Here is a 72,089-nt window from a genome sequence, read left to right as displayed (position 1 = left end):
TGACTGCAAGGGAATAGATAGCCAGCCAGAACCAAGGAGGTAGTCTAGGGCTAAAAGAGTCTACGAGGTCACAGAAGCCAATGGCTCTGAGTGTAAGGAGAAACAGATGGTGTAGCTGGTGGCTCCACTTCTATCGCAGAGAGCAATTTTACCCTTTGCCTAATCACCTCTAAGCATGTTGCTTTAACCCAACCCAGGAATTCACAGAAAAACAGGGTCCCTGGTAAAATATTATCTTTCCAGTATTCACTGTAAAATATCCATGAGGGAAAAAGTGGGGCGGAAATTACTCTTAAAAGGGGGCACAGACATTAGATGGGCGAAAGCCCATCAACAGGAGAATGGATTAGCAAAAGTGGTCTATTCATACAATGGACAACGACCCAGCAATGGAATACAGATAAGGAGAACCATGTGGGTGAGTATCGAGAGCATCGTGCTGTGAAGCCAGGGACAAAGGAGCACAAGGTGATGACGTGTCTATAAAAGTTTACTCTGAGCTAAACTAATCTGGGATGACAGAAGTATCACTGACTACTGCTTTCCTAAAGCTGAGGGTGTGCTGGAGTGGGAGGGAATGTTCCACTCTCTTGATCGTGAAGATGGCTACTCGGGTGTAAAAACTCACCTGTACCCATTGCAATAGGTGAGTTTTAGACTATGTACATGAATACTTCAATAAACTAAAAAATAGGTTGTTAGAGCCCAAAGCAAAGCAGTCACCATATGTTAAATAGATGTAATTATGAATTCTATCAAAAGCCTTTTTATTGATGAAGATGGTTTTCTACGGTGTGGAGATCTGAGTGGGGCTGCTAAGATGGTTGTTCTGAGTCTTCAAAGCACCTGGTGGACCTTTCAGAGTTCAAATTTAATTGTACTTGGTCTGACCTGGCCATCAGGGTGTCTGTTACCGTTTGCAGACAGGATGGCAGACTGCTGAGTCTGGTTGAATCCCCTTGATCTGCCCAGGGCTTCTCGAATAAAGAATGGGACATTGTACCAGGGCTTCTCCCCCTCCCCCCCGGCCCCTGCTTGACTGTCCCAGGTGCTTCCTCTATGCAGGTCAGCAGAGGCACTAACTCAGACTACCCAGTTCTAGGTCTTGCATGGTTGTAGGAGATGCATAATTTCATGTCCACTTGAAGATACATAAAGGTGTAGGGGTGGTATTCAAATTGCCGATCAGGTCAGAGCCTGAGAATACCTTTTTGTGGGTATAGCCTTCTCAGAAAGTGAATTCTGGGAGTCTTCACCACTACCACCACCACCCCTTCTCCTCCCCCCAAACCCCCTCTCCCCCCAAACACACACATTCTCTGCCTTAACCTTCCTGCTGTCTAATCCTGGTTGCTGTCAGAACCCTGGCATTGAATCCACAAGACTTTGCACCCACCAGTCTGTGAGCTTCCTGCATTTTGCACCATTGCCTGTGCATGGGTGAGTCTGAAGAGGGACTTGTGGACTGGTATTGGACTTAGACAATTTGAGTTGGACAGGGTTGGGATGTTTTCTTGATGCATAATTTCTTCTCAAAATAAAGTTCGTTCTCACACATTTATCGTTGCCACTATATCTATTTCTCTAGTCAATCTGGGCTAACACAATGGTACAAAGGTTTAAATGCTCAACTCGTAGTAAAAAGAGGCTCAAACCCTCCCAAATATGCCTCGGAAGACAGGCATGAAGATCTGTTTCCAAAAGACCACAGACTTGAAAACACATAGGAATCATTCTACTCTGCACACGCGGGGTCATTCTGAGTCAGAACTGATGCAACTAGCCGATCACAATGCCCCATTCCAGTCACAGATTCAGAGAGGAACGGCAGAGTCACTCCGTATTTAACGGGGTACATCATGTTCACGAAAGTAATTAACTGGATTCAACTATTCCTAGGAAACAAAGAGCCATTGCAGCTTGATTATATATGAGTGCTACAGGTACATCAATACTCCAGCCTGAGGATTGGGTGAGGCCAGGTCCAAGGAAATCGTGTGTTTTATCTCCTCAAAATAAGGAGAAAGAGAGTGAAATGTGTCAAGAGACAGAAATAGACGTTTAGGATGGAATAAATCACTGTATTTTACGGACACTATTAGATACTAAGTCGGCAAGGTGTGATGAACTCTATAAACATGATCTTAAGGAGTCCCCACTATCCGTGCTAAGAACCTGTGTCAGAGCTATGATTTTGCCCGTCTTGTCATGAGCTAACTGACATTCAAAGAGGTCATTTATCTTGCCCAATATTACACTTTAAATGGAAGAGCCATAACTCGAGAGCTCCCTCTCAAACCTTTGTGTTTTATTCCTACTGTACCATGTGGCCTGTTACTAACTTAAAAATGGATAGTCATAATAATAGTCGCAGTAGTAGTAATAATATTTATTGAGAATTTTCCACCTACCAAATGTTGATCTATGATTACATTTATATTTTAATCTATAAGTTTATCTCCATATCCCCATTTGTCTGCCAGCTTGTTGCACAGTGGTAGCATGTGTGTTGCTATGGTGCTGGAAGCTACCTCAATGTATTTCAAGAACCAACATAGTTACCCAAAGTGAACGGATTTCAACAGAGTTTCCATACTAGGAAGAGACTACAGAGAAGGAATAAGCTGTCCACTTCAGAGGGATTGGCCATTGAAAAATCCTATGAATAACATTGAAACTTTGTCCATTGCTAAAAACCAAATGAATATAACCAAGCCATTGCCAGAGGTCGTCCCAGAAGATGAGCCCCTCAGGTCAGAAAGCAATCAAAATATAAGTGAGGAAGAGCTGTCTTCTCACAGTAAAGTCGACCAGAACGACACACTGGAGAAAAGCCATTGGGAGCTTCTTTGCTGACGGGCATGTCTCAAACTGAAGAAACAGCTGGAAACATCAATTAATAATTAGACCTTGGAATATAATCTAGGAAGATTGGAAGTTGGTATAAATGAAATGGAACGCGTAAAGAACCGTGTTCTACACATTGGTGAGCTGAAAGAGACCGGTATTGGCCATTTAGATTCAGAAAAGCATATGGTGGATTATGTCAACAATGACATAATCAAGAGAAATGGTATTGCATTCATCTTCAAAAAGGACATTTCTAAAGCTATTGTGGAGTTAAATGCTGTCTGCGGTAGTATAATGTCTACCCCTATTCAAGGAAATCCAATCAATGCAACTATTATTGAAATTCCTGCATCTACTACTAAAGCTAATGAAAGAAGAAATGGAAGAGTTCTACCAATATCTTCAGTCTGAAATTGATCAAATATGCAATCCAGATGCATTGATAATCATTGGTGATTGGAATAGGAAATTTGGAAACAAAGAGGTAGGAATAGTAGTTGGAAAATATGGTCTCGGTGATAGAAATAAAACTGGAGATCACATGACAGAATTGTGCAAGGCCAGTAACTTCTTGCAAATACTTTTTTTCAACAACACAAAGGGTGGCTACACACCTGGACTTCTCCAGGTGGAATACACAGAAATCAAATTGACAATGTATGTGGAAAAAGACAGTGGTGAAGCTTAATATCAATCGCAAAACCCAGGCAAGGGACACATTGTGGAATAGACCATCAATTGCTTAGATTCAGGTTGAAGTTGAAGAAAATGAAAGCAAGCCCATGAGAGTCAACCTACAACCTTGTGCATATTTTATTAGACTTGCTAAAATAAGTCAAGAAGAGATTTGATACATTTAACCCTGGGAGAATAATGAAAATTGAAGAATATTGAAAATACCAGGGACTTCCCCAAGGACAAACAGATCTTTCTTGGAAAAAGTCAAGGCAGATGCTCCGTAGAGCCATGGATGGTGAGACATTGTCTCATGATCTTTGGACATGTTATGAGAAATGACTAGTCCCTGGAAAAAAGATATCATGCTTGTTATGTCCATTTGGGTAGATTAGAGAAACAAATCCATAGAAACTCATATGTGTATAAGAGAGAGTTTTACATAAAGGATAATTATACATTAAGAAAGAAACCCAGCCCAGTCCTGTCCAAGCCCGTAAGTCCGATATTAGCCCTTATGTCCGATACCAATCTATAAAGTCCTCTTCAGACTCATGAAACACATGCAATGACACCAAATCCAAGATGATCACAGAGCAGTGGGTAGAAAGTCTTGTGGATCCAGTGGCAGTGTAAGCATCTCAGCACTGGCAGGGTCTCCACCTAGCTTCTCCATTTCCCAGGGCAAGGTGTCTATCAACTTGACTCCATGTGTCTTGTAAGTAGAGTGTCTTTAAGAAAGCGAGCAGAGATTCTCTCCCACCTCCAAGAAGGAAAAGCCAGATTTCCCAGAATTCTCAGGAGAAAGCCATGCCACACAGAGGCCTCATTGGCTATGATCCAATTGACAGACTAGACTCCACTCCTTCACCCTTAATCCTTTCAAGTCCCAAATGGACACCAGATTGTGTAACTACCATAGATCACCCTTTGTGAACTTGATATTTTCATACAACTCTTAAACCATATATAATTTTCAAAGGAACATTAAAAAATCATATCTGTGCCTAACAGAACAAAACTAAAATTCATACAATTCAATATGTGTCAGCCTCATTCAAACATAATATTATATAAGGGACAAAACAAAAATTTTCTATGTGTAACATTTTCAGTTAAATAACACCTAAACCTTAATCCAATAATCCTATGAATATATCTTCACCCACCTATGAAAGTTTGTAAGTCAACCACTTCATGCCTCTCTAAGCCCAATTTTGGGTATCCAATTTCTCTACTGCCCACTTACCTCAGGCCAGTAATCTGAGAGACAATCATATTCTTTTACGTGAAGAATCTTTATTCCAGTTGGAACCTTGTGAAACACGCATCCGTAAGCAAAGTCAAATCAGGACAGGCCATCCATAAAGTCAGCAGCAATATTCACCAGTTCACAGACTCAAATTTCTTCTCTTCATCTGGTTGGGATCTGGTCAGTTAAATGCAGGCTGCCTCACTTAGCCTCACCAAGGTGCCATTGGTCACCTTGCCTTTAGACCATGGCTCCATCACAGATTCTCAACAATGCCAATTCCATTGTGCTAGGTCATGAACTTCAGACCACTCTGGTCCTCTTCTCTAGTTCCTGTGAACCAGGTCCATGGGTGTCAGTGGCCAGACTCAACCTATCTCTTTATTCCTGCATTTCTCCCACTTCCACTCAACAAATAGGATCCAGGTGGTCACCTAGCAAGCATTTTAGGCTGCCCACAGGTTCTCTTTAATGCTCAGTCATTTTGAGACAGACAATTTACTGTCGTTTTTCGCTATATTGTGTGAAGATCATAAACTAACAAACTTTATCCTTCTGGATGATTTCAACTTGTTCCTAGTGCTTTCATGACATCCAGGAACACCTGTTTAAAGAACTCATTGTAGCATGGCGACTCTGAACTTCCATGTTGATCCACACACTGATGCTGACTGGATCGAGTGCCGGGTCATCACAATTTTATTTTCATTGCGAGGATCTTTGTATCTATTGTATAGTTATTCTACCTTCTTCCTATCCAATGATCCTCTTACACTCTCTCATATATAAAGTTCAGGATTTTGGAAAAATAATTATCTGTTGCAACATCTTGACACACTTGGTAAGTAACCAGACAGCAGAAAAGAGAAATTCCCTAGTCAAGATAGCTACAACAGAAGAACAAGTGTGAGGATGACACAGGACCAGTAGTGCTTCATTCTGTTGTGCAGTGGGTCGCTATGACTTGGAATAGACTCAGTGGCACCTGACAACGAATAAATAATGCCATTTCATCTGTATGATCATTCAGAGAGGTGATGTTGTTAGTTGCTGTCAAACTGATTCCAACTCATTGCACCCCCGCGTACAACAGAACAAAGTACTGCCTAGTCCTGTGCATCATCACAACTCTTCTTACGAGTGAGCCCAGAGAAGCAGCCACTCGGTCCGTCCATTTTATCAAGGGCCCTTCATAGGGACACAGCGTAGTGCTCTGGGAGTCTCATTCTTCTCAAGAATGCATTCTCCACAGTTTGTTATGGTACACACAGTGGAATACCTTGGCATGTTCAACAAAATATAAGTAAACATCTTTCTGTATGCTCTGCTCTCAGCCAAGATTCGTTTAACATCAGCTATGTTATCCTTGTTCCAAATCCTCTTCTGAATTGGGTTGGAACCTCTGGAAGCTCCCTGGTAATGTACTGCCCCAACTGTTAGATAATCTTCAGCAAATTCTTACTTGCATATGATACTAATGATTTTGTTCTATAACTTGTGTATTCTGTTGGGTCACCTTTTTTTGGAATGGGTACAAATATGGATCCCTTCCAGTTAGTTGGCCAAGTAGCTTTCATCACATTTCCTGGTATAGAGTTTTATTGGCACTTCATGCACTTGCCATACAGTTGAATACTTCAATCATATCAAGAAGAGTTATACAATTATCACTACGATCAATTCTAGAACACTTTCTTCTTCCATGTACTCATTGCTATCTGTGCATGATAGTGAGGTTTATTATGCCAACCTGGTCAATGGACACATGTGGGATTAATTAAAGGGCAATTTAATTGAAGGGCAGACAGATAAATGGCTTGGTGAGCCTCACCTTTCAGTCTCTTGCTCTCTGATGGTTGGATCAGTTGTGGCTGCCTTAGCTAGTTCTCTGCCTCAGCTGTCAAGGCTTACTTCCTGCAAGGCATCCCTGGGGAGAAGCCACATGGACCTACCCTGATGCAGCCCTGGATGTTGGAGAAGCTGCGTGGAGACCCCTGAAAGTGCTGATGTGCTTATGTTGCTACTGGATTCAAAGACTTTCTACCCAATGGCCTGTGATCATCCTGCAGTTGGCATCATTGGGGGTGAGAAGGACTTTATAGATCCGCGTCAGGTATATGGGATATTGTGGGGCTTATGGGCTTGGACTTGACTAGGTTGGGATTCTTTCTTAATGTACACTTACCCATTACATAAAACTCTCTCTTATACATGTATGAGTTTCTGTAGATTTTTTTCTCTAGTCCACCCAGACTAACCCACTATGTAACTATTTATTTTAATTGTAGCAAAAATATACAGAACATTCTACACGTATGCTTCACTGGCATTGACTATACTTTGTGTTGGGCAATCAGTACTGATATCCTTTCCAAATGATTTCTTCACCATTAACATAAACTTGATGTTGTTTTTTTTAATGATTCCTGCTCTGTTCAATATTTTCCCCATAAAATCTTTCAATGTTGCAACTTGAGACTTTAATAGAAGCCCTGAGTAGGCGCCTTGGTGGCATAGTTTTTAAGGGTTGGCCTGCTAACTGCAAGGTCAGCAGTTTGAAACCACCAGCTGTTCTGTGAGAAAAAACAGAGGCTTTCTCCTCCCAGAAAGACTTCGAGTCTCGGAAATCCACAGGCACCATTGTGTTCTGTCCTACAGGGTCACTCTGAGCTAGCATCAACTAGATGGGAGCGCATTTTTCTGAGGCACGCACTATTATTATCCTTATTAAATAAACAGCGGATGTGCAAAGGGGTTAAATAGCTTTCCCCAGATAATAAAGCTACAGAAAATGAAAGTTATTTAATGATAAGCATCTCTTAGAAACATCTTGCCTAGCAATATAGGCCAGGGAAAAGATATGGGAATTGTGCTAAGCTTTCTTTCAACCTCAATTTTCTACTTAATTATGATTAAAAATACTGCCTCTTTCCTTCAAACTGGGCAGTCTGTGATAGTCCGTGGTGACTTCAGAGGTGAGCGTTTATAGGAAAGAGCTGGTTACTGAAATTTCCGATTTGCAAGGTCAATGTGACTATTACTACCCACCATTGAAAAAATCACGGATTAGCAAACTGGAAGAAAGAAAACCACTTCTGACAGCTTTGGAGGCATGAAAGCAATGCCTTGTGTCTGACGTCGCGAAGGGGGAGGAAGCGCATGGAGCTGGGACTGTCAGTTGGAATTCACCATGGAAAAACGGGACCTACTCTCTGGATCTGATCCGCTTCCCAGCAGCAACCTGTGAGTCAGGGCTTCGCATTTCACTGACACAAGCAAGTTCTTGCCTCCCTAAGCCCTGCAAGCGTGGAAACAGGAACTGGGCCCAGTTCAGCCCCAGACATCATCAGCACAACTGCTGGCTGAGTTTCAGTGAGGAAATTTTATTCATAATGGAATCTGAACGGAAAGAGGATTGTAGAATCCATCAGCCTAACATGACGGTGTTTATACACACACATACACATTCACATTTGTCTTAAATATAAGCTAAGCAGGAATCATTCAATATCAAAAAGAGGTGATTTAAATAATTATGGAGGCAGCTTGCAACGCAAACCTGTACCAGTTACAACAAACGGTTGTGCTCCCCGCCCTTGCCCTCATCGAAAAATTGCCTCCATTCATTCTGCTGTTGCTTGTTGCTCTTCAGTTCACACCTATAGGCCCTTGGGACAGTGTGGACAACGTGGGACAGTGGGACAGAGGGCTCTCGGGGGTAGCTCCCCCCTCCCCTGCCACCGCCCTGGTTTCCTCAGTACAGGATCCAGGCTGAGATGTGAAGATTTAAGTGTATAAACTTTGGGGCAGTGCCAGTAAGGCAGGGTCACCTCCCGCCTCCCGCTCCCAGCACAGGATTGGAAGGCCAGGGGTACCACCTGGTAGGTAGTGGTTACATGCAACACTAGCAGTGCTAGTATCACATTATCATGGGAATTCGACGCTCCTTGAATTTCGTTTAAGGAGCCCTCCTTGTAGGCTTCCTATGAGTCAATGGCTGTAAATTTGGCTTTGGAGTTCTGTGTGCTGTCCAATAAGCATTGGCCTGCTAATGGCAACAACTCCCCACCATCGGCTCCTCGGGAGAAAATTGAGTCGATCTATGCCCATTAAGATTCCTTCTCCCCACTATCATGACCTCAATTCTAGCTTACAAATCAGATTAGACCAGAGCATGCACACTGCTACAAATAAGAGCCCGAAACACAAGGAATCCAGGCTAGATAAACCCCTCAGGGCCAAGAAGGAGAGTAGAGATACCAGTAGGATTAGGGGAAGGTAGGGGGGAGAGAGAGGAAATCAATCACAAGGATCAATCCAGAACCCCTTCCCAGGGGGACGAAAAATGGAAAAGTGGGTGAGGGGTGACAGAGGACTATGTAAGATATGGAAATAATAATCTATATCTTATCTAGGGTTTGCGAGGGAGGGTAGGGTGGGGAGGGAGGGGGAAGAAATGGGGAGCTGATATCAGGGGCTCAAGTGGGAAGAGAATGCTTTGAAAATGATGATGGCGGCATATGTGCAAATGTGCTTGACACACTGGATGAATGTATGGATTGTGATAAGAGATATAAGAGCTCCCAATAAAAGTATTAAAAAATAAAAAAAATATTTAGAGCCTCGGAAATTGTTTAGAGTCAGTAGGCAACAGAACTGGTCTAGTAGATTGTAATTTTGCTGGATGGAATTGCCCTACTGTGCATGCTTTCACATCAGGGTACTGAGTTATGAATGTCACACACATGGGGGACTCATACTTGCCCTTTAACGTTAGGTAACTTTGCCCTCGCTTTAAAGCGCTTGAACTAACCCCTGGCTTGAAGCATTTTCTTTCCAGCGGTCACCTTCACCTGCTTCTGATGCAGATTTTAAATCACTGAAAAGGCTTTGAGACTTTTCTTGCAATAAATTGCTGCACGTTCTTAGGTTATGCATGAAGTCTGTTAAGTGTGTCCTTATGTTAAATTTGTGTGTAATTCAGAATAGGAACATATAACTCTTATTTATCCTTACTTTTGGGAAAGAAGGTGCCCTGATGCTGTAGGGGTTATGCTATTGGGCTGCTCGTTTCAGAGTCAGCAGTTCGAAATCCAAAGCCACACTGAGGGAGAAAGGCAAAGGTTGCTACTCTTTTAAAGAGTTACAGTCTTGGAAAAGTCACAGGAGCAGTTCTACCCTGCCAACCTTGGGTTCGTCTGTGCCTGCATCGACATGAGTCAAAAGCAGTGTCCAGTCTGACATCTGACCCACATATATGGAATTTGACTCATCTATGATCATATGAGCCCTTTCTGTAGCGGTGGCTATAGATTTAGCTTTATGTTAGGTTGTTGGGTACTGACAAGTCAATTCCAACTCATCGTAACCATATGTACATCAGAGCACCATCTTCACAATTGTTGGGATACAACATTCTTACTTGGGTCACGGGCCTCATGCAATGGGAAAACAAAATAATTTGAATGACGTAGGAAGCATTGAGACATGATGTAAAGAATGCACTGGGTCTATTTTATAAATCTGGCTAGAGCAGAGGATGTACATTGGTACAGATAGGAACTGGAAACACAGGGAATCCAGGTCAGATGATCCCTTCAGTACCAGTAGTAAGAGTGGTAATACCTGGATGGTAAAGGGAAAGTGGGGTAGAAAGGGGAAACTGATTACAAGAATCTACATATAACCTCCTCCCTGGGGGATGGACAACAGAAAAGTGGGTGAAGGGAGCCATCTGACAGTGTAAGATATGGCAAAATAATAATAATTTATGAATTATGAAGGGTTCATGAAGGAGGGAGGATGGGGGAGTGAGGGGGAAATGAGGAACTGATATTAAGGGCTCAAGTAGAAGGCAAATGTTTGAGAATGATGATGGCAACAAATGTCCAAATGTGCTTGACACAATGGGTGGATATATGAATTGTGATAAGAATTGTGCCAGCCCCCAATAAAATGATTTTTTTAAAGAATACACAGGGTCATTGTACTAGAAAGAAATGGCTGATTGTCCACTATTTCAAGAGGTCGTATACGAGCAAACACCAACGGTACTGAAAGAAGTTCAAGTGTCACTGAAAGCATTAGCCAAAAACAAGGCTGCAGGAATGGAATGCATATTGAAATGTTTCAGCAGACTAATATAAACCCTGGAAGCACTCACTTGTCTATGCCAAGACATTCGGAAGACAGTTACTTGGCCAATTGACCAGAAGAGGTCCATATTTGTGCCCATTCCAAAGAAAGGTGACCCAACAGAATGTTCAAACTATAGAACAATGTCGTTGCTTTCACAAGCAAGTGAAATTTTGCTTATGCAATCATCCAAAATTGATTTCAATGGTATATTGACAGTGAACTGCCAGAAGTTCAAGCCAGATACAGAAGATGATGCGGAGCAAAGGCTATCATAGTTGACACCAAACGGATCTTGGCTCAGAGCAGAAAATACCAGAAAGATGTTTACTTGTGTTTTATTGACAACACAAAGGACTGTGTGGATCATAATAAACTAGGAGTAACCTTGAAAAGAATGGAAATTTCCAGAACAGTTTTCATGAGGAGCCATATATGAATCAAGGGGCAGCTGAATGAACAGAACAAGGGAATATTGCACAGTTTACAATCAGGAAATGCATGTGTCAGGGTCCTATCCTCTCAGAATATTTGTTCAATCTGCATACTGATAAAATAATCAGAGAAGCTGCCTTATCTGAAGAAGAATGTGGCATCAAGATCAGAGGAAGGCTATTTAACAACCTGAGATAGGCAGGTGACACAACTTTGCTTGCTGAAAGTGAGGACGCCTTGACTCAGTTGCTGATGAGGCTCGGGTATTATAGCTTTTGGTATGGACTACTGCTCAGTGTGAAGAAGACCAAAATCGTCTCCACTGGATCAGTAGGTAACATCTTGATTGATCAAAGGTTAAAGTTGTCAAGGATTTTGTCTTGCTTGGATCCACAATCAATGTGTACGGAGACAGCAGTCAAGAGCTCTAAACATGTGCTGCATTCACTAAACCTACTGCACAAGAGTCTTGATAAGCAAGGATGCTACTTGTAGGACTCAGATGTGCTTGCTTAACCCAAGCCATGGAACCTCCCATTGCCTCCTATGGGAGGGAAAGTTGGACATTGAGTAAGGAAGGCCAAAGAAGAATTGATGCACTTGAATTGTAGCGCTGGAGACGAATTTTGAAAGTAGCATGGACGGCTAATACGATAAGTCTATCTGTCTTGGAAGAAGCATAGTCAGAGTGCTCCTGGGAGGCAAGGATGGCATAAGTTTGTCTTAGGTCCTTTGGACATAAGTATTGCCAAGAGTCACCAGTCCCTGGAGAAGGGCGTCATACCTGGTAAAATAGAGAAACAGCAAAGGAGAGGAAGGCTTTCAATGAGATGAATTCACACAATGGATGTAGCAATGGGTTTAGGCTTAAAACCAATTTTAAGGGACCATGCAATGTTTTGTTCTCTTGTGCACAAAGTCACTATGGGCCATAGTGGCCTATATGTCACCTAACTAGAACAAACATCTTTCTGGAATTTACTACTTCTGGCCAAGATCCATATGGCATCAGCAATGATATCCTTCATTCCACATCATCGTCTAAATCTGAACTGAGTTTCTCACAGTTCTCTGCTGATGTACTACTGCAATCACTTTTGAGTCATCCTCAGCAATAATTTACTTGCAAATGATATTAATGATAATGTTGAATAATGTCCTCACTCCATTAGATCACTTTTCTTTGGACTCCACACGTAATCACATATATGAATCTCCTCCACTCTATTTAGCAGGCTGCTGTTTTACAGATTACTGGGCATGAAAGTGGGTACACGCCCAGTGTTGTACCTATTTATAGAAACATCTCAATTTGTAATTTGTTCGTTTCAGCTGCTTTGCTTTTCAGAAAAGCCCCCAGTGCAGCTTGAGCGTCTTCCATCTCTAGTATTGGGTCTTGATCTTATGCTACCTCTTAAAATGTTTGGACAATTCCCATCATGCTGAATATTCTTCCATCTTCGTTTAATGCATGCTATTTCATTCAGTATTTTAGCCATAGGATGCTTTCCTATTGTAACTCAAGGCTTGAATTTTTTATCACCAGCTCTTTGAGCTTCAGAAGTTCCAATAGTGTTTATTCTTTGGGGGTTTCTAAAGTTTCATTGTAATACTTTACACCGTTCATTGTAATACTTTATTATACCTTTTAGAGTCACTGTTTACAATCTTCTGTTCAGCTCTCTTACATTTATCATTTCTTCCATGCTGCACTCAAGAGCCAGTTGTTGAGTCTCTTCTTACATCCATTTTTGTCTCTTCTTCCCCTTCCTGTTTTTCTAATGACTCTTTTTTTCCTGTATGACAATCTTGCAGAATCCCACAGCTCATGTATTCTTTGATCCTTCATGTTCAGTGCACTAAATCTATTCTTGAGAGGAACTCTACATTCAAGTGAGATGAGCTCAAGGCTGTATTTTGGCTTTCACAGACTTGTTTTAATTTTTCTACACCTGCAAAATGAATTTTTAGATGAGCAACTGATAGGCTATAATAAATATGAGCAATATTCATCACTTGGTCCCTGGTCTTGTTCTGACTGCTGATATTGAGTTTCTCCATTTCTTCTTTCAACCGATGTAGTAGACTGAATTTCTGATTATTTCACCAGACAAGTGTCACATGTATAGTCATCATTTATGTTAAATTGGTTTTTTGTAATGAGCAAATAATTAATTGGCAATACAAAATTCTATCATGTGATTTCTGGCATGACAGATGGTTTCTATCACCGTATTTTCCAACTACAAATCTTTCTTCTTCCTTATTTCCAACTTTCACATTCCAATCGCCAAACTTTATTGCATGTTTAATCAATATAAAGTTAAAATCCTACAAGGTTAACTGATTGATTTTCTAATACTGACTTCTTGGATGCATCCAAGCAAACTGTTTTCTGAAATAGCTCCATGTACACTCTTTATGGGAAATGCTATAAAAATATTCTCTTATTACTGTCTCAGCAAAGCATTGTCCTGACAAACACATCTTCACAAACATGCTATTGTTACTGGGGGTGGTTAAAGTTATACGAGAACTTCCTCGTCATCAAGGCTCCATGTCACAGACTTTATTGTTAGAAAGGCAGAAAACAGGTCTTTGAGTAAATTTAATTCAAAATGGAATTTTGATTTAGACTTAGGACCTTCGTTTTCTGTCATGTGTTGCATGCCTCTGTCATAGAGTGGTCCCAAACATATATAACTAATTGACCTCTTGAGTAAAGAGCTTACCATCAATTTTTCTAAAATGATCTCAACATTCGCAAGACCCATTTCCTGGAAATCCCTTCAGCCATCATTGTGCTGTCATAGCTAACGTTTTTACTGAGGGAGAGGACATTGATTTTTCCTTTCATAGAGATAGAGTAACATGCTCCCCACTACTTGACCCCTAGCAATTTCACTGAGATGGAGGGATCTGCATTTTTGTTGAGTTAATTTTCTGTCCTCTAGTACCCAGATGTTTTATCAATAAGTCTGGAATCATTAATACTTAGTTCTTTTTTTAAATCATTTTATTGGGGCTCGTACAACTCTGATCACAATCCATATATATATCCATTGTATGTCAAGCACATTTATACATTTCTTCCCCTCATCATTCCCAAAACATTTGCTTTCTACTTGAGCCCTTGGTGTCAGCTCCTCATTTTCCCCCTCCCTCCCTGCTCCACCCTCCCTCGTGAACTCTTGATGATTTATAAATGATTATTATTTGGTCATATATTACACTGTTTGATGTCTCCCTTCACCCACTTTTCTGTTGTCCATCCCCCAGGGAGGAGGTTATAAGTAGATCCTTGTAATTGGTTCCTCCTTTCTATGCCACCCTCCCTCTACCCTCCCAGTATCGTTACTTTTACCACTGGTCCTGAAGGAATCATCTGCCCTGGATTCCCTATCTTTCCAGTTCCTATCTGTACCAGTGTAAATCCTCTGGTCTAGCCAGATTTGTAAGGTAGAATTGGGATCATGATAGTTGGGGGGTAGAAGAAGCATTTAAGAACTACAGGAAAGTTATATGTTTCATCATTGCTGCACTGCACCCTGACTGGCTTGTCTCCTCCCCAGGACCCTTCTGTAAGGAGATGTCCAGTTGCCTACAGATGGGCTTTGGGACCCCAATCTGCACTCCCTCTCTTTCACAATGATATGATTTCTTGTTCTTTGATGCCTGATACCGGATCCCTTCAACACCTCGTAGTCACACAAGCTGGTGTACTTCTTCCATGTGGGCTTTGTTGCTTCTCATCTAGATGGCTGCTTGTTTACCTTCAAGCCTTTAAGACCCCAGATGCCATATCTTTTGATAGATGGGTACCATCAGCTTTCTTCACCACATTTGCTTCTGCACACATTTTGTCTTTAGTGATCGTGTCGAGAAACTGAGCATCAAGGAATGCCAATTTAATAGAACAAAGTGTTCTTGCATCTAGGAAGTACTTGAGTGGAGGCTGAATGTCCATCTGCTACCTTTATACTAAACCTATAAATATATGCACATATATCTATTTCCCCATTATCATATATAAATATATTCACATAAGTACATGTCTGTATTTAGAGCTCTATAAATGCCCTTTGCCTCCTAGTTCTTTCCTCTATTTCCTTTTACTTTTCTCTTGACCCATTATCATGCTCAGCTTTCATCTGAGTTTCACTAATTTCTCTCAGCTACATTGCCTTTGATTATTTCCTCCCAGGCCTCTTACACTCTCCTTGCCACTGATTTTGGATCACTTGTTCTTTTGTCCCTGAGTTGGTCAACAACTTTCCCTCAGTCCCATTGTTTTCTCCTCCAGACTGTTCATCGAGCCTATCTTATCTAGATACACCTGCAGAGATAATAACATGCACAAAAGAAGACATAGCAAAACAAAGTGACAAAAGAAAACAAAATGACTACAACAAAAAACAATGACAAAACTAATTAATTTTAAAATAAAATTAAAATTTTTTAATTTAAAAAAGCACCCTGTGAATAGTTCAAGGCCTGTTTGTTGACCTCTGGGAGTGTCCTCCAGTCGAGTCGAATGAGGCACCTTGCCCTGGCCCCAAAGTCTATCCTTGGCACTCCTTCAGGACCTCCCTGCTTTGCTCCCCACTGCAGCTCTGCCTCAGGTCCTTATTGTTTTGCCTCTGTATAGTGGGGTCAGACCCAGCCAATCCAGACACTGTGTCTCCAGTGTTGTGCCCTGTAGGACCATGGGTCAGCTAGGGATGTTGTGTCTCATAGTGGGGCCAGCCATATGGTCCACTCTGTGCTTTGGCTGTTCAGAGCAGGGATATGGTCCTCTAGGCTTGGTGGGCCAGGATGTGCCTCACTCTCCCTTCCTCCCCCTTCATTTGCTCCCATGTGCTCTGATCTGACATGTCACTCTCCTCTGGCTGCAGCTTCAGTGCCGTCCTCTAAAGTAAACTTTTCTTGGGGAGGGGAGGTTGTCCATGTAGTTGGGATTGGGCCTGGCCCTCAGACCCCTCCACTGGCTCCCCGCTCCATGATGGCAAGCTACACTGACATCCCGGAACACGGGGTTGAAGTCTGGTCCCTCTTTTCCGGTGGAAATATAACCAATACCTTTTCCTTGAGTGGGTTAGTGCCCTGTTCCGCTGTTTTTTCATTTTTTTTGCTCTTTCCCACCTCATTTTTTGTTGGCTACCACATGCACTCCTGGATTTGGTTTGGAAGAGTTACTTCTTTGCTAGATAAAATCAGCATACTCTCATCAATGTATTGATCCAGTGTAATGTCTTCCGAAGGATGATCAAGTGCCCTGCAGCCTCAATTATTCACAGTGCTGGAAAGGTAATATACCTCAGAGGTAGAATGGTGAAAGTGTATTGCCAGAAATTATTCCTTTGACTCTGCTCTCCATTACAGTAGCCATGCCAACTTTTTCTTTGTTGATTTTATACTATTACTTGTCCCCTACCACCAACAGGTCCAATCAGATCTACTGGAGTTAGATGTCTTAATTCAATTATGTCAGTTCCTACTGTCAAATCTGATTAACATAAAACAGAAATCACAGACATCTTCAAGAGTGCTCAGAATCCCTTCATAAACCTTTTTCATCATTGTTGTGGTAAAATTTGTTTCCTTAGGATCCTCTACGTTTGGATCTCTGGGTCTATCCTAATACATCCGCTATAACATGCCAATTTCCCTGTCTTTGGATACCGTCTTCTACCATATACCAAGATAGGCCTGGTACATCAACTTGATTTACTCTAGGCCTTCCTGCAATCTATAATTCAATGAAACCAAGCACCCCACCCCCCAAAAAAAACACTATTTGATACTTTCTTAACATCTAGAACTAACATACTGAATGAAGGATTAGCACTTATGTGACCCATATCAATAAACACACTCTGATCCAAATTATGTTCCTTGAACCATTATCCCGAATAGACATTCCCACGCATATTCCTCAGGTTTATATTTGTATGTATCTGAAACAAATCAATTCTTTTGGAATATAGCTCACTTCTTCCTAGGTCACAATTCGTACTTCACCGTTGGACTCACTGGGATTTAAGTCTAGATAGAAGGCTGAAAGGAATAACAGGGGGTGGTCATGTTTCCTGGGAACGTTTAGCAGCATCTTGTAAGATTTCTGCCTCGACATCTAGCTCAGAAGCAACAAAGCCCACATGGAAGAAGCACACCAGCCTGTGCGATCACGAGGTGTCAAAGGGATCAGGTATCAGGCATCATCAGAACAAAAATCTTATCATAGTGAATGAGGGGGGAGTGTGGAGTGGGGACCCAAAGCCCATTTGTAGGCCACTGGACATCCCCTTACAGAAGGGTCTCAGTGAGGAGACATGCCAGTCAGGGTGCGATGTAGCAATGATGAAACATACAACTTTCCTGTCATTCCTAAATGCTTCCTCCTCCCCCACTACCATGGTCCCAATTCTACCTTACAAATCCGGCTAGACCAGAGGAGGTACACTGATACAGATAGGAACTGGAAACATAGGGACTCCAGGGCGGATGATCCCTTCAGGATCAGCGGTGTGAGTGGCGATACTGGGAGGGTAGAGGGAGAGTGGGTTGGAAAGTGGGAACCTATTACAAGGATCTACATGTGACCTCCTCCCTGGGAGACGGACAACAGAAAAGTGGGTGAAGGGAGACATCGGACAGGGCAAAATATGACAAAATAATAATTTATAAATTATCAAGGGTTCATGAGGGAGGTGGGCGTGTGGAGGGAGGAGAAAATGAGGAGCTGATGCCAGGGGCTTAGGTAGAGAGCAAATGTTTTGAGAATGATGAGGGCAATGAATGTACAAATGTGTTTTACACAATTGATGGTTGTATGGATTGTGATAAGAGTTGTATGAGCCCCTAATAAAATGATTAAAAAGAAAAGAGTTCTGCGGTGAACGATGGCTCAGCTAAAACCTCGGTTGCCTTAACTGCATGCCTCGCTCAGCTAATCTCCTCTAAATTGGGTGGAAGTGATAGTGGTTTTACTGGTAATAGACTACTACAGAAAGAAAGAGCATTCTGCTCAAGAAGGGGACTTATGGCAGGAAAAACTCAATCGAGTTTAAGGATCCAGTGTCCCCATCTTTCTGAGTATCTGCTTGTAAGTCCCCATACAAACTTCAGGATTCCATTTCTTTCCCATCGATGCCCTCACTTTTACAGACACCATTTGAAGTTGGGAATTCAGTTGGCAGTTTAATTCAGTCACTGGGTCTGGGTTTTGGTGATATCCGCTCTCCTACTATAAGAAATAAACTTTTCTTTCAAGGCACAAATGAAAAATTTGAGATATTTTATATGATCCTTGAGCTCATCTCTTCCTCTCCCACCTTGTTCCCTGTAAGGAGAAAACAACCAGCTTCTCCATACTTCTCATCCTGAGAACTTTTCAGAAAAGTATCAGCCATACCTAGAATATTGCTTCTCACCAATACTTGAGCTATAGGTGGTGACATTTTGTGTATTGATCTAGCTACATCATGCAATGAGTTAGGAATGCCCTCTTTACTAATGGAACCAGAATTCTCAGTGGAGGCGGAGTTTTCAGTACCTTTAATTCTAATTAGATTTGAGGACCAATTTAGAAATCCCGGCTGTATGATGTTTCTCTGAATTCACTCACGATGCCAAATGTCTTAGGCTGAGTTTACCAGAGAAGCAAAACCAAGGGGGGTGGGGGGGGGGAGAGAGAGACGTTTATATCAAGTCCACATCGTAAAGATGAGTAAGTTCCAAGGACATGGGTCAGATGTCGGTCTGCAGTGTTCTTCTGACTCACGTAGCTACAGGGGCTGATGAACCCAAGATCAGCAGGTCAGAAGCCAGATTTTGGGCTCCCAGAGCACCATGAATCCAAAGTTGGCAGGTAAAATGGCTGGCTACTGATGACTATCAGAATAAAGAAGAAATGCATCAGGTTGCAGACTCAAGTTCAAAGAATCAGAGTTCATGGTAGACTATAAGCCAGATGTAGGATACAGACCCCCCCCCAAAAAAAAGTAAGCAACTGTCCCCACAACAGCTACTGCTATTGGAAATAGGCAACTCCATCAAGGACATCTCATCATGGGGAATGACTGGGTCTTAAATGCCAAACCAGTGGGAATCTTGGCTTCACCAAGTCACAAAATCATCCCAAGGGAGAGGATAGAGCAGAGACATCAGCACTCCTCTGCCACTTATTCCCTGTCCTTCAGACCTGAAGATACTGTGTCCGGCTCCAAAGTCCTAACTCACTGAGTCTTGAGGTATCTACATATGCCACGGTGGCTTGAAATGAGGATCCAGCTCCATCTGCATCTTACCACAGACCCTCAGCACTACAGCTTCTGTGCAGTTCTATATCTTTTAACTTCTGCTTCTGGCCTCAATTCATCTTGTCGACCTTCCTGTCAGGGGGTATGTATCAGGTCAGGTCAAGCCAGTTACCTTTTACAGCAGCACCTTTGGCATGGGTTCATCCGTATCAAGCCAAAGGAGAGGAGTACAGTCCGCTTCCCTGGCCCCCTTCCCTTTGTTCAGTTAGACCCAGTGGCCAATCAGCAAGGGCACTGCCCTAACAATTGCGTAGTCTAAGAATAAAATTATTCCTTTCCTACAAGCCTTTCAAGTACTCTCAGGATTCTGTGCCTTACTCACTTTAGACAGGAAAACACTCACATCTTCCTTTTTTCTAGGCAAAGGGTTTTAAAAAAGAAAAGCCGTTAACTGCCCACAGTGCTTCCAGCCATTGGCAATGAATCTTTCCTACCTCAGTCTTCACATTTATCAAAAGGAGGGGTAGTGGGAACAGGTTGCCTACAGATGAAAGCAGAGATGCTGCTAGCATTTCGGCATTTTGAGAACTCCTGGGTGAAAAGTGTTTGGCCAAGGGTTGTCAGACAACATACAAGACACTAGTTGTATTTAGATTTACATTTCAGATAAACTCTATTTTAGCTGCGTAGGGGCCAGCCTCCACAACAGAATGGCAGTTGTGTCATTGAAGGGTAAATTAAAGGAACATCAAAGAAGCCATACAAGTGCTCACTTCTTCCATGGCAACTGGAATCAGAGTGAATGCCGAAAGTATTCTCTCACAAGCTTATATAACTCGGGCATGCAAGCCATGTCACACACAGGTAAAACAGGAAGGAGTCATAGTAGAGGCATACATGGAACAGGAAGGGGATGTACTAAGGGTATAACATAACAGAAAAAGGAAGTATCAGGGACATACCTGGCACAGGAAGGCACATACGTAGCAAGATGAGTGAGTGCTAGAGTTAAGACGGTGGTTTAACCTTGGCCGTCTCTGAGCTGTCCTGATCTTCGGTGTCCCTGAGCTCTTCTCCAGGAGAACAATCTGTGACCCTTATCAGAAGAGAGTGAGCCATACTTAGGGTTGGGTGGTCTGATTACTTTTGATGGCAGGTAACCTTCAGACAGGTAGCCTTCAAGAAGTTAACCTTCAAGAGTCTAGTAAGCAAGCATGTGCGTGCAAGCAGCACCTTGAAACTGGCATGATCACAGGGACGTCGTGGGGAATCACTTTTACGTAGGACAATGTGACTGGACCATGGCCCGGCCACGCTGAACTATGTCAGAGCCACTGGGAGAGCACCAGAGAGGAAACTGGCTTTTCAGGGCCACTGTTGGGAGGTGTGGTCGATTGGTTGAGTTGAATTCATCTGGCCCAGGTGGGTGATCCAGGTGCATCGCCTACCTAGGTGGACCATCCCTTCCTGGCCCGAAGCTCGAAACTGAGCATGTGTAATGGACACCCAGTCCATATGCTAGCTACCTAACATCTTATAGTTTATTTTCTAAATATGGCAACCTTAGTTGAGTCTGTCACTCTTTATCAACTTTTTCCACAATGTGGTTGGGAAGCACATTGACAGTTATTCTCTGATTCCTAAATAGCCAGAAGGTCACAAGAAAAAAAGACATCGCCATCTAGCTCAGAAGCAACAAAGCCCACATGGAAGAAGCACACCAGTCTGTGTGATCACGAGGTGCCGAAGGGATCATTTATCAGGCGGCATCAAAGAATAAAAAAAATAATATCATTGTGTGCTCACCTCCATTATACGGTCACTGAATACAAATGGGTGCCTAAGCAAATGTGGTGAAGAAAGCTGATGGTGCCCTGTTATCAAAAGATATGGCATCTAGGATCTTAAAAGGCTTGAAGGTAAACAAGCAGCCATCTAGCTCAGATGCAACAAAGCCCACATGGAAAAAGCACACCAGCCTGTGTGATCACGAGGTGATGAAGGGATCAGGTATCAGGCGTCATCAGAACAAAAAAAATATTACCATAGTGAATGAGGGGGGGACAGCAGAGTGGAGACCCAAAGCCCATTTGTAGGCCACTGGAGATCCCCTTGCAGATGTGTCTCAGGGAGATGAGCCAGACAGGGTGCAATATAGCAATGATGAAAAATACAACTTTCCTCTAGATCCTAAATGCTTCCTCCCCCACCCCCGACTCTCACGATCCCAATTCTACCTTGCAAGTCTGGCTAGACCAGAAACACAGAGAATCCAGGGTGGATAGTCCCTTCAGGACCATTGGTGTGAGTGGTGATACTGGGAATGTAGAGAGAGGGTGGGTTGGAAAGGGGAACCCAATTACAAGGATCTACATGTGACCTCCTCCCTGGAGGACAGACAACAGAAAAGTGGGTGAAGGGAGACGTCAGACAGAGCAAGATATGACAAAATAATAATTTATAAATTATCAAGGATTCATGAGGGAAGGGGGAACAGGGAGGGATGGGAAAAATGAGGACCAGATGCCAGGGGCTTAGGTAGAGAGCAAATGTTTTGAGAATGATGAGGGCAATGAATATATAAATGTGCTTTACACAATTGATGTATGTATGGATTGTGATAAGAGTTGTATGAGCCCCTAATAAAACGATTAAAAAAGGGCATCAGTTGATCATAACAATTCTTCCATGAAAATCACCTCCTTACAAATAGAGCCCCAATACACTAGATGTTCCCCCAAGTGTTTGCACGTAGAAAGTATTAAGAACTTACAAAAAGGAGCACAGTGCATGTGACAGGTGAGTGGTTCCCCTGGCGTAGGTGGTCTAGGTGGACATGGAACAATGTGTGTGCCCTGCCCTGTATCATAGATGAGAGCCTTGAAGGGGACAATTGTGTAACAGAATACTCTGGCATGCCTTGGCTTTTGAAAACTGTCTGGTGGAGATGAATAACTCTGTCATGCATACTTCCATCTAGAACCTACTTTTTGCAAATCAGCCTCAGACCAGATAGCATTAGCTCTGCTACATATGCTGATTCGTTGCTTTTTGTTGCTTGCACACAGAAATTCAAAGACTTTCAACTCACTTAGATCCCAAATTATGAGCATTCATTTCTAAAATAGGTTTCATTTTACCAATCCCTATCGAAAATAACCAGTCAGTTACTGTCAAATCCTGTGTGAATCAGAGTGAAACTGATCTATAGGATTTTCAATGGCTGATTACTGGAAGTAGAACATCAAGCTTTCTTTCAGATGTGCTTCTTCTTTTTTAAATCATTCTATTGGGGGCTCCTACAACTCTTATCACAATCCATACATACATCCATGGTATCAAGCATTTGTTGCCATCATCACTCTCTAAACATTTTCTTTCAACTTGAGCCCTTGATATCAGCTCCTCATTTTCCCCTCCCTCTCCTACCCTCATTTACTCATGATAATTTATAAATTACCATTATTTTATCATGTCTTACACTGTCTGATATCTCTTTTCACGTACTTTTCTGTTGCCCCTCTCCCAGGGAGGGGGTTATATGTAGATCATTATGATCAGTTTCCCCTTTCTCCTCCACCTTCTCCTTAACCTCCTGGTGTTGCTACTCTCATTATTGGTCCTGGGATGGGTGGGGGGGGTTATCTGTCCTGGATTCCCTGTGTTTCCAGCTCTTATCTGTACCAGTGTACATCCTCTGCTCTAGCCATATTTGTAAGGAAGAATTGGGATCATGACAGTGGGGGTGAGAAGCATTAAAGAACTAGAGGAAAGTTGTATGTTTAATTGGTGCTATACTGCACCCTGACTGGCTCATCTCCTCCCCACAACCCTTCTGTGAGGGAATGTCCAGTTGCCTACAGATGGGCTTTGGGTCTCTACTCTGCATTCCCCCTCATTCACAATGATGTGATTTTTTTGTTCTTTGATGCCTGATACCTGATCCTATCGACACTTCGTGATCACACAGGCTGGTGTGCTTCTTCCATGTGGGCTTTGTTGCTTCTCAGCTATATGGCCAGTTGTTTATATTCAAGCCTTTAAGACTGCAGATGCTATATCTTTTGAAAGCTGGGCACCATCTGCTTAATTCACCACATTTGCTTATGCACCCACTTTATCTTCAGCGATTGCGCTAGGAAGGTGAGCATCATGGAATGCCAGTTTAAAAGAACAAAGTGTTCTTGTATTGAGGGAGTAAATGAGTAGAGGTCCACTGTTCATCTGCTATCTTAATACTAGACCTATGAGTATATGCACATCGAGCTATTTCCCCATTTTCATATATAAATATATTTACATATGTACATACCATTATGTAGACCTCTATAAATGCCCTTTGCCTCTTAGTTCTTTCCTCTATTACCTTTTACTTTCCTCTTGTCCTACTATCATGTTCAGCCTTCATTTGGATTGCAGTAATTCGTCTCGGTTACATTGTCCTTGATCGTGGCCTACCAGGCATCCGACCCTCCTCGCCATCAATTTTCAATCACTTGTTGTTCCCTTGTCCCTGAGTTTGTTAACATTTACCTCCTTTCCCCCGTCTCTCCCAAGTCCCCCTGAACCATCGGTCCGTTGTTTTCTCCTCCAGATTGTTTATCCTGCCTATCTTATCTAGATAGATCTGCAGAGATAATAATATCCACAAAACACACAACAGAGCAAAGCAAAGCAACAAAAGAAAATAAAACAACAACAAAATGACAAAAATAAATAAAGTCCTATAAATAGTCCAAGGTCTGTTTGTTGACCTTTATGAGTGTTTTCCTTTTGAGTGTCAAGGGGTGCCATGCCCTGGCACCAAAGTCTATTTTTGGTACTCCCTGGGGACTTCATTGCTGTTCTGTTGCACAGCCTTAGTGTGTCACCTCGGTGTGATGGGGTCAGATCGGGCACAATTCCCACACTGTGTCTCCAGTGTTGTCCCCCGTATCACTAAGGGTCAGCAAGGGATGTCATGTTTCATAGTGGGGCCAGCCATATGGTCCTTTCTGTGCTTTGGCTGCTCTGAGTGGGCCAAGATGTGCTTGGGCTTGGTGGGCCATGATGTGTTCCAGTCTTTTTCTCTCCCATTTGCTCTTGTGTGCTCCAATCAGACATGTCCCTCTCCCTGAGTTCTAGCTTCAGTGCTGTCCTCTGAAGTGAATTCTTCTGCATGTGGGTGTGGGAGTGGGTGGGTGGGCTGCCCACATAGTTGGGATTGATTGGTTCTGGCCCCTCAGACCTCTCTATTGATTCCCTGCTTCAGATGTGCTTCTTATGGACTCAAACACCTAACCTTTTGGTTAGCAGTGGCTGATCAAACTGCATTATCCAAGGGATCACTGTTGACAATACAGAGACCTATTTAACATAGTCTTGCCTAAACATAGGTCCCTAAGTAGGCCAAAGAAGGAGTTTGGCAAGCACACATGTATATATTCCTAGTGGCCAGATGAAGCAGCAAATTACATGGCTCATATATGATACTGACCATATCCTTTGGCCTGACCACTTCAAATGCAGATCCACCTGCATCTACCGCTCTTCCTCCATTTTTCCAATCAACCCCCTGCAGTGGACTTGCATCCATTACAGTATTGATCCTCTTTTCTATTTATGTGCATCCTTTTCCCCGGGCTGGTTTGGCTTTGCTTTGAACTACTTGTTCCTGTGACTGTCTTTGAACTCTTTCCTTCAAAACACTGGAGCGGTTTTGCCTGCACAGAAAAAGAGCACAGCAGCCAGGCAGCTCCCTTGCAACCCTGAGAGTAGTGGCTCTTGGCCAGTGACAAGGAGGGGGAGGAAGGGAGCCTGAAAGCCCAACTGACCTCCCTCCTAGACGAGCACCTTGAGTACCGAGACTACTCTGCTAGTGACCCTTGGTTTCTCTCCATTCTCCCTCTTCCTCCTTCCATTCTCTTACTAAATTCACCCAATAGGATTTCCCTAGAAAATCACTGAGACATGAACTCTTGTCAAAGTGTCTGCTTTTGCATAAATCCGTGCACTACACTGACTTTTGACGAGAGAAAAGAAACCAAACCAAACCAAGCACACTGCCTTCATCAAACAGAGTCTAACTCACAGTGACCATACAAGACAGAGTAGCACGGCGACACGGGGATTCCAGCATGCACATCTTTTCAGAAACAGACTGCCTCATCTTTCTCCCACCAACCTTACGATTAGCACCCCAACATTTAACCCATTGTGGCCCCAGGACTCTTAGAGCGAACACTAATACAAATAATACAAAATGATACTGGAGGAAACAAGTCACGGTTGATTGAAGTATTCCAAATTTCTACTATTACTCTCCATTCATATACTCAAGCTCCCTCCAAATGGTGTGAAATCACTTCAAATGAAACCTTAAAAAAAAACAGATAAAAGAGAGAGGAAAGAAATCTTTTATATTTGGATCATTTGCATGAATAGATTTTTTGGAAATGAAAGGGCATTTCAATACACTTGGAGAAACCACAATAATTAGCTCGAAGAGGAAACTCCAGAGACTCAAAGGCAGGATTTTGGCAAAAGAATTTAAACACACAGAATGAAAATAAAAAATTGTAATTTTCTAGAGTAGTTAGATAATTGTGTAAGTGTATTGGGGTAGGGAGGGGGGAGCAACACCACTTTATAATTAGTAGAAAACTTCAAAGAATCCCATGCTACACTGACTAAGCATTTTAATGAAAAAGTCCATTTGAGACCAAGAGCATAAGCAGTTAAGAAGCTTTCTTTTTATTTATTTTTTTTTAAGTAGACCACTCAGGCAGCTCAGTCCCATTCTACAAGAAAGCTCTATGTGCTCACAATTAAGTTGAAATGTCCTCAGAAGGGATTGTGGGCGAGAGAAAGAAGGCGAACCCTTCGCTCTGCCTCTGACAACGAAGCCACTGGCTTTCGGATCGCCAGCTTGTTAAGCCAGGTGGCTTAGGCTGGGTTCCTAGGACGCAGAGCCTGAGGTGGAGATTCCTGAACAAGGGATCGAGGAGTACTTTCAGGTGTGGGATGTAAGGGAAGGAAAAAAACAGGATCAAGCAGATGACACAAGCTGGGAAAAGATGTAGTCTTACATGGAGTCCAGCCTCAACTAAGGAGGCCACGGATGGTGCCGATCATTAATGTGCTCACTGTCGGGAAACAAGCCGAAGGCTCACCTCCATCTCGAAGTGCCTGGGTAAACAGCTGTCTGATTCTCTTAGAAAACCCTGGCATTGAGAGCCGGTGAGAACTCAGTTCTCCCATCCAAGAACGATCTACATATAACTCCCTCCCTGGGGGACGGACAACAGAAAAGTTGGTGAAGGGAGACGTCAGACAGTGGAAGACATGGCAAAATAACAATAATTTATAAATTATCAAGGATTCCTGAGGGAGGGAGGGAGGGTCGGAGGGTGGGGAAAAAATGAGGAGCTGATACCAAGGGCTCAAGTAGAAAGAAAATGTTTTGAGAAAGATGATGGCAACAAATGTACAAATGTGTTTGACACATGGATGGATGGATGGATGGATGGATGGATGGATGGATGGATCGTGATAAAAAATTGTACGAGCCCCCAATAAAATGATTTAAAAAAAGGAAAGTAAACTTGGTTCTGCTCTGATACACATGGGGTCAACCTGAGTCAGAGTTGATCTGAGGGCAACTGATTTGTCACTCAACTGACCCATCTGCTCTTGGGAGAGTCAGCTGTACTTCAGTTGTCCTATCCAGAGGCCAGGGGCTGGGTTCTAATAATGGGGGACAGTGTAGTGAGGGTGGGAGAGGGGTGTGCAATATGAGAGCAGCAACATCAACCAAGTAGATCACTTCAGTGGAGAAGGGCCAAAAACCGAACTCACTGCCAACTCATAGGGATCCTACAGGGTGGAGTAGAAGTGCCCCTGTGGGTTCCTAAGGCTGTAACTCTTACAGGAGCAGAAAGCCTCATCTTTCTTCCCTGGAGAAGGAGGCAGCTACTAATTATTAGCAAACACCTATAGCAGCCAGGGAGGTGTGCAGCAGTCTAGTGAAGGACAGGGGTGGGGAAGCACCCATAGTTGCTTCACTGGGTGATCATCAAAACTTGATGTCCCTAGAGGAAACACTACCACCAGTTACCTCCCCTTACTGGTCTAATGGGTGCTTCCACGGTCTGCAGTTTTCCAGTAATTTTCTAAGAAAGGAGCCTAATATTTAAACGATTCCTTTCTATAATGACCCAAAGCTGGCACCCAACTAAAGAAAAAATATTTTTTCCTTTTTCTTTTTGTATGTTTCAGCATATATTATTACAGCATGGGTAGCTCATCCTCTCCAACCCTCCCATCATCTCCCAGGAAACCTCATTGTGGGGCTGCGTCGTCTCTAAGGGTTTGCTCTCAGGAGATGGAACCTTGTGCTGAAGGAACAAAGGGTGGAGAACCAATAAAAAGTATAGTTTTACAGCACATCTGAAGGATAGGTCCTTGAAAGTACCGATGAGAGATCTCTTCAGAGTTTCGCTGTTTTGATAGTGAGAAAATATGGAAGAACCTTTTGTGAGCGTTTAGGAATTGGCCCTGGGGGAACTTCAGTCACAGGAGGTCAATTTGAGAAGCTCCAGCACCGTTGCCGTCTCTGGTGATCCTGAGGGAAACCACGGGTTTGTTTGTACAGGTCTCATCTCAGTAATAAACCTGCAGCTTACACGAGGAGAGAGGTCAAAAACATTGCTTCCACATGTCCCAGCCCAGCCAAGGCAAACACTGATCTGGCGGTGTACCTCACGAATCAGAATCTGCCTTAAACAGAAAGCCCGGGCACACCCAGGAAGTTCCAGAAAGATATCACATAGGACCCCTTTGTTAACTCAGAGACTTTCCCAAACGAGATAACCACCCTCTGAAATTCTGTGTTTTCAACTGAAGAGCGAAAGAAATCAGCCAGCACTGGTTTCAGGTCACAGTGAAGGGGGCAAGGCCATTGTGTCTATTAATCTCTAGCCTAGGTTTGAGAATACACGCCACATTCCTCCCTACAGAGCACCGGTCTGGGGCAGAAGCTTTGCATTCCCATTGCCATGTTCAGGATAAGGAGTATGAAAGGGAGAAGAGGTGGGTGGTGACTTTTGTTTGAAACGAGTTGATTGTGTTTGGGAGCCTTTTGAAGAGCAAAAATAGACCTATTTATTGACCTAAATCCATCCAGGAAATGAGATAGGATCTCCGGTACAATGAAAAGAATGGAAACTCGCTAACATTGTACCTGGCTAGAGATGAAACATTGGTCTGGCTCTGCGGAGACTTTATTTCTCTATCCACGATCCTGATGACAAGCTTCCTAAAGAATGCGGAACAATATGCTCTGTGCGGGCCCTCAAACGGACCACAAACAAAACAAAGCAAACTGTGCATAAGAGGGGCCTTCAAAAAGTTCATGGAGAAAATGCGTTAAGGCCCCGCCATTATGAGACACGATCGCAGAGTTCATTTCACCTTTGTGTACCAAGCAGTGTTTTAAAAACAGGTACTCTGCTGCTGCCTGTGGGCATGACTGTTCACCTGCACTACTATTTTTTTACCCTCACAGCTAGATAAGCTGTTGACTGTCATCCACATGTAGAAGATAAGGGAACTGAGATCCAAGACATTCATCAGCTATCTCCGAGCCAGGGCACACTGGTAGGTCTCGAATGGTGTTCAATCAGACCCCAGAGCCTGTGCACCTGCCAGCCATTTCATGTCAGTGAAATACATTCTAAACCGTGGTCATCCTTTGCAGGCCCTCCGCTGTCCCTTGGGAGGAAAAGCAAGGAGAGTCTGGCACGCAATGCACTTGAACGCATTATCTCTGAAACCAACCAGCCTGCCATGTGGGCTATTCACGGCGACAGTCTGCGGGAGGTTGGTGGGTTGATGAGAGCAGAACTGGTGGACTCATTTTGTCCTTAGCTACGCACCCTCTGGCCACACAGATTCTTCTTTGAAACAACTCATAACCATCCTCTCTAACTATACTTTCTCCTCCACTCTGGGGTCACCCTTTATTTCTTAGAGCTCCTTAGAGCTAATCAACATTACCCCCCCCCCCCCGCTGGTTTTTCCTAGCTCTCGCCTTCCTCAGTCTGTCTGCCTGCCCACTCCAAGACAGACACTGGCAGCTTGTTCTACCGTGTGCCCGACATGTCCTTCCCTTCCTCAAACACCTGTGAGAGCTCCCTACTCCTCCGTCACGTGAGCTTCTGCATTGCTGCACAGTCAGTCTTCCTCTCACAGAGCACTCCTCCTCCTCCGTCTGCACCCACGTGCTCCTGCTTTGCTCATCTGCCACCTTCATTCATCTTGTCCACGCATCGGCCAAACTCCTGTCCAAAAGGCAAGGTCAACTGCTAATTTCACCTTTTCCAAGAAGGTTATACTTTAAGCCCAACCACGCGGTCCTCAAGCTTTCTTTACCTAAGAACATTTTCCATTGGGTTACTGCCAGAAAGAGACCCAGAAACAAGAACCTGAATCCAAATTCATTTTCTGGAATTGATAGGAAAACACTGTCGAGGAGTGGGGAACAAATGACAGGCAGGACAGGTGGCCAATTAAAAGTGTGCTATGGAGTCAGTTACCATTGCAGGCAACTAGAGCTTGATCCTATGAAAATACAGAAAAAAAATAGAGCAAAATACAGGCACCCCAATTATCCCACTGAAGGGGTAAGGGAGCTTGGAATAATTGATACACCAGTTCTCATCAGTTATGGCTAGAGGACTATTTCCAGGGGGCATTACCGCCTTAGCACTCTGGTCTGTGTAATAAATATTAGAATGGAAGAATAAATATTAGAAATAAATATTAGAATAGGAAGACAGACCAGGAGATCTATTCTGAAAATTAGTCAATGACAACCTTCTGGATTTGGGGATGATGTAGGACCAAACAGTGCATGTGGAACCAGGAGGTGGAGGCTATCTCAATGACACATCACAGCAGGCTGGAGAAGCTATCAAATCTCAGACTGTAATCTAGCCAAAGAACACAAGATTTTTGGATGAAGTGCCAATAAAACTGTTTAATAAACAAACTACAAACAGCACGGGCTTTGAAATCCAAAGAACACGGGGTGAATCTAAACTCCACTGACTCATTGCTGACTATTGGACACAACAGCTCGTGTCTCTGAATTATGTCTCCTTTTCTAAGAAGCGGGGATGGTCGTAGTATCTGCTCATAGATTGCTGCAGATCAGAGATTATCTAGAGAAGGCCCCTCATTTTTAGTAGGTTGAACTAGAGTAAACTGAACTACAATTATATTATCATTATAAAGGCTATATTTTGAAAGCAATATTATTTATTTGATTTTGGTCATCATTCATCAGGTACGATTTTGTGACTGGTGCTATCTTTGACTCATCCTCGGGCTTTCTCCTCGTTCCTGAGGCTGTGGATGCTCTCACACAGCAGATGGAGCTTGTCTTTATGAAATTCATTTTCAAATGAAGACAAGAAAGTATGAATTGATGAGATGGTCTCTTTGCCCAGGGTGGATTTGAATTTGGAAACGGTGAGGTCTTTCCCACCAAGGATAAGCTCTGGCATGAGCTGTTAGCTGGAGTAGCCCAAATCAAAATCTCTAGATTAAGATTTGCTGATTTTTATTGTTTAAAAGGCTATGAATTCAAATGAAAGCCACCGTGAAACGATTCCTGACTTCCCAAAGGCAGCGTTTGGGCACCTTGGAAGTAAACACATCTTAAGCCGCTGAGATGTGTCCATGGCTTGTTGCCATAACTATTTTTGATGTCAGTTGGAATGTTTTATTTCTACTCAGAGGAAACAGTAAAATCAACTGAATAAAGAGAAAAATTTATAAGCCCTATTATTATGTCCTTTTAATTTGAAATCATAATTTTTCAGGTCGACTTGAAAGTTCAGTCATTCTTTCTGCATTCAGAGATCAGTAGGAAATAAACAGAAGGCAAAGATAGAGAGGTATTGCCTTTCACCCTCCTGATCTAACGTGACCATGGTCTGCTATCATGCACACCTTTCTGGGACACCAAGAATATTTGCACATAGTAAAAAAATTAAGAAATAACGATACTAACAATGTATCACAAAATATAGGTCATCCCTGATTTGTGATGTACTCATGCTCCCATGAATCTCACAACCATCCTTTCTTTGAATATCCTATTGTTGATAATGCACACTAACATACAGTGTTGCTGATGTTATCATCCTCAGATGTTCACTCACCATCAAATAAAAGTCAGACTAATAAAGATAGCGACAATAAAATATAATAATAATAATAATGAGAATGATATTCCACTTACATCAGAACTGACAACAAAGGTATCAGAACAAAATCCAGTTGTAAGTCAAGGACAGATTGAATAGCAATTACATACACCACCTGACCTGACTCTTTCCAAAAATCTCTCTCACGAGCAACTGTGTAAATTATGTCAGTTATAGAGATAGTTCTTCTGGAATTTATCTCAATATTTCTAAATAATTTGTTGTATAATAAATGGAAATAAAGTCTCATATTCTTCCAAAGAAATACATACCCTATTTTTTTAGTGGAGCACATCAATTTCAGTGTAAAAATATTTTTTCAAGGTCTACTTGTAATTACATATATTTGTGTGAGTAAATACTCAGTAAAGGGATATAAATGAAGGTGCTTTATGCAACTTTCAGAAATTTACAAAACTCCATTAGTTTAATTGAGCCATCATTATCTTACCATGCAATTCTATAGCTCAATGATCACGAATGGTGGGGGTAATCATCACCAACTCTGGACGATTTTCTTGCTTCTTGCATCTGTTGCTGTTGACGCCCCATTTCCCCTACCCTTCCATTCTATGTCTCCTGGTAATTATTAATCCATTTCCTGCCTGGATAACTCCACCCATTCTAGTGTCCCGATGCAGAAAAAGACACAAGACAAGTACAAAAAATGACCCAGAAACAATGGTCACATAAATGGTCACATAAATGGTCAAGGTATTAGGGATATTGGGGATGTTCACTTTGTTAGTGGGGATTCACCAAGGACCCTGAAAATGGATTGGGGGCTTCTGCTCTCATCCACAGTGTTCTGCAAGCCAAGTGTTTAGAATTTAGGCACTGGTTCCAAACCTCATCCAAGTTTGGATCATATTGTTTACAATCCTTGGATCATACAGGCTGGTGTGCTTCTTCTGTGTGGACTTGGTTGACCCCTCACTTAGATGGCTACTTGTTTGGAGACAAGTCTTCTACCAGACATTATTCTCCTGACAGCCAGCACCATCTTATTTCTTCAGCACCACTTTGCTGTGGCGTTCATATCCTCAGTGATCTCTTCACAAGGACAAGAACTAATGGTTCTTATATTAGGTCTGTGATCAAGTGAGAGCTCACTGTCCATTCATATAACAATGTGTCTACTCGCATGTCCCTGGTTCACTTTTAAAAACATGTTTATCTTTTTATCATAGTGCATCAGAGATGCACTGAAAATGAAACTTAAGGTAATTTTCTTGATAATAACTTTATTATAGTCAATAGTAAAACACTGTTGTGTAAAGGAATTTGTACATGCATCATTTTAGATACGCCTACAACAATCTATCAATAGTTAACTTGCACATCTTCAAAGTCTGGATGATTAGACACTAGTTACACAGGCCAGGAGAGTTGGGGATATGGCAATAATTTCAGTATTCCTCATTGACAATGGCAGGACCACCTTGCAAAAGGCAGAGAGAGAATGAAAACAGCAAATACGCATGTCTCAGGGTGTGATTCCTCCGGCACCTCAAAGCAATAGGTTCACATCCACTCAATGGCCAACAACCACCAATTCCCTAACCTTGAGCTAGCCATCACTTGATTCTTCTCCCACCAGGGTATTCCAGCCTAGAGTTCAAGGGAGTATTTCAGTTCCTTAGTTCTGTTATGTTACAAGTGAATTCAAAGGCAAGTCCAAATCTCCCAGTGCCCTTTCAAGTCTAGGTCCTTCTCGTGTGGTCTATGACACCGGGTGTATCCTCTGAAAGGACAGGGTCAAAGTCGCAATTGTTTATAACATGCTTTCTGGGCCAACAGGAGCTGGCTAGAAACTGGGTCAAGCGTGAATGCCCAGTTATGAATGAAAATGCCTGGTGTCTTCTCCCCCTGGGACCTTTATATATGACCTTATGCATTTTTCTCAATGGTAGGGTGTCCCACCCAACTTACTCACCATGAGATGTGCCATTGCTTTCTCTGATACAGACATACCCTGCATCCCTCTTGATCCGATTTAAGGATTATTTTTTAAAGTCAGCTGACACATATCTTGTTACCTGCTTTCTTCTTCATCTTTTCCTTCTTCTTGGTGGCTGAACCATGAGCAGTCATTTGACCCCTTAGGCTACTTGGGAAGAGAACCCCCTCTGGTCAGAACATCATCAGAGGAAGCTGGGTTACAGAGGTTTGTGAAGGAAAGCTATCACCCCAATCTTTGCTGCTCAGCTCTGTATCGAGTGAGAAAGAAATAAAATTTACCTTATGAGAGTCACTATTACTTGGTTTTATTTGTTGCTGATGTTCTTATTCACAGATAGTCAAACTTAAATTTTATTGCTATTTATTGATGTATCACTTCAAGAAAATGACTATTGATAAATGATAGAAGCAAATATTTAGATTTATTACCTATATGTCATCTCAATATAATTCTTAGATTGTATCCATATAGCTATTGTTCACTGTCAAATCAAATGGTGTGTGTGTATATATGTATACACACACTATTGTTTACTTATTGTTTGTTATGATATATATATAAACCTGGAGTTAATTATTGCTTTATTTTTTTATTACTTGGTTTTCTCTCTAACCAAAACCCATTGTCACCTAGTCAATCCAGGCTCACGGTCACCCTATAGCACAGGGGAGTCAAATTACCCAATGGGGTTCCCAGGTTGTAAACCTCAATGGAAGCAGACCGCCTCATTTTTCCCCACAAAGTCACTGGTGGGTTCAAACTGACAAGGTTTCAGTTTGCAACAGAGTGATTAATCACTGTGCCACCAGGCTCCTTAAGGTGATTGTCTATAACCAATAGACAACTTCACTGACTAGCTCAATTCTGACTCATGGCAACCTTATAGGACAGGGTAGAGCTGCCCCTTTGGGTTTCTAAGGCTACAAACCTTTGGGGAGAGCCTCTTTCTCCCATGGAGACCCTGGTAGATTCAAACTACTGACCTTGTTGTTAGCAGCCCAGAACACCACCCACTTTTCCTATAGCTGTTGCTATCCTTTCTATACCTGTCAATAGCATCTCAGTTCATCTGTCCCCACAGGAACGACATAAGATAATCTACTAATTCCACTTTTACTTCCCATTGGAGCTTTTTGTCCCCCAGCTCCAAGGTGAACTGGCTTCTTGCTAGGACGGCTGCCCAGCTACCAGCCCATGGGCTTCCCTTCACCTTCATCTAGACTAGGGGCTGTCCTCTGCCGCATTCCTGTGTGACATTGTCGGTTGCCTCAACATCAAGAGTTCCACTTTCTTGGTTTATTGTGAACTAATTTTAATAGCTTGCTGAGATAAAACCCCATAATTACATTTAATGTCTGTTTGGTTGGAGAGAAAAAGACAAGGCATTCTAGTCCCACAAAGTGCTACCGTCTTGAACCCCCACAGAAGCGGTTCTATAGCATCACTATGAATCAGAATCCACTCAGTGGCAATGAATTTAGTTTTTGTGGTTTTGAAGGTGATGGCCCGGATTGCTTGTCTTTGGTTAGTCATGTGATATTAAATGATGTTGATGATTTTGTGGACCCAAGTTAACCCTCGGGCTGGACATTCCCCATCCCTGTTTTATACTGTAGAGACTGGTTGTTTTGCGGTGGAAAATGTGGTAACAATTGTGGATATATTCATACATGCAACAAAAATTACAATGAATGTACTTGAATTTGCATGGATATAGGCAAATTGGTATATAGAAGTAAAGATGTGTATACGGTTCAGAACCGGTAGATAGATAGATCCATACATGTAAATACAAATATGTAGTTGCAAGCACATACATTCATTTAAGATACAAATATGGTTACTCCTCAGATATAACCAAACCTTTCCAACACTGATTTTCCTGAGCTTGAAGGTTTAGGACCATCATTTCATGGGCCATTTGATAAAGTAGCATAACATATTTCACCAAAAATCATGATCTGCATCCTAGTAAAGTAAGATCCAGGGACTTTAAAGTTTGTGAGCACCCATATCAACCACAGTGCTTAATACAACAGGCAGGGAACCCTAAAATGGCAAGCAGAAGTTCAGAGGAAAAATAAATTCACACGTTTCACAGCCTTATTGACTCTGAAACCAGAAGAACTACATGGCGCCAGCCCACCATCACTGACTGTTCTGACTAGGGCCACCATACTTGGTTCTGGATAGAATTAGAGAAAACTATGGAGAACTCAAATTCCAGTTTGGAAAATTGAACAAAAAAAAGCACAAGACAATCAGATGTAGAGAACAGAGTACCCCAGACTGTCTCTCTACAAAATGTTTAAAATATACATCTGAACTTATCCAAAGAAATCATCTTTTAGCAAGATAGAGTGGTGAGGGTGTATGCATATGTATACACATACACACACACGTACACACACACATGTACACACAAAGAACATTGCCCAAAAGATCAATGTCCTGCCTACAAAACATCAGTCTGAGGTTAAATGGTCAAACATTTCTGAAAAGCAATGATAAGCAGATGAGGGGACAGAGAAATTAGAGTAATGAAAATGTGGTAGTTATTTAATTATCCATTTGAGAAGATTATGAGTGAAGGGATGGAGTCTACTCTGTCAATTTGGTCATAGCCAACGAGGTTCTGTGTGAGCATGGTCTTCTCCTGAGAATTCTGGGAAATCTGGTACTTGCTCCTGGGAGGTGGGAGACTCTGCTCACACCCTGGGAGATATAGCAGCTGACAAGACACATGGACCTAAACTGATGCAGAGACCCCTGCCAACGTTGAGATGTTTCTAATGCCACTGGATCCAAAGACTTTCTACCCACTGGCCTGTGGTCTTCTACATTTGGAATTATTACATGTGTTTCATGAGTCTGAAGAGGACTTTTTAGATTGGTATCAAACATGGGCTAATATCAGACTTAAGGACTTGATCTGGACTCAGCTGGAATGTTTTCTCAATGTTCAATTGCTCTTGTATATAGATCTTTTTCTTATACACATATGTGTGTCCATGGATTTGTTTCTCTAGTCTACCCAGACTAACACAAAAAATGAAACAAACAAAACAAAATTAAAAAGAATTTGTGAAAAGTATAATATCACTGCCATAAATTTAAGTCACCCCCAAATCTATGTCAACTTGACTTGGCCATGATTCTCAGTGGTTTGGCAGTTTTGCAATGATAACAGTTGGCAGTTATATAATGATGTAAGTATGCCTGTAGTGTGATCTGATATGATCAATTAGTCTTAAAGAGATTAGAATAGGATGTTAACAGCTTGCTCATGCCACAGGTCTGACCCAATGGGAGGGAATTTGCCTGGGGCATGGCTTGCACCTTGTAAGAGAGAGAACAGCAAGCAGAGAGAGTGGGATCTAACCACCACCAGGAAACAACCGTTGAGAATGGGGTGTGTCCTCCGCACCCCTTTGGACCTGGGGTTCCCCTGCACTGCAAACATTCTAGACCCAGGGGGAGATTGATGCCAAGACACATGGAAATGCCAAGGGATGCTGTACCCACGGATGCTGAAAGAAGATAAGTATCTCCCGTCGGAGCTGAGAAAGTCTCCCTCCAGATATCACAGGAATTTGGACTTCTAGCTGCCTGTGAGAGGATAAACTTCTGTTGGGTAAAGTAAGTCACTCATTTGTGGTATTTCTCGTACAGCAGTGCTAGATAACTAAGCGAGTCCTTGAACAGTTTGCCTGGAAATTGTCAAGAACTTAACTTACTGTACAAAGTTTTACCAAAAATGGAGTATTATTTTTAAAATATTGTATTATATATATGGTGTGTGCGTGTGTGTGTGTGTTTCTGCAAGGCAGGGGACACCCCCTACACACACACACACACACACACACACACACACACACACACAATGGGCCTTTCCAGAAGAGCGAAAAGAACTACTGAAGCCCGTGTCTGCCTGAGCTCCTGGACTCCAGATGCTCCTCTCACGGATGCGCTACCTTTCAAAATTCTGACTCTAACGCTCTGAACTTACTCCCTCGGGAGAGAAAATGTTACGCGGCACTTTTTCCACTCATTGTCTGAGGTGAGCGAATCTGAAAGCAAGCTCCCCCGAGTTCATTAGCTGTATAATTAACCACAGAGCATTTTCAACTCAAAATCCTCCAGAAATGCACAATGAAAACCAGCAGATAAAACAGCCCGGCAAGAACAGGGCAGTCTTTTAGCCTCTGAGACAAGCTGGCAGGTGTGGTTCTGTTCTCCTCTCCTCTCTTAGTCTCAACAGCCCTTAACTTCCGACCACCGGAGACAGAGCACCAGAGAAAATCCAGCCCGGGTTTTGCACCATGTCTTTTGCAAGCTTGGATGGGCAGCTTAGAAAAATCTGTTTTGCTCCAGGTAGGAAACCAGCCATGATGAATTAATCCCATACACTTTCTTGTTTTTTAATTTAAAATTATATCTTGAGGTGTATTCGCTGATGGCTCTGCAACAGGGAAACACAGAAGGCTCAAGAAAGCAAAGGGAAAGGCTGTTTCCCACCACTTGCCTCTCTTCGGCCCAGAAAATCAGATGAGCAATAGTGGTGCAGTGTGTTCTAAGCAACATCGGCCAATCAACTGAGAAGTTGTCCCTTAATGGTTCATCATTTGCCATAAGGCGTCTGCACTCACCCCGTCCCTAAGGATTGCACTGAAGGTGCAGGGAAGTTTTGGACATCCCCTTGGCGGCCTTCGTTTCGTTTCCCTGTTTGGGAAGGAAATAACAGCAAATGAGATTCCCTCTTGGCTTTCACTCTGATTTTCCCTCCTTTTATTGCTCTCGCATACTCCTCTAAGCTCAGGACTGGCGATGTGTTAGCCCAGCCCTTCTCCCAACAGAGGCATCCCTCCCAGAAGTTGATGCAATGTTTCTTAGAGAAGAAAAAATCTTGTCATGAATAAAGACAGGTGGGAAAAATGAGCTTAATTACCTCAAGTTATTTGCACCCTATGGGGCATTTTACTTCAGTAGGTCAGCAGACGTGCCATAACTCTTCAAGAACTGGGAAGCAGCACTTTTAATTGATCAAAAATTTGTTTAATTTCTGCAAAAAAATTTTCTGGGGTAAAAGGAATCCAGGAAAAGAGTAGCGGATTATTTATATAGAGTAAACGATTGGTACAAGGAATGTAGTTTAGGAAACGAAAGGAAATGTAGGCAATGCTAGCCTTCAGTTCCTCCAGCCTCCATGCTTTCAGGGCACAGTCACGCAGGCTTCAAGGGATCGAAAACTGCCTTCACCATATCCTGGCCATTCCACCACATTCAAGTTGCATAGCCTCTATGAGATCAATGTACTCATCTGTGAAATGGGAACAAAATTACTTTAAAAGAAATATTTACAAGCCATTGGGATACTGTACATTAAATGAGATACTATCTTTCCTTAAGTAGTCACTGAACAACCGTTAATGAACTTTTTTCTGTTTTTACTGTCTCCATCATACACCCACCTCACATCATCAAATATCACAATATGTTCCTCATCCACATGCTGGTATCTGAAATGCCTTTTCCAAAGCCTGAAATAGATCAGAGGGGGCATAGATAAAGTAAGAAGAAAAAGGTACTCTAAAGTGATTCCTCAGATTGTGGAAGCTGCAGAAATATCTAGAAAAACTTTATTAAAAAGACACAGTTTTAAAACCCTCATTCCTGAAGACTCTGGTGCTGGAGGTTGACTATAAGGTTCTGGCATCTGGACTCGTAGCAGAATCTCCAGGGAATTGTGATGCATTCAAAAGTTTGATGACCACAGGATTTAAAATGCATAGAAAATGTCAGATGCTTTCAGAAGAGTAAGTGAGCAGGGAGGGCAGGGGAGAAGGTCGAGGTGACATGGAGTCAGAAAAGGAAGTCAGAGGAGGCAGGGGAGGAAAGAAGGAAAAGAAGTGGGAAATAAGAAGTAGGAAAAGGGATATTACGTTATAGTGATTGCAATCTATGGCATGAAATAAGATGTGTTTCTTAATTGATGACTGGAAAATGATTTATTCTGTAAATCTTCACCCAATTCACAATAAAAAGTTTGAAAAAATAACAAAAGACAGAAGCTGTAAGCCTAACCTTTGTCTACTTCCCATTTCTCCTAAAGCTGCCCTAAAAATTGTGAGCAGGAAGAAGAGAGAGTGTTAGTAGGACTGAGAGTATACCGCTCTGTGACTTTTGAGCGTCATTGCTGGCGCCTCTCAGGAAGCCATCACCTGGGCTTGATCAATAGTCAACTTACGGGCCTTAAAGTCACTTTCAGCTCTGCAGAGGTCTTTAACTCAAGCAATTATGAAATCATATCCACAATGCCTCGAGAAGAACTTTTAGAGACCTGGAAAGCATAGGTCCTGATCTGTGTATAACCCCAAGGTTTTGAATCCCTTCTCAAGGAGTGATCAGGCCACCCCGTTTCCTAGCTTGGCATCCTGGTAGGCCTTGTGTTTCCACATCCTCTTTTGAATGGAACCGCTAACTGTGCGCTTCTATTTTTGGAATGAATGTCAATGCCAATCTTCTATGAAAAAAGGAGAAAATTCACAAAGAGAATCAAAGGGATCAAAAAGTAAGTTTGTCATATACACACATGTAGATGATTGGAAAATTTCCCACATATGCACACATGAAAAAACATATGCATATGTTCATACACCATACTCTGAATACCCCCAAAGAATTACTTTTTAAAAATCATGCTAACAATTTTATCTGGTCATAAAGGCTTGCACACCGAAATATGCACACACTCACACACACACACATACATTACTCCACAAAATATACAAATGACAAATTGTGACATGAATACTATGTTTGACAGTTTGGATTAAAAACCAATGTACTATGGGCTGGTGGAGCCTCATTAGAGATGAAGGGATGGAAAAGATAGGGGCTTCGAGACAGGCAGTCATATACCCAAGCTTGAGGTTCCTATAATTCAATTTTCATTTTCCTTCTATAAAATGAGAATATTATTATCTAGCTCATAGGGCTATTAGAATTTAAAGAGGCCCGATCCAGAGCAAGGTAATAGCATCCTGATAAATTTTTCGTTTAGGCAATTGGGTAGACAGAAGAGTGCCCAGTGCCTGCCGATGCCCACATCTTAATCCTTAGAACGTGTGAATATGTTACCTTAGATGGTAACTGGGACTTTGAAGATGGAACTGAGATAGAGAGAGAATCTTGAACCATCCAGGTGTACCCAATACAATGACAAGGACTTGGGAGTGACAGAGCCAGCAAAAGAAATGTGACAACAGAAACAGAGAGAAAAAAACAACGTGACGGAAGAAACCTCCAGTCAAGGAATGCAGGTAAAATCTAGAAGCTAGAAAAGGCTTTGATAAAGATTTTCCCCTAGATCCTCCTTAAGAAATGTGTCCCACCAACACCTAAACTTAGCCCACTAAAAGCCATTTCAGTATTCTGAATGCTACACCTGTAAGATAAGAAGTTTGTGTTGCTTTATACCAATAAATTTGTGATTCTTTGCTACAGCAAGAACGGTCTGTGTTAGTCTCAGATCTAGTTTTGGCTGACCTGCTGCTGCTCTCCAGCCAAGGCTTCAAGGTGGACAACAGAACTCAGAGAACACAGCATTAGTTGTTCAGCTTCTGACATTCCAAACAGCTTCCTGAAGCACATTCATAAACAATAGCTGCGAACCCTCCGACTTTCATTTTGCAAAAGCTGGTCTTTGTTGAGAGAGCGAGAAAAGAAAGTGATGACTGATTCTAAAGATCTAAAGCTTGTAAACTCAGAGGCTCAGAGGAAGGATGAGGATGTGTGCCAAAAAAGATCAGCCAGCAACAGAGCAAGATTAAAGTGAGGGATGACCTACAGGAGGATTTACGAGAACAAAATGCAGTCTTCTTTTCCCAGAGGGAAAGGACAGGTAGATTTGTGTGAGATCATAGGGGGAAAGGCTCAAGAACAAACACAGTTACTGTCACGTTGATTCTGACTGTCACCAACCCCATGCGTGTCACTGTAGAAGTGTGCTCCACAGTTTTCAGTGGCTAAATTTTCAGAAGTCAATTGTCAGGTTTTTGTCTTGTGAGGAATCTCTGTGTTGATTCACTCTGAAATTCTGATTCGCAACTGAATGGATTGATCATTCACACACCACCCGGTGATGTCATCAGTAAAACCAGAGGGTTGACTTCAGAGCCTTAAAGGCAAAAAGAGGTTTCTGCCTTAACCCAAATCAATGGCTTAGGGGAAAAATCATCTCAGAGTGTGCCCCAGACTAGCTTCAGTGGGGTACAAATGGAGGCGTGTGGAATTTGGACAATGAAAACATGCACATCAGCACCTGTGGTTCTAAAATAGATCCATCCATCCTCATGCCTCAGCGGAAGGACCTGCTAGCAGAAGGCTGGGGGGCCATGCTTTGGATTCAGAAAGAGAAGCAGGAGTTGTAAGGGCAGCTCATGACTTGGTCCAAAAACAGCGGCAGCAAAGCCCGTCTGTAGGCAAGTGGACATCCCCTTACAGAAGGGTCGTGGGGAGGACGCGAGCCAGTCAGGCTGCATTGTAGCAACGATGAAACATCAACTTTCCTCTAGTTTTTTAATGCTTCCTTCCAGCCCACCCCCACCCCCATCATGACCCCAATTCTACCTTACAAATCCAGCTAGACCAGAGGATGCACACTGGTACAGACAGAGCTAGAAACACAGAGACTCCAGGACAGATGACCCGTTCAGGACCAGTGGTGAGAGTGGTGGTACTGGGAGGGTGGAGGGAAGGTGGGGTAGAAAAGGGGAACTGATTACAAGGATGTACATATAACCTCCCTGGGGGACGTACAACAGAAAGTGGGTGGAGGGAGACACCGGACAATGTAAGACATGACAAAATAATAATAATTTATAAATTATCAAGGGTCTGTGGAGGGGGTGTCAGGGAGGGAGGGGGAAAAATGTGGAGCTGATATCAAAGGCTCAAGTAGAAAGCAAATATTTTGAGAATGATGATGTCAGCAAATGTACAAATGTGCTTGACACAATATATGTATATATGGATTGTGGTAAGAGTTGAATGAGCCCCCAATAAAATGTTTTTTAAATAATAAAATTAAAACAAATAAACAAAAAACAGCAGTAGATGTAGGAAACATGCTGCAGAATGAGTCGACACTTACGATGAAGAGCAAGTCTGCCGCGTGGAGGCCAGTGAGGATGGCAAGTAGAATAGATCTTCCCATGGAGCTCTGGTGCGGAGCATATCTCTCTTTGTACCTCCTGGAGAGGAAGAACCTCTGAGAGTGGAATCCGCCTTAATACGGAGTTTTAACTTTAAACTAACTGATTTAAAGATGGAATTGACTGAGTACTGACTCAAAAGGAAATTAAATTTCAAACTAGAAGAAGTTGAGTTATCTCGATGTGGCAAAAAGTGTTCCCCCACCTTAATGAGAAAGGTGAGTTCAATTATAAAGAAGTAAATTAAGTTACTTTCTTTGCTTCCAAGCTGTGATTATGAATGGATGCAAAGCACCTGGCACAGAGTAGGTGTTCAGTGATATTAATTATCTCACCCACTCTTCTGTGAATGCAGACAGGGATTTATATAGGGAAAATGAAGAGGAAGAACATATTTTGTGGAACTAATTAGAACTCGGGTTTAAAGAAAGTAACAGATGGCTATTGTCTTTGCCTAGCCAGGGTTTTGATCTTTGTGCCAGTTACAGCAATTGTAAGTGTTCCTGGAGTCTGCGTTTCCATGTGTTAGCCCTGTGATTTGAATAGACTGCTCTTATCTCCAGCTCTGGGACATTATCTAGCCCAAATCAAGTATGTTATTCTGATTCTGTGCTCAAAGCTTGGGTTCTCCAGAAAAGCTAAACCAATGGCCTATGATTGATGCTATCAAAGCAGGCTAAGTGCAATCCTGTTTCAAGCCTGTGGGTCAGATGTTAAGCTGAAATACATGACGAGCAGGAACACCACAGATTGCAAAGGTGAATAAACCCAAGACTGGCAAGTTGCCCGGCAGGCTGCTAATGGCTCCCATGATTAGCAGGCAATATGGCAGGTCATTGGTTCAAGTCCAAAGAACCAAAGGTTCATGAGCCAGGCACAGGAGCCAGATGAGTAAAAAGGAAGCAACATCTCTGCAGGGCCCACTTCTATAGGCCTTAGGCTCCAGAAGAAGGAAGATCCTGTCTAAAAGGAAAACTAATTCAGAGAAAGAACTAAATGATTTAGAGAAAGATTCTAGGAAGCATTATTTGTGTACCTGGATCCATTCATGGTTGATTTGTGTGTGTGTGTGTGTGTGTGTGTGTGTGTGTGTAACCAAATCCTATTTCTTTCACTAGTAAATAAAACATAAAGATATGCATTTGCTATGTTCTCAAGATAAGGAAATTAGCCTAGCTAGAGAGCAAGAACCCAAGCTGAACGATGGTATCAGATACGTGAGGTTAGGTCTAGTAACAAATATCATGATTACCCCTGCCTGCCAATCTAAGTAATCTGTCTTTGGTGCAATAAGGCAGTAAATTGGCACATTGAAAAATGGAGTAAAATAATGACGTGATTATTTGGGAGAAATTGGCTTGGCAGCCTCATGCTGGACTGATGAAGTCACAGGCTCTGATCTGGTCCCCTGATGTTGAAGGGAATTCAGAGGGTCCACATACGTCAGTGGAATTCTTGACACTAATCTGTAATTGAAATGTGGCATTTTCTTCTATTTTGACTACAGCAACAGGTTACAGTAATATCAGTAGTACCTGTGTATTTACCAACATGAACGTTAGATTTTCATATCTCATTACAGTGGTTGCACCTATGCGCAAAGTATCATTTATATCCACCACTGTTTTAAAGTTATATTTACTGCTGAATCCACCAAGAGATCTTGTTGTAGAAAGTACAAATAAAAACATATGAGTATATTACTGTAGCATCTACTGAGATTCAAGGCAAAATTGATACTGATTGTGGTGATTGAGATTATGTCTTCACTTCACTGGGCATGGTTCTCAGTGGCTAAGCAGTTTAATGATGTGACTCTTACTATAATGATGTAAGAGGCTGAACAATGTAACTTGGCAGCTAGGTAGTGATGGAATTTGGCAATTTTATGATAATATAGTAATCTTTCATTTTGTGATCTGATATAGTCTTCTTCAATTTTTGTAAAGCACCTATTTTTGTATAACAACCTGGTCTTTGGAAACCAGCCATATCAATAAGTACAGATAGAATGTTAATCAATTTCATTGAATTATGCATGCAAAAACTGTTGAATTGGTTTATACTGTATTGTGTATATTCTCAACAAAATATATATATATATATACTTAAAATTCATCGATCCAATTAAAAAAAAATTTCCAGTTTAAAAAGCAAAGTGAGTGGTCACCCTTGCCTAGTCAGTCAATGACACTAAGACATACAGAGAGCTGGTTGCCCGGGGATATGCATATTACAACTTGGCTGGGAAGGGGGTGAGGCGGGGAGAGGGCGTTGAATATGGAGGGATCGTCTATGGCTACACCACCCTCACTTCTTCCGGGACAAATCGGCTTGTCCTTTTAGCAGTCCACAATATTGTCCATATTCTTATGCAACACCACAATTCAAATGCATCAATATTTTTTCTGTCTTCCTTATTAAATGTCCAGCTGCCACATGCATACAGGGCAATGGAAAATACCATGGTTGAGCCAGGTACACCTTAGCCCTCAAAGTAACACCCTTGCTATTCAATACTCTAAAGAGGCAATATATGGTGCAAGCAATAATTTGCTGTAGATAATTGAAGCAGCAGTACATCAGCAGGAAGCCGCCAGAAATTCAAGCTGGATTCAGATGATGTCACACAAGGCATATCTTTACTAAAATCAGATGCTTCTTGACTAAAAGCAGAAGACCAGAAAAATGTTTGCTTGTATTTCAGTGACAATGTGAACACATTAAACTGTGAAAATTAGAACAAACTACGGGTAACATTACAGAGAATGGTAATTCCAGAACACTTAATTGTACATATATGGAACCTTTACGTAGACCATGACGCAGTTGTTCAAACAGAACATGGAGAATTCCTGTTTGCAGAATGCAATGGGTGACAGGGGTGGGTCCAAATCAATTTGCAGGGTCCCTGTGTGTATTGAGTCTCTAGTGAATGCCCAATACTCATAAACTAGAAATGTAAACAGGCCGAATATCAGACGTAAAATATTGCAAGGTGGATTTAGCAGCCGGAATGTAACACCTTGTCACTGGATCTTCCTGCGGCCCCAATGTGATCTTCTACATTTGTAATATGCTCTACTCTCTCGTAGACTGGGGAGATCCCTCTCTGTTTGATGTAGTCGTTGTTGCTGAGTTCTTGTTTGTTGCCTGCTTTTGTTTTGTATGTTTTTCTCGGTATAGAGAAACCAGGGTCAGTGGATTATGTCTGCCTGGGAGCACAGAAGGGAGGGTGGAGGGAAGGGAGTGTCAACATCCGTGAGTCCAAGAAGGAAGAAAAGGTCCATAGTTAATTGTGATGGTGATTGTGCAACCTTTCTTGATACGACTGAATTACTGACTTGTTTGATATGTTAACTACAGCTCAATACAAAAATAAATTACTAAAAAAAGCCCATACGGGATAGTACATGATTTAATTTCAGAAAAGATGTGTACCAGGGTTATATCCTTTAACCATACTTATTCAATGATCAAATAATCCAAGAACCTGGACTGTATGCATAACGTGGCATCCAAATTAGAGTAAATCTCATTAAGAACTTGCCACATCCAGATAACACAACCTTGCTTGCTAAAAACCAAGAGCACATCATATCATGCACTGGTGGACGAAGACCAGTGTGCGTTACAACTCCGTATACACAAAACCAAAGTCTCCACAGCTGGGCCAGTATACAACATCATGATAAACAGAGAGAAGAGTAATGTCATGGATTTCATTTTGATTGAACCAAAATCTATGCTCATGGAAGCAGAGTTAAGCAGTCAAATGTATTTTAATGGGCAAATTTGCTGCATAAAACCTCCATGTGCTAAAAAACAAAAGATGTCACTTTGAGGACTAACATGCTCCTGACACAAACAACAGGATTTTCAAAGTCCTCCTGTGCATGTGAAAGCTGGACCGTGAATAAGGAAGAAGACTGGAGTAACATCGATGCATCTGAGCGATGGTTTAGTGCAGTATATTGAAAGCACCATCGACTGTCAGAAGGACAGGCAACACTGTCTTAAGGAAAGTATAGTCATAATGCTCCTTTGGAAGCAAGGATGACATGATTTCATCTCATATCTAACTCCCTGGAAAAGACAGCATGCTTGTTAAAGGACAGGATCCGTGGGAAAAGAGGAATACGTCCAATGAGATGGAGTGACTCAGTAGTTGCAACTAGGGACTCAAATACAACAATTGGGAGGGTAGTTGAGGGCTGGGTAGTGCGGCGATGTAGTGTGCATAGGCTCACTATGAGTCAGAGCTGGCTTGAAGACATCTAGCAACAGATATTTTCCACCCTCCCCTAAGGCTGGTGTGGCACTGAGACTGTATGTCAACTTTCACTTGTGTAGGGATGGAATCCAACCTGTCAATCAGGTCACAAGCTGACGATGCCTCTTAGGAGGCATGATCTTTATGTAAGAGAGATACTGGAGACCCCTCCTTAGTCTCTCTCCCCCGTCACCTTCCTGCTTGCTGGACTCTGAGCCTGTCACCTGACCCGGAGAGGGACTGGTACCCTGCTATGTTTCTACGGACCTTGGATCCATGCGACTTTGCACCCTCCAGCCTGTGGTCTTCCTGCATCATCGGCCTGTAGTGACAGCCATCTGCAGAGGAGTCTAGCCAGCATCAGACCCTTGGACTTATGTTCGACCGGGCTGGAGGCCTTCTTGATAGAAGATTTCTTCATGGTGTAAACCTCTTTCATACACATCTGAGTGTCACTGGTTTTGTTTCTCTAGACAATACAGGAGGTTGAATAGAAAGTTATTGCTGCTGCCTTTATTGTGGTGGAAAGATAATATAAGAAATTAAGTGCATAAAATAATAATAATACATTGAATCTTCTAAGCAAGTGTATGAGGTAGGCATTGTTACCTTTCTCTACAAATGAGGAAATTACATGGAAATCAAGTAACTTGCCCAAGACTACACAGCTAGTAATAGACAAAGCCGGAATTTGAACCCACGTGTTCATGCTTCAGAATCCCTAATCTTAGCCACAATTTCAATGGTAATAATTTTTAAACTGCTAAACTAATTGTTGTCAAGTAATGTCTATTCATGGCTATGTCATGTGTTACAGAGCAGATGTGGTCCTATGTGGTTTCCTTTGCTCTTATCTTTACAGAAACAGATTGCCAGACCTTTCTTCTGTGGTACTGTTGAAGACGTCTAAACTGCCAGTCTTTTGGTTAGTGTCCAACAGTAAACTATTTGCCCTATCCCATAAGGATTCGGCAAGTAAAAAAATTGTTTTATTTATTCAAACAATTACAATGTAGTATTGAGGAAGGGGATGAAAGAGCGCGCTGTTAGTTGAATAACAAATATGTATAACATACTTTGAGATTTGGTCTGTTAAGAATGCGTTTATTAAAAAGACCCAAGATGTAACATCCCCCTCCTTTGCAGTAAAAATTCATTTCAAGCCTCATCAGCAAGCATATTATCCTTCAGGAAAGAGGAGGCAGGGCCACTTAGATAAGTCAGAAACCTTAGGGCAGTGGTTCTCCACCTTCCTAATTCTGTGACCCTTTCATACAGTTCCTCATGAGGTGGTGACCCCCAACCATAACATTATTTTCGTTGCTACTTCATCCCTGTCATTTTGCTACTGTTATGAATCAGTTGACCCCTCTGAAAGGTTTCTTTCACCCCCCCAAAAGGGTCACGACCCACAGGTTGAGAACCTCTGCCTTAGGGGATACCAGTCTGGGGAAGACCAGAGCAGTCGCTTCTTCTGAGACTATGTGACATGGTAAATCCAATCTTGTATTCATCTGGAAGCCAGACTATTTAAAGAATGAATTAGACTTTTAAACTCATAATCAAATATTTCCCCCCAATGGCAAGATATTAATTCTTTGTTAATACTATTAATTAAACTTTCAGTCAGACAGTAAAACTGGTTACATAAAATAATGAGTTCAACTATTGTTCTTGAATACCTCTTTATAATTCTTAAAAATTAAAAAATGAAATACAATTTAGCAGATACCTTTTTAAATGTGAGCTTATTATAATAAACATCTATTAACTCTTTTAATATCTGAACATCACCTGAAAAGTCTTGAAATTATTTAAGTACTTATTTTATTTAAATTAGCTTTCTTAAATTCTTCAAGATGTCTATATCAAAGCAACCTTATAGGATAAAGTAGAAACTGCTTCATGGGGTGTCTGAGAGAGTAAGAGGCAATGGTTTATTTTTTATTGTTCTTGAGTTTTATTTGGTTCAACTCATTGTGACCATTGGCTATTTCTACTCAGAATTTTAAAAATGAATTATGTTCACTTGTATATCTTAACTAGTTCTGGCTGAGCAGGGGGAAGAACTGTTTGGGGTTTTTTTCCTTCTAAATTTCCCTCTTTAAAAAAAAAAACCCTTGTCATACCTTACTCAAGCCACTTGCAAAGGTCTCGATTTTAGTATTCATATGCACATATAAAATTCTGTCAAAATGAACCATTTTACTGGTTGTTCATAATATTAAAAGAATTTAATTCACAGGCATATGTGTTTTATAAAATCACAACTGAGTTCTATTTTTAAAAAACTTAAAAACAACAAAGCTGAATGACTCCTTGCCCTTCTGCCCTGAATCCTGGTTGTGGAGACTTATAAAAGGGATATCTCATTTACGTGACTTTCTGCAACAACAACAACAAAAAATGTAACTGTAAAATAGTAAGTCGATTTAGAGGGTTGAGGGACCATTTTGCAAAAAAAAAAAAATGTAACTTTAAAATAGTAAGTCGATTTAGAGCATTGAGGGACCATTTCTCATACAAAATCCAAACTTTAAAAAGGCAAAGCATTGTTACAGTAAAAAACTCCAACTTTTTTTCATCAAGTTTTATAAGCACAGGAAGACCCCCTGGACAGAGCATGCCTTAGCAGGGTTTTCTCCAAGACAGATAGTTTGGAGTCCATTCCAAGCAACCGGATTTACAGAGCACAGTTGAGAGAGCTCACAAGCATGGCCACAGGCCGTTAAGAGCCGCCCCCCTCACAGATGAGAGAACTCTCAGGCAGGTGGTAGGACTCTGTCAAGGCCACGAAACCTACAGTCTCTTACACAAACCCAACATTACAAGATTACAGATGAGATCTCACAATGATAGATATATAAAATGTCAACTTGTCAGGGACTTGGAATACAGACTGCATTTACCAGATATGACCAGATCAGAGACTTTGAAGGTGACCGTGGCGTGGAAGGGTGGAGGTGAGTGGTAGCCCAGGAGATCTTGAAGGAAGGGGTCTTTGGATGATCACTAGAGATCTCCAGGACTTCCCCTCACAGTCAGTCTCCATATGCCAAGCAATCCTCCAGGACCCTCAAACAAGGAAGGTTCCCTGAATTGGTCTTCTCTGCTTTCTGGAAGACCCTATGATGTCCTGGTCCATGGTCGCCAATATGTTGCCAGCAGACAAGGGGTCTGGTGAGTCTATCACTGTTACAGCCATAGACAGAGAAACAGGAAAATTGGAAGTCCACCCAAGAGAGAATAAAGGGCTAATGTAGTGCAAAGCATTCAGAAGGAGCGGGTGAAATTTCATCGGGAGCGAATCTCTTCCATTGGAACAAGCATCTCTTCACAAATCCTAAAAGAGTGTAGTCGGATGAGGTCATTGTTGCCTGTAGGAAAATAAAGTTTTCCACTCCATTGCTCTTCATAAAAACTCCTCCCCTTGGGTGTGAGAGTAATACAAAAACAGACGTGATGGATGAATGTGCACCAGGAGAAACTTGAAAGGAACACATGCCCCGGGCACCTCTGCCTGGCTATAAGTGCTAGTTGCCCCTGGGTGTGCAAAGGGAAAGAAGAAAGCTGAATGGGAAGAGAAAAGAAGATAGATTTCTCATCAATTCTCTGACCCAGGATAAAGAACATCATGAGGCAGGAAAGCAAAAGGTAGCATTTCCAGCGTCTGTGAGACAGTTTCCCAAGAGCTTGCCCACGCAGAACCAGGGCAGAAGTCCTCAAAGTTCCAGAAACTTTCATTTGCCAGGCAGGAGTTGCGCCAGCTTAAATGCATGAAGAGAGAAACCGATGCTTCTTTTTCTGAATCCTAATACCACTGCAGAAATATTCCCTTAAAATGGCAAGGGCCTGGGCGCAAAATATTAATGCAGAAATTAGCATTACTCTGCATCTATTTCATAATGTCTCCGGTATGATGAGTAAAATTAATGTAATTAATGAAATCAGTTGCAGAAGTACCGGAGTCATTACTTAGAGCATGACAGAAAAGAATGCATAACCTTTCATTGCCTGGCACACCGCAGGAACTTAATAAGGGCACATGGAATGATAGAATGAGTGAGTAAATGAAAGAATAAGTCACCTAGTAGCTGAGTGACACATTTCTTTCCCTCTGCGTGCCTCCATTTCCAGGGTAGAAGCAGCGAGGAGAGCAGAGAAATTGTTACTGCTGTCGTTAGGGACCATCAAGTCGTGACACGTAACCACCTTACGTACCACGGACGGAACCAGCTCCTGGTGCTGTGCGGTCCTCACGATTGTTCGAATGTTTGATCCTGTTGTTGCAGTCACTGAGCTAATTCATCTCGTTGAGGGCCTTCCCCCTCCTCGCTGCCCCTCTACTTTAGCCGGCACGATGTCCCTCTCCAGGCGGGTCTCTCCTGACAACGGGTCCAGAGTACATGAGAAGAAGTCTCGCATTGGTGCCACTAAGAAGCCCTCTGGCTGTACGTCTTCCAAGACAGATTTGTTAGTTCATTTTGTAGTCAACTGTGCTTTCCAGATTCTCCTCAAGTACCCTAATTCAAACACATCGATTCTTCTTCAGTCTTCCTCATTCAATGTTCAACTTTCACATGCATATGAGACCATTGACAATTCTGTGGCTTGGGTCAAGTGCACCTTAGTCCTCCAAGTAACATCCTGGCTTTTCAACCTTTAAAGAGGTCTTGCACCGCAGGTTTACCCAATGCAACATGTCATTTGATCTCTTGACTGCTGTTTCCTGATTGTGGAGCAAAGCCAGATGAAATCCTTGACAACGTCAACCTTTCTCCTTGCATCACGATGTTAGCCATTGGTCCACGTGTGAATGTTTGGATCTTCTTGACACTGAGTTGTAATACATTGAGATACATTGATTCTTACAAAGGGGACAGAGATTCCTTCTACATAGTCTGTTGTTACTCTGGGTGGCCCTGTTGGCATTAAAAATATCAGTGACATAGTTTCCAGCATTACAGAAACATACAAGCCACCACTGTGTGACAAACTGACAGGCAAATGGGAGATTGATATCATTAGTCTAACTCAATTCTTATGCTAAATTTTCATGTCAAATGGATCACACAGTCCAATCATATGCACTTGAACTTGCAGCGCAGGTCAGGGCCTGGTGCTCAACTCAGTGAACATTCTATCAAGTTGCTACCTGTCACATATTCCTCTTTCTACCCTAGAAGCAGGTCCACATTTTGGGACTAATAATTGGGAACTATGACAGTGTGGAATCCCTGAGTCTTGCAAGCAGCATATTCAATTCCTGAGGGAAAGTTTGGCAGTTCATTTTGCCAACGTACACTGACAATGACAGCCAAATTAAAAACAAAAACAAAACAACAAATGCTAGAGAGGGTGTGGAGATTGGAACCCTCGTACACTGTTGGTGGGACTGTAACTATGTACAACCACCGTGGAAAGCAATATGGCGCTGCCTTGGACAGCTGGATATAGAAACTCAGATGACCCAGCAATTTCCTTGCTGGTTGTATGGTTGTATAGCCTGGAGAAATGAGAGGCACAGCACTAATAAACATCTGCACACCCACCTTCATCACAGCACTGCTCACAACGGCAAGAAGATAGAAACGTCCGAAACGCCCATCAGCAGAAGAATGGATATGAGATGTTGGTCCATACATACAATGGATGATCACCATAAGCAGGGGTCAACTACACTTAGGACCTTTTATTTTTCAAGTGGTTTTCTCTCACCAGAGAGAAAATAATTGTGAGGTTTTTGTTCTTAAAGGCATACAGACACAATCTTCAGTGAGCAGGACCCTTAGGGGGAAGGATTCTTAGGAGCCTTTGATAAAAGAAAAAAGAAAAACCCTGTTTTAAGATGGAATGATTAGATGGTACTGGGCAGCGCTAACTCCCAAGACATCCTCTGCTGAATTAAGAATTCCAATTTCCAATCCCTGCCACAACCGTAGCCTAAAGAAACAAACAAAGTCATTTCATTTAAATCCATCAGCCAGGCTTTGCTGAGCTTTAAGCTCCTGTCTGCGAGGAACTTACCATCTGTTTAGGGAAACAAGATTTATAGCAAGCAAACAGTGCAGGAGCAATACAAATAGGACCTCATCAGGAGCTAGCAGACCACAGGGAAGGCTTTTATTCCCTCATTGCTCCGACCTCACCTCCACTTTTTTGCAAGCGATATTGAAAGGAAGATTCGGCGTACCTTTAAACTGCTTTGTACCGGTTAGTTCATTGTTAACAAAGCATATTTGAAACAAACTGGAATTTTTAAAAATTGAGTAAAGGGGCATAATATTCACAACAGCACAAAATATGTATCAAAGTGCTGGAATGAGAGACTTATAAGTGGCGCTTTTATCCCTTTCAACAACCAGCCTGATGTGGGAAACTGGATTATTGCTAAGACTATAGAGCGTGACACTCATTCAAAGCAGCGTAGTTGGCATCATCTTTGTGCCAGCCACCTTTGCTTTCCACTCAGTCGTCCAAGAGCTGTGAAGGCAAAATGCAACCCACACTATAACCTTGTTTTCTATGCAGAGGGGTGGGGGTGGGGTGAACGAGAAGGGGGCTAGAGGGCGAAATTCAGTTTCTAGGAGGACTTTGACCCGTAATTTTTCCCCTTCTGGTTATTGTTCTGATACACTACACTGTCCAAAGTCTGATCAATTCTAGTATTTCTTCATTGGCCATGACTGAATTGGGCCAATACAGTGTGAAACCCTGGTGTCTGATGACAAGAAACATTGTACCTAGCTGAGAGTGGACAAGAGGGAGGAACAAGAAATAGTCACTGTTAACGAGGGTGCACGGGTAAACAAGTCTATGTTCCTGTCAAGCATCTACCGTCACTAGGAGCTAATACGGATGAGAAAGGGGCGTGCAAGAATAGCACAGGGCACTGTTAGCAGCCGATGAGAAAGACGGTGCTGAGGAGCTGGGTTTCATGTTCAACTCAACTCTCGGTGGGTCCTAGTACTTACACCAGAAATGGGAGCCTAGTGCTTGCCCGGGGGGGCCCTTTTCATTAAGGGGGGAAATGGACATTTTGTGAGCAATATCTATAAGGTAACTATAACAAACTCACAATTAAAAAGATAACAATTTGTTCGGTAACAAGACTAACCTAGAATTTGCCTGTCAAACAACTATTGATATCTCTTAAAGGGTCAGAAAACTGGCCAGACGACTAGCAGTCACCTCAACTTTGGTGTGATGGAGTTCTAATAACCTGCCTGAAACATTGCACCACACGGAAATCTGGCTTCTAGAGAGATAAATGCCTATTTGTGCTACATGTCAAAAGTCATGCAAGACCAAGAAATCTTGTGACATTTCTACTATGCTTGAACTTGAGTTTCTGACAAGTATCTCTGTCCATATACAAAGTGTAGCCCAATCAGAATTCTCTCTTCAAAGTAGAGCCAATGAAGGAGATGGAAAGAGGGATCCAATGTGTGTGTGAAGGGGGGGGAGGGGGGGCAGGGCAGGGAGAAGGGTATGATGCACTGAAAATTCCTTTCACAGAAGAACTATTAATTAATTCAAAGGTGCATTCCTTTTAATTTTATTATTTCATTTTATTTTAGCATTTCTTGTAATTTGAACTATTGATTAATTCTAAGGGGCATTCCTTTCTTTTCCCTTCTAAGAGCTCTGTCCTGCTTTCCAGTCTTTTTCAGAGACCAGTTCTACAGATTCCATTTTGTATCAATGCTCTAGAACAATAAATAAATGGGTTTTTGCAAATCAGGTCTGGACCCCGATTGTTTGGACACAGTGAACGTCAGCAACCTACACGAACAGAATGCTCTTCCATTTAGGTTATTTCACCATGCAATGATGTCATTCAGCAGTAGAGAGCTACCTGTCATGCAAACGGAGAGCAAGCTCATTGATTGGGTGGAAGGGAATATGGAAGTGGGGGGAAAGGCCACTAAAAGTAACATAAGCTTTATTTAAAACACTTTCCTGATATACATGACGGAGGAGCCCTGAGCCAGAACAGGTGAAGTCATGTAATGCCCTCTTAAGGCTTAGTTCCCTGTTACTATCAACAGATCACATATTTGTTAGCATCTTTCAAGAAATGGTACATTCAATAAGTTACCTAAAGGTTACTGACAAACCAGACACCGCGCTGTTAAAAGATGGGACGTCATTTCCCAGAGAAACGGAAGATCTGAAGAATGTTTCAAAGAGCCATTTTCCACCCACACCCACAGCTCTGACATGTGAAGCATCACAGGACACATTAGAGGCATGGCTGCAGGGCCTGATGGGCTCAGCCAACATGTCAAGATTAGGGCCCACAGGGTAGCACAGAAAGAACACAGATTTAACACATGTGCTACTCCCTACTAATCTTTAAAATAGATATTGTTTGTAGAGCATTTTCAAATTCATGGAATATTGTCCAAAACTACAGAGCTTTCCCACTTGTCCATGCCCCCACTGCCTAATTCTTTATTTAGCATTCACGGAGTACTGTTATTAGAGTTGATGAATAATATTGCTACATTATTATTAATTAAAATACAAACTCACCACTTATCTGTCATTTTGTCCTATTGTGGTGTTTTGTGTGCTGCTGAGATTCTAAAAGTTTTGTCAATAGTGCGTGAAACGCCAGGACGTGTCAATATAGATGTCAAAAGAGACTCTGACATGTGTCTTTGAATGTAGAGCTGTAGAGCAGCTCAAAGAAATGGAATAAATGATCAAGTAAAAAGAGTGAGTAGAAAACATCAAAAGGCACCTGGAAACCAAAGCCAAGCGTTGTAATGAAATGTGCAAAGGCTTGGAGAGAGATACAAATCCAAAAGGGGAGAACATGATCAATTTTTTTTTCTAATTCAAGGCTCAAGTTGAAATATTGAAGGATACTATGGTCAACATATTGAATGATATAGAAAGAATAACAAGAAGATGGAAGCAAGACACAAGAAGAAGAAGTTGATATTCAAGTACTTAAAGATGCAGTATATCATCAGGACTGGGTGGTATGAAGCAGTGGTTCTCAACCTTCCTGATGCCGTGACCCTTTCACACAATTCCTCATGTCTGGTGACCCCCCAACCATACAATTATTTTCGTTGCTACTTCATCACTGTCATTTTGCTACGGTTGTGAATCAGGCAACCCCTGTGAAAGGGTCGTAACCCACAGGTTGAGAACTGTTGTACTGGAGGAAGAAGTCCCACCTGCACTGAAGACATTAGTAAAAACCAGGTTCTAGGAATTGGCAGAACAGCCATAGAAATGTTTTGGCAAAAACTGATAGAACACTGGAAGCACTCACTGGACTATGCTAAGAAATCTGGAAGATGGCTATTTGGCCAACTGCCCCTCAAGGGTCCACACATCTGCCAATTCCACAGAAAGGTGATGCAATAGAATGAGGAAATCCTAAAAAAAATTACCATTGATATGACATGCAAGTAAAATTTTGCCTAAGATAGTTTATAAACAGATGCAGCTGCCAGAAATTCAAGGCAAAATCAGAAGGAGGCATAGAGCACGGATAAGATAGCTGATGGTTCAGGGATCTTGGCTGAAAGCCGAGACTATCAGAAAGATGTGTACTCGTGCTTTACTGAATATGGAAAGGCATTTGACTGCTGAGATCATAACAAAGTGGGTGTCACACTGGGAAGGATGAGAACTCTGGAATGGTTCATTGTGTTCCTGGGGACTCTCACAGAACAAGCGGTAGTCTTTCCAACAGAACAAGGGAATGTGAGCTTTGCCATGGTTTAAAATAGGGAAAGGTGTACATAAGAAGTATAACCTTTTACCATACTTCATCTATTGCTCATTGTATAGCAGACGCTACCACCTGGCTTTCAAGTTGCTATACTGCACCTTCATGTTGCTGGGATGCTAGAAGCTATGCCAGGGGTATTTCAAATTCCAGCAGGACCACTCATGGGAAACAGCTTTTCATGGCGTTTCCAGACTAAAGCAGACTAAAAAGAAGGCATCGTGATCTACTTTCTGACAATTCATCAGTGAAAAACTTATCCCACCATAAAATATTGCCCAAGAGAATGCTTGAAGATGACCCCATGGGCTGGAAGACACTTGTAGTGCAGAGAAGAAAAATGGACCTGACCATTCCAAAGGTTATGAAAATGGTGAAAAAGCAGGCCAAGGTTTCACTTTCTTTCTGTGGTGCATGGAGGTCGCCATGAGTCTGAGCCAACTTGACAGCAGCCAACAGCAACGTAGCAGAAGAAGGATGCTCAGACAGCGAGTGCTGGCGTCCTCTATGTCATCTGGTTAGGACATGGCACAGCTGGGTGCCGAATTGCAGTTCTCTGATTTCTATTTTCCCCTCCTATTCATTCATTCATTCACTTATCTATTTATTTATTATTTACTTACTTTAACTGAGCACTCAATCAAATCTATCCAACATCTCCTGAAACGCTTACACCACCATATAAAGATTCAGATCCTCTACTTCAAAAAGCAAAATATTTTATTTCTCCAATAACTCTCTCTACTTATAGTTTGGAAAGGGTGAGGTTCATGTCCTAATAATTATGTTGGTGTATGTTTGCCTTCCACATTCATCCAGTCATTCCACAAACATTTATTAGACTCTTCTAGGCAGAGTGTGAGGCACTGATAGCGTGGACACAAAAATAAATAAAGGTCTCTGCCTTCTCATCTCCCACAAACCAAGAGCAGGGGTTGAAAGGTTGACATTTTAGGCAATAACTATGTCAGGTTTTTCAGGTCATGCTCTCTGGCCCAGCCACCCATCTCTTCCATCATTGCAGGCAAGCACAGTCATAGGCAATATGCAAATGAGCAAAGCTGTCATCTAATAATAAAAGTTACTTACAAAAAGTGGAGAGGATTTGTCCCTCAGGCCATAGGTTGTCTACTTCAGATCTAGAGGGAGCTTTAAAGCCAAACTGGTCACAGCGCGCACTCTGACAACCCTCCTCGTGCTGCATGTACTTGGGTTGTGGAATGACAGCTCGACTCTTCTAAGGCTGGAAACTTCCAATATGGGTAGAATGGCCTGCCTAGAATCACCTTCCCTCGTGGCGCTGGGTTGGAGGTAACTACGGGAAAATGAGGGTAACATTTAGAAGGCAAAGGGAAAGCAGGGGCTAGTACTTTGACAGGTGGTAATGGTCAGCCAGAAAGACAAACAGCGGTGTGCCCATGTCTTTCCTCTCCTCCCGTTCTTCATCCATCTCCTCATCCTGACTGGGTTGCTGTTGACCAGCAACGTCCCCAGCTCATCACAGGCTGCCTGGTTGGTAGTCTGCAGTCCCAGATGTGAGAGGGTCTACAGAAATACCAGCTTTCACAGACAGCCACCCCTCCATCCCTCTCCCTGGCCTCTCCTCCCCCTTCGGCATCCCATATGGTAAGCAGACACACACAGGACCTCATATTTTCCTGCAAGCTTTAACTGGGCTCAGTGGTGGAAGGATAGTGAGTAAACAGATATTTGGGAAGTCAGTGATCATATACTCAAAAAAGCACATAAATGAATGAATAAGCGTTATCAATGAAGAAATGAGTGAAAATTAAATACTAATGGCTAACCTTTAGGAAGACAGCTAGGCTAGTGAATAGGTGCTGAGGGTGAGTGGCACAAGGTTTCATAAGTCGGGCAAATCAGCCAAGCAGGGCCCCTCCTTGGAAGATGCTCTTAAAAGAAAACTAGTTAATGCCCGCCCCCCCCCCTGGGTTTCTTTCTTTCTTTTTTTTCTTTTTAAACATTTTATTAGGGGCTCATACAACTCTTATCACAATCCATGTATATACATACATCAATTGTATAAAGCACATCTGTACATTCTTTGCCCTAATCATTTTCTTTCTTTTTTTCTTTTCTTTTTTCACATTTTATTAGGGGCTCATACAACTCTTATCACAATCCACACATATACATACATCAATTGTATAAAGCACATCCACACATTCTTTCCCCAAATCACTCTCAAAGCATTTGCTCTCCACTTAAGCCCTCTGCATCAGGTCCTCTTTTTTTTCCCTTCCCTCCCCGCTCCCCACTCCCTCATGAGCCCTTGATAATTTACAGATTGTTATTTTGTCATATCTTGCCCTATCCGGAGTCTCCCTTCCCCCCCTTCTCTGCCGTCCATCTCCTAGGGAGGAGGTCACATGGATCCTTTTAATCAGTCTAGTTAATGTTTTTAAAGAGCCTTAAAAGAGTCAGAATACCACAAAATTCCAACAACACCGATCACAATAATTCCTTATGTTTAGTAACACAATGAAATCAGAGTAATAAAATTATCATCATCATTATCTGTTAAGTACTCAACTAATATTGTATACAGACATGCTTTTGGTTTCCACTTCAGTTTCTTTACCTTTGAGTTTCTAAAGAGGTCCTCACAGTTTCCCCAGAGGTCATATTCAACAGAGAAAGCAGGATTTGAACTATACTGACTGTCATGGATGCGTATGATTGATGTCTGCTGGTGTCTCCGTACTGCTGGTGTGCATGCCCCAGTGTTAGCTCACATTTTCCTTTCTTCAATGCAAGGACTGGCGTTCCCATCAGTTTCCATATTTGGAAAGCATCATCCCCTCATTGATGTTCATGCGACTTTTGCCACAACTCTCAGAGGCACTCATGTAACAGTTGTTAGAGAAATATCCGGTAATATGGAACAAGTGGGAACCCCAAAACTCAATTACATAAAACATAGATTGCATTAGTGTGAAGGTAATGCATATATAATTGTTTAGCTGGTCTTCCATTTACCTTGTGGAAGGAAAAAAGAGAAAAGATGTTCTCCTTTAGTAAATATGCAGGAAATAGGCTGATTGCTGTAAACAACATGTACAGTAAACACTGGACTGAAAAATCCTTCCACTAAGCAAAGGGTTGACTCCAAACTCTAGTTGCGTTATACCTCAAGTAAGCAGGACCTTCCCAGTATCATCCCCTTATTCCCAAAAACGCCTCCGTAAGGATGGTGAATTTCATAACCACATCACATGATTATAATACCTGATGTCACCTTGTTACAATTAAGCTTATAACTGAGTTTTACCACATTGTCCGATGTTGCCGATGAGAAAATTGAGACCCTCAAGAATTTAAAATATGTGTCTAAGATGATGTTAGTATTTACTCTTAGCTAGAACGAGAAGCCAGTACTCTTCTGTTGGCATTAAGAATTGTCTCCCCTAGCCCTCTGCTTTTTCATCCAAGCTGACTATAATTATTCATCATCAGGAAACTTTCTCCCTATCCTATAAGCTAAGGTTACCGCTTGACTTCATTTCCCTCTATTTTTATTTTATAAACATTCCATTTTAATATGCTTACAGTGAGAGAATACATAGATATGTTCTGCATCCTCACACAACTTTATACTATACTACCACTTAGATTGCGGTCAGGTGCTGTCCTGTCAGCTCCGAGGTAGAGTAACCAAGTGCACAACAGAATGAACCACCACCCAGTCCTATACCATCCTAAAAGCCTCTTTATGTTGCAGCCCATTGTCATAACCACGATGCCACACCATTTTGTCAAGGGGTTTCCTCTTTTTGCTACCACCCTACTTCGGAAAGCAGGATGACCATCTTCAGGGACTGCTCTCTCCTGGTAATATGTCCAAACTACTTAAGAGGAAGACTCGCCATCCTTGCTTCTAAGGAGCATTCTGGCTGTACTTCTTTTAAGACAGCTTTGTTTGTTCTTCTGGCAGACCACGGTATTTTCAATATTCTTCTCTGGGGCCATAATTCAAATGCATCATTCCTTCTTCACTCTTCCTTACTCATTGTCTGGTTTTCACGTTCATATAGAGCAACTGAAAATATCCTGGCTTGAGTGAGGGAAATCTTAGTTCCTCAAAGAACTGTCCTTGCTTTTCAACACTTTAACGGGATCGTATGCAGCATATTTACCCAATGCGATGTGTCTTTGGTCTCTTGACTGATTGTGGATCCAAGCAAGATGAAATCCCTTGACAATTTCAAACTTTCCTCCATTTATCATGATGTAACCTTTGGTCTGGATGAGAATATTTTGGCTTTTTAAAAGCTCCAATCAGATTAAAGACTAAAACACTTGATCTTTATACCAAGTCCTCCTCACTGTCAGCAAGTGGCTTGTATCAACTGCGTCTGGAACGTCATTACTAACTTCCCTCTAATTTTGATACCACCTCCTTCTTAGAATCCAGCTTCTCTGATTATTTGCTCAGTATCCTGATTGAATATGTATATTGAGAGCCTTCTACAGCCCCTTGTTCTGTTTGAACAAATGCCTCTGGATCCATGCACAGGTTCTGCATGAGCACAATGTAATACTCTGTAATTCCCATTCTTCTCAAAGATAACCATACTTAGTTATGGTCCACACATTCCAATAAATGTCTTCGCATAGTCAATAAAACACAAGTAAAGATCGTTCTCGTGCTCTCTGCTTTTATCCACGATCCATTCAACATCAGCAATAATAAGCCTTGTTACGCATTCTCTTCTGAACCTGGCAGGAATCTTGGGCAGCGCCTTGTCACTGCACTGCTGTAACTATTGCTGGGAGATTTTCAGCAAATTATGCGTTCATGTGATATTCTGTTTGTACATTCTGCTGAATTTATTCGTGCACTCTGTTTGAGTCACCTTTCATTCTAATGAGTAAAAATATGGATCTATTCTCGTCAGTTGGCTAGGGAGCTGTCTTCCAAATTTCCTGGCACAGATAAGGGAGAGCTGCCCGTGCTTCATCAGCTTGTTGAAACATTTCATTTGATATTCCATCAATTCCTGGAGCCTGGTTTTTGGCTAATGCGTTCGACGCTGCGTGAATATCCTCCTTTGGTGCCATTGGTTCTTGCTGATATGCTGTCTTGAAATGGTGGCCTGCCAACTAGTTGGGGTTTTTTTTTAAGCTTTGTGCATCATACAATATTGTGCCCATAGTCTTTTAGCATTGCAACTCAAGAATTGTAATTTTTTTGTCTTGCATTCTCTCAGTTTCAGATTGGCTGAGCGGGCTCTTCCTTGTTGGTTTTCTAGATCTACAGTACGGACACTTCATTGTTTTCCTTTGTCTTTTTAAGCTGCCCTTTGAAAATTTCTCTTCTCTGTGACCCCATCATTCCTCCCATTTTCTTTAGCTACTCTGCTTTCTACCAATTTCCAGTCCATTTGTGTGCTATTGTGGCTTGTGTATTGCTATGAAAAAATGTGTCACTAGTATTTCCAATCCCAGGAGAGTCACCCAAAGTGAATGGATTCCAAACCATCTCAGGAACAGATTTAACTCATTGAACACCAATGGCAAGAAGTCCTTATGAGTTAGGGTCGACTCGGCGGCCCTTAGCAACAATAATGCTATGAGTTAGGGTCGACTCGGCGGCCCTTAGCAACAATAATGCTATGAGTTAGGGTCGACTCGGCGGCCCTTAGCAACAATAATGCTACGATTTAGAGGAGGTTTCAGTCTCTTCCGACATCTACTTTGATCCTTTCTTTCCTGTAATTTCAATGTATCTTAATTCTTGCTATCTTCATAGATAATGTTCCTGATATTATCCCACAACTTATCAGATCTTCAATTACTAGTATTCCATATAACAAATATTTTCTTGAGATGTTCTTAAAATTACGTGGGATATAGGCAAGGTGGTAATTTGTCTCATGGATTTGTTGTAACTTTCCTCAGCTTCAACTTGAACCTACATATGTGCAATTGATGGTCTGTTCCAAGTTCACCCAGGTAAGTTTGGTCGTGCAAAATTCTATCATACAATTTCCAGCTTCATTTCAATCAGCAGGGCCATATTTTTCAGCTACTGTTCCTTCCTCTTCGTTTCCATCTTTTGAATTTGAATCACCAATAATTGTCGATGCATCTTGACTGTATGTATGATCAAGTTTAGACTGAGGACATTGCATAACTCTTCAATTTCACCATCACTGGGGTTGTGGTTGGTGCATCGACTTAAATAATAGTTGTAGTGATTGGATTCCTTTGAACGAGAATAACTACCATCCTATCACAGCATTGTACTTCTAGATAGACCTAGAGAGATCCTTTTAGACTGTGAATGCAATGGCATTCCTCTTGAGTCTGCCATTCCCAGCATAGTAAACATATGACTGCCTGACTCAAAATGACCAGTACCAGTCCATTTCAGCGCACTAACAGTAGGGCTATGATTTATTTGCATTCCATTTAATTTTTGATGACTCCTAATTTTCATAGATCCATACTTTGGGCACTCCATGTTCCAATGATTAATAGATGCTTGTAACTGTATCTTCTCATTTTGAGTCATGTTTCATCAGCAAATGAAGGTCCCTGAGGCTTTACTCCATCCGCATCCTTTGGATCAAGCCTACTTTGAGAAGGCAGCTCTTCCTCAGGCAGATTTTTCATGCCTTCTGACCGGAGAAGCTCATCTTCTGGCACTACCTCTGAGAGCATTCTGCTTCTACGCATGAGGTTTTAAGTGTCTGTCAATGTTCCAATTCTACCCATAAGATTTTTAGTGGTTAATTTGTCTGAAATAGGCAGCTTATTGCTACTTCATTGTCTATTCCTTGTCTGGAAGCTCTGTTGAAAGCTTTCCACTTTGGGTGACCTTGCTGCTATTTGAAATACCAGTGACCTAGCTTCTAGCATCACAGAAACACTCTAGCCTCCACAGTGTGACAAACTAGCAGACAAGTATTGCTTTAGGATTAGGACTGTCTTGAATGTGATAGTTTCTTTTTCTCTCAAGGGCAATCTGGAGGTTGGCAATCCAGATTGTTCAGTGATTTCACAATTAGCAGGAGCCAGGGCTCTCTCCTTCCTCTTCCAACATCCTAGAACTTGGTTTCCATCATGAAGGTGCTGAAGCTTCACACCTGTGAGCGGGAAGGATGTAGAAGGTATTTTTAAGTTCAATGTCTTCTTTTTTATCAGATTTCACTGACATCTCTTCTACATTTTGTCTCATTGACCAGAACATAGTCATACTTTAAAGCTACAGAGAGCATCCCCATGGTCGCCCCAATAAAATTTGGATTTTGCTTTTAGGAGTGAGGGAATAATCATTTATTGTCACAGCAATGCTATACAAGAAACTATCCCTAAATACAACCATTTATTTCTCACTCATATATCTTGTTCAATCTCGGTTCCCATATTGGAGCTGGTGTTGGCTGGACTTAATTGTCAGTTATGGCTTCCATTCCACTCCACTGCACTTGACTCTCACTTTTCTAGGACTAGAAGTTGACCTGGGCCATGTCTGCTCAGGACCAAGGCAGATGTTCAACAGCTCTACATGTCCACTAATATTGCATTGACCAATACAAGGTGTATGGACAAGTTCAAAGTCAGAGAGCAGAAAAGTATACTTTGTCCAACATGAGACCACAGCAAAGAACCAGATATACTCTCTACTGGAGATTTGATCTCAGAGTAAGCAATGTATAGCTTTCTTGATTTCCCGGTAGCTTTGTCCCCTATGCCACTACCCTTCGCCATCTTTTCATTTCTTATATATAGGCACTTTAACTTCTAGATGACTATTTGCTGAACTGTAGAAACTCCTCAATTCACCCAAAACTTCGCCCATAACAAGAATGAGAATCTTCTTCGAACATCTAATGTAGGATTCCAGATTTGGGATGGGGCAGGACGTGAGCTACAGAACAGTGTCTACATCTTCTGACAGAGGGTAGAAGAAGAAATCTGGCCATGGCGTCCCACATTGGGAAGGTGAAAAGAGATCCTATGTTGGCCATGGGGGTGGGGGAATGAGCTTCATTGCTGAGCTTCATGGGAAGGCGGCATATCTCCGTTGGTCCAACTGGTTGCTGTGAAATGAAGTAAACCTATAACCACCATGAAAACCCAAGTCAAGTTCAGCTGCGAAGAGATTTTCAAAAATTTACTGAAGAAGAAGGGAGGTTAAGGGGAACTCATAAGAGACCAACAGTGTCTGCATCACTTGTATCAGTGAATAACAAAGTACAGTGCACAGGGCAACTGCATTGCATAACTCCAGGAATACCATGGACTTAGAAGTACCTAATCTGCATGGCCTTCTGCATAAGTCCACATAGGGTATACTATATAGAAAAAACAAAAATGCAAACTCGCTGCCATGGAGTTGATGTCAAGAATTGCCCCCCGTAAATTTCGGAGACTGTAAATCTTTACAGAAGTAGAAAGCCCTGTGTTTCTCCCATGGAGTGGCTGCAGGTTTTGAATTACTGACTTTATTGACAGCAGCCCAACATGTAACCACTATGCCACCAAGGCTCTCTATACTATATAGAATGGCTCAAATCCAGTTGTTGTAAAATACAATTATCTTTTAATTCCATTTTTTCCACAAACTTTTTGAAGTTCCTTCATATATTTCTCTGCAATGTCTACTTTCCCAATGCCACAAGGAATCCTTCCCATTTGGGGGGGGGGTTTAAATCATTTTATTGGGGGCTCATTCAACTCTTATCACAATCCATACATACATACATCCACTGTGTCAAGCACATTTGTTGCCCTCATCATTCCCCAAACATTTGCTTTCTGCTTGAGTCCTTGGTATCAGCTCCTGATTTTACCCTCCCTTCCTTCCCACTCCCACTCTCTCATGAACCCTTGATAATTTATAAATTATTATTATTATGTTGTCATCTCTTACACTGTCTGACATCTCCCTTCACCCACTTTTCTGTTGTCCATCCCCCAGGGAGGAGGCTATATGTAGATCCTTGTAATCGGTTCCCCCTTTCCACCCCACCCTCCCTCCACCCTCCCGGTATCACTACTCTCAGCACTGGTCCTGAAGGGATCACCCACACTAGATTCCCTGTTTCCAATTCCTATTTGTACCAGTGTACATTTTCTGGTCTAGTCAGATTTGTAAGGTAGAATTGGGACCATGATAGTGGGGGAGAGGAAGCATTAAAGAACTAGAGGAAAGTTGTATGTTTCATCATTGCCACATTGCACCCAGATTGACTTGTCCCCTCCCTGAGACCCTTCTGTTGCCTACACATGGGTCTTGGGTCCCCCATCTGCCTTCCCCCTCATTCACAGTGATTTCATTTACTGTTCTTTGATGCCTGATACCTGATCCCTTTGACACCTCGTGATCACACAGGCTGGTGTGCTTCTTCCATGTGGGCTTTGTTGCTTCTCAGCTAGATGGCCACTTGTTTACCTTCAGGCCTTTAAGACCCCAGATGCTATATCTTTTGATAGCCGGGCACCATGAGCTTTCTTCACATTTGCTTATGCACACATTTGTCTTCAGCGATTGTGTCAGAAAGGTGAGCATCATGGAAAGGGCATCCTTCCTTATCAATATGTATAGAGCTAATTATTTTCTTTTATAAGTTGCTAGTATTGTATATTATTCTTCACCAATATTGCACCTCTCATGGACTCCCAGTAGAGTGAAAAAATCAGTCTTGGAAGAAATATAACCAGACTTCTCCTTAGAAGTGAGAATGGTAAGACCTTGGTTCACTTACTTTGGACGTATCATCAGGAAAGAACAAGTGATGGAAAAGGACACCGTGTTTGGTAAAGAGTCTGTGAAAATTAGGCAGGTTCTCAATGAGGTGGATTGGCACAAAAGCCACAACAATGTTTCCAAGTATTCCAATAATCATGAATGTGGCACAGAGCAGAATAACTTTTCATTGTGTTTTTGTATAGGCTGTCAAGAGTTGGAGTCAACTTGACAGTTAACAACAATAAGATCATATACTATGGATGTATACAATATACTTAAGTATTTCCCTAGGGTAGACATTTAGATAGTTTCCAGCATTTTGCTGTGACAAACATTATTGTAAGAAGCATTTATGAACATATATATGTTACTCCTCACTTACTGTGGTAGTTACATAATCTGGTATCAGTTTGAGGATTCAGAGTGAAGGGGTGGAGTCTAGCCTGTCAATCAGTTAGTAGCTTGATGACCTCATTTGGAGGGGCTAAAGAGATAAATAGCTTACTGGAGGCAGGACACATGCTTACTCCCTGCGAGACATCCCTGTGGCGAAGACACATGGAGAGAGGCTAATGGAGCCAGACCTCTGGAGCCCCTGCCAGCGCTGAGATGCTTCCACTGCCTTTGAATCCACAAGACTTTCCACTCACTGGCCTGTGATCTTTCTACATTCAGCATCATTGGGTGTGTTTCATAAGTCCAAAGACGACTTTGTAGATTGGTATCAGACATATAGGCTAGTGCTGGAAGTATGGGTATGATATGGACTGGGCTGGGATGTTTTCTCAATAGTCAACTGCTCTCGTCTATAAAGCTCTTTCTTATACACATGTATCTATGAATTTGTTTCTCTAGACAACCCAGACTAACACACTTGCCAACTAACACATTTATAACAATAGTACAAAAATCAATCCAACTATTTTGCACGTCCACAAGGAGCCAAGTAAAGAAGGGGAGGAGGACTGTAAGATTTGTAGGCGGGAGTGGGAGCAAGGCTCCACAAGTCATTGGTCATTTGTATTACCGGGATTTACAGAGGAACTGAGTCAGGCCTGGAGCAAATGTAGGGTGAATGGATGGTGTGCAGGAGATGGCGGTGGTCACGTCCTGAGGAAGCCTGAGTTGTAAAAGTGGGTGTGGGGGCATCTTGGCAGTGTCTTTTTCCAGAAAGGCCTTTCTGCCATCTCTGCAGCTTCTGCCGAGTCCAGTTCTTATCATTAAGACCCATGCCTGGAGATGGAGTAACAGGAATATGGGGAAAAGAGGCACAAGGGTCTCTGGAGAGACCTGGAACATGGAGGGGTGATAGTGGGTCTCTGCTGGGGGCTGTGACCACCAGCCCAACACCCGTGGTCTCTGCTGCGTTGGGAAAGGAGCAGTGAGGAAAGGAGTCCTTTTGCATCTCATGTGTCCCGAGACACAAGGGGGCTGCTCAGCAGTTGGTGAGCGATGGGGAGCATAGACACAAAAGCCAGAGGCAGTGCGGCTCTGACTCTCACTGATTTGCTCACAATGACCTGGTCTTTGGACCCTAATTATGTTGATAAGTGAGGAGTAGATACAGGTCCCCATCTGTGTCATATCATACATAAAAGCAAATCTTGAATAGGTAAAAATAAAGAAACAAATAAATCTAAATGTAAAAGTAAAAGAGTCTCAAGGTGCAAATAGACTTTATAAACATGACACGAAAGAACAATCCATGAATAGTTCAATTTCATAGAACTTCTACAGAGAGAGACATAATACAAATTTAAAAGGCAACTAGATCGAAGCTAATGTTTGCAATGCATATTATAGACCAATGGCCAAAATGAACTTTATTTAAATGGCTCCTATAAATTGAATTTTATAAATACAAATTGATAATGTAGAGAAGAAATACAAATGGGAAATTAGATACTTAGTCCTCCTATAACTGGTGCCTAGTGAATAAGGAAATGCAAGTTAATCCAACAATAAAATCAAACTTTAATGCATTTTCAAAACTCAAAACTACTGCTACCATTTATAGTTGGTAAGAATTTCTAAAAGTGCTCCATACTCTTGGGAGAAGGGGTATTACTATAATTTATTTTGCAAAATAACTGAGAACTACTTATGAGGACTTAATTTAACAGCCTAGTAATTTCAGTCCTTTAAGACTACATTGTACAAAAATACACCTAGATACCCATGAACACATACACACACACTCTGACACACAGGCTATTTATTGCAGCAATATTTGTAGAATAAAATAGAAAAATAAGGAGAATTACTTAAATGTACTTTAATAACAATAGTAGGAAATATTTTGCAGGTATTAGAGTGGTGTAAGTGTATATGATATAACTCAGATACATGTCTGAATGTATTTTTAGAGACCAAAATAAGATGTAAAGAAATATGTTTACACTTTTCCGTTATAAACACAATGTCCCTAGGTGATGGTGTAAATATTTGTACTCAGCAACTCACCTGAAAGTTGGTGGTTGAAAATAACCTCACAGAGCTGCTCAAGAAAGACATTGCAAGATGCTTCTATTAAGATTACAGCCCGGCAAGCCAATGGAGCAGTTCTACTCTATAGCTCATAGGGTCGCGATAAGTCAGAATCAACTTAATTAACACCAATTAGAAATATGCCTAGCCTGAGCCCATTTATTGAAAACAACTCTCTCGGATATGAATAAACTATGGAAACATTCTTGAAGGCTATATTCCAAACCTAACTTCTGTACACATGGGATGTTGGATTGGAAGCCAAAAGAGAACTGTTCTTTTGTATTTCACTATCCTGGTTCTACTTTAACTTGGTTTCAATCGCATAGATCCTTTTATGCTTTAAAAATAAAATGAATTCCTCCTCATCTATGGTTTCTGCATGCCTATGCAATGAAGCGTCCACGAACCAGCTTAGCTGGAGGGGTTTCATGGAGAGAATTGTGCTTGCTCATAACAGGTGTTGGAATCCGAATCCCTATAGCTGGGGTTGCAATCCCTTTGGGGAATAAGGTTTTATTTTTTATGCTAACGAAGTCATATGAGTACAGGATGTGCCCCCAAAGTCCAATGACTTCTGAGCTATGGAAAGAGCAAAAGAGTCAACACAGGGCTGAGATAAGACTATCTGATGGTGACAGCAAATGAATCCACAAACCCAAGAACTCCAGAAAATTTCTGTCTAATAGATGCTAACGCAGACCAAGAAGGCCTTCTTCCTGTGTCCCACCCACTGCCCTTGCATCCATTTGACTCACAGAGACCCTGGAAAGAGAACAATCTCCCAGGATTTTCCAGACTGTAATCTTGGGAGATTCAGACTGTGACATCAGAGCTTTTAACCACTGTGTTTCCCAGGGCTCATCTCTCCCCACACCAATTACCCTGAATTCAGACGGTGCTTCTCCTGAATTACAAGGAAGTACGTTTTTGTTCTCTAAAGCCACCCACTTGTGACATTTCTATTACCCAAGGAGACAGTCAGTGAGGAAGGAAAAAAGTCCCTAATGAGACAGACTGGCCCAGGAGCTTCAACTGCGACTCAAGCCGCACAACAGTTTTGAGGATGGCAAAGGATTGGGCAACGTTTCATTCTGTTGTGCACAGGGGCACAATGAGTCTGATCTGACTTGATGGCACCCAATAACAAACAACAGCACAGTCACCCACTTAGGTTCTCAGTACTGTGGCAGCCCTACATAACTGTGACAGGAGGAAAGAGCCTTGAGTCAGTGGCTGAAGGTATTGAACCCCAAATGGACTTGGATCCACAGTCAGCCCACATGGAAGCAACAGTCAAGAAGTCAAGCACATATCACACTGGGTGACACTGCACAAGACCTCTCTAAGACGTTACAGAGCAAAGACCTCACTCTGAAGAGACATGCACACCTGACCCAAACTGTATTTTCTTTTTTTTTTAATCATTTTATTGGGGGCTCATGCGAAAGCTGGATGACAAACAGAGATGCATTTGAATGATGGTGTTGGTGAAGAATATTGGAAGTAGTCAGGACGGCCAAAAGAACACATCTGTCTTTGAAGAAGTATAACAAGAATGCCCCTTAGAAGTAAAAAGGATGAGACGTGGTCTCGAGTACTGTGGACATGATATTAGGAGAGACTGGTCTCTGGCAAAGGATGCCATGCTGGGTAAAGCAGAGGGTCAGCGCAAAAGAGGTGGCTTCTGTAATGTACTCAAACATAACCACAATGGCCTAGCACCAGGCAGTGTTCCGTTCCGTTGTACATGGGGTCTCCAGATGGCGGGCCCTGGGAGCCGTAGTGTGGCTCCTGCAAAGAACCAGGTCCACCCGGCTAACCCCGAACCTGCGCCTTCCAGGTGAGTCCCCCTCAGGGTAACCCTGGGTCCTGCACACATGTTCAGCACAGGATTGCGTCCCATGTGCCACCCACGGCGCATCTTGGAGCCACAAACCTTGTCCATTAGTAGCTGAGTACTTGTCTGTACTACCTGCTTCGGATAAAAATCAAAACCCAAAAAGGGTTCAAGTTGTTCACGGAGCGATATTGTAAGAGAAGAGCGTGATGGCCAATATCATCCTGACACAGGTCGGGAACAATAAAACCTGCCTCTTTCTTCCCATCCAGCCTCTTTCTATGTGTCATGCAGTCTCGGGCACCGTTTGAATCCAGATCCGTGAAACGCTACCCATAATCGCCCCTCTCCACCAATAGCTGCTCTTTTCCCATCATGAAGGTTCTATGCTGATGCCAGGCCAGCCATCACTAAGCATAAAACAATTCAAAAGAAGAAATGCTGGCAGGCACTTGGAAGCAGGAAAAGTCTAGTTGGGTCAGGAATTTTACAGTCACGGGGACTCAGTGCATGATATGGAAGCAGAGGCAGGACTCTGCCCGTGTGGAAGAAGGCAGCCCAGGAAGGAGAATCCTCAGAAATAGAGACTCCAGGACAGGGGGCGGCCATCTACCTGGGCAGCACTTTTATTGTGTTAGTCAGCGGGTTCAGTCCAGTCTAACCCCCAGTGACCCCATGTGATGGACGAGAACTGCCCTGGAGGGCTTCAAAGGGGTCCCCAGGAGTGCTATGGGATCAGCACTCACCTGGTCACCAGAAGAGTACAAATTTAAGCCGCCCGCTGCTCTGTGGGAGAAAGGCGAGCTGTCTGCTCCTAGAGAGTCTCAAAGCCCAAGAAACTGACCGTGAGTTGCAAGGGACTCCATGGTTGAGCAAGTATTCCCGAACAGCTGGCTGGAGCCTTGGTTCTCAGACAAGGGACACTGATTCTGTCTAGCCCATCCCTCATTTAACAGAAGGCTCCTGCTTTGGCCTAC

The sequence above is a fragment of the Tenrec ecaudatus genome, chromosome 4 (assembly GCF_050624435.1).
Source record: "Tenrec ecaudatus isolate mTenEca1 chromosome 4, mTenEca1.hap1, whole genome shotgun sequence".
Taxonomy (NCBI): Eukaryota; Metazoa; Chordata; class Mammalia; order Afrosoricida; family Tenrecidae; genus Tenrec; species Tenrec ecaudatus.
Note: the sequence above shows the minus strand (reverse complement) of the source record.